The sequence below is a fragment of the Thalassophryne amazonica genome, chromosome 20 (assembly GCF_902500255.1).
Source record: "Thalassophryne amazonica chromosome 20, fThaAma1.1, whole genome shotgun sequence".
Taxonomy (NCBI): Eukaryota; Metazoa; Chordata; class Actinopteri; order Batrachoidiformes; family Batrachoididae; genus Thalassophryne; species Thalassophryne amazonica.
Window position 1 is genome coordinate 53,546,636 of NC_047122.1, and position 70,672 is coordinate 53,617,307.

The 70,672-nt window shown below is 40.8% G+C and overlaps 7 protein-coding genes across 13 annotated transcripts; 1 reads left to right on the plus strand and 6 right to left on the minus strand.

Annotated features, from left to right (window-relative positions):
- Positions 1-13,711: 13,711 nt before the first annotated feature.
- On the plus strand, positions 13,712-38,898 carry LOC117502400. Its single transcript, XM_034161439.1, has 3 exons — positions 13,712-13,723; positions 27,831-27,834; positions 35,999-38,898. The coding sequence occupies exon 3, from the start codon at positions 37,382-37,384 to the stop codon at positions 38,654-38,656; it is 1,275 nt and encodes a 424-aa protein (XP_034017330.1). The 5' UTR covers positions 13,712-13,723; positions 27,831-27,834; positions 35,999-37,381; the 3' UTR covers positions 38,657-38,898.
- On the minus strand, positions 18,238-20,088 carry hoxa1a (homeobox A1a). The gene is made up of 2 exons (XM_034161444.1): positions 19,476-20,088; positions 18,238-19,225 (listed from the first exon to the last, which is right to left on the minus strand). Exons 1-2 carry the CDS (start codon positions 20,080-20,082, stop codon positions 18,849-18,851), a joined length of 984 nt encoding a protein of 327 aa, XP_034017335.1. The 5' UTR covers positions 20,083-20,088; the 3' UTR covers positions 18,238-18,848.
- LOC117502401 (homeobox protein Hox-A2a) lies at positions 28,557-30,587 on the minus strand. 2 transcript variants are annotated; one of them, XM_034161441.1, is made up of 3 exons: positions 30,112-30,587; positions 29,334-29,653; positions 28,557-29,303 (listed from the first exon to the last, which is right to left on the minus strand). In XM_034161441.1, exons 1-3 carry the CDS (start codon positions 30,485-30,487, stop codon positions 28,908-28,910), a joined length of 1,092 nt encoding a protein of 363 aa, XP_034017332.1. In that variant the 5' UTR covers positions 30,488-30,587; the 3' UTR covers positions 28,557-28,907. The 2 variants fall into 2 exon arrangements, with proteins under 2 accessions (XP_034017332.1, XP_034017331.1); XM_034161440.1 differs by having other exon boundaries at positions 28,557-29,653; positions 30,112-30,586.
- On the minus strand, positions 30,933-45,580 carry hoxa3a (homeobox A3a). 5 transcript variants are annotated; one of them, XM_034161435.1, is made up of 4 exons: positions 44,077-44,857; positions 42,891-42,935; positions 38,914-39,520; positions 30,933-35,138 (listed from the first exon to the last, which is right to left on the minus strand). In XM_034161435.1, the coding sequence occupies exons 3-4, from the start codon at positions 39,401-39,403 to the stop codon at positions 34,342-34,344; spliced, it is 1,287 nt and encodes a 428-aa protein (XP_034017326.1). In that variant the 5' UTR covers positions 39,404-39,520; positions 42,891-42,935; positions 44,077-44,857; the 3' UTR covers positions 30,933-34,341. The 5 variants fall into 5 exon arrangements, with proteins under 5 accessions (XP_034017326.1, XP_034017327.1, XP_034017325.1 ...); XM_034161436.1 differs by having other exon boundaries at positions 43,964-44,857; XM_034161437.1 differs by lacking the exon at positions 44,077-44,857 and adding an exon at positions 44,872-45,580 and having other exon boundaries at positions 30,977-35,138.
- Positions 45,581-46,791: 1,211 nt separating this feature from the next.
- Positions 46,792-51,032, minus strand: LOC117502403 (homeobox protein Hox-A4). Of its 2 annotated transcripts, XM_034161443.1 has the most exons (3): positions 50,287-51,032; positions 49,426-49,793; positions 46,792-46,809 (listed from the first exon to the last, which is right to left on the minus strand). In XM_034161443.1, the coding sequence occupies exons 1-2, from the start codon at positions 50,702-50,704 to the stop codon at positions 49,447-49,449; spliced, it is 765 nt and encodes a 254-aa protein (XP_034017334.1). In that variant the 5' UTR covers positions 50,705-51,032; the 3' UTR covers positions 46,792-46,809; positions 49,426-49,446. The 2 variants fall into 2 exon arrangements, with proteins under 2 accessions (XP_034017334.1, XP_034017333.1); XM_034161442.1 differs by lacking the exon at positions 46,792-46,809 and having other exon boundaries at positions 48,883-49,793.
- A 6,921-nt stretch (positions 51,033-57,953) lies between these two features.
- hoxa5a (homeobox A5a) lies at positions 57,954-60,108 on the minus strand. The gene is made up of 2 exons (XM_034161340.1): positions 58,958-60,108; positions 57,954-58,543 (listed from the first exon to the last, which is right to left on the minus strand). The coding sequence occupies exons 1-2, from the start codon at positions 59,541-59,543 to the stop codon at positions 58,296-58,298; spliced, it is 834 nt and encodes a 277-aa protein (XP_034017231.1). The 5' UTR covers positions 59,544-60,108; the 3' UTR covers positions 57,954-58,295.
- Positions 60,109-63,503: 3,395 nt separating this feature from the next.
- Positions 63,504-65,189, minus strand: LOC117501802 (homeobox protein Hox-A7-like). Its single transcript, XM_034160763.1, has 2 exons — positions 64,758-65,189; positions 63,504-63,883 (listed from the first exon to the last, which is right to left on the minus strand). The coding sequence occupies exons 1-2, from the start codon at positions 65,062-65,064 to the stop codon at positions 63,579-63,581; spliced, it is 612 nt and encodes a 203-aa protein (XP_034016654.1). The 5' UTR covers positions 65,065-65,189; the 3' UTR covers positions 63,504-63,578.
- Positions 65,190-70,672: the final 5,483 nt, after the last annotated feature.

Below are 70,672 nucleotides of genomic sequence, written 5' to 3' on the forward strand. Positions count from 1 at the left end.
AATGTTTAGCTAGCGGGGTGAGAAAGAAGGTGATGGGGGTGGTAGGAAGGAGGGAAGGCTGAGAAGATGACAGGGTGGGTTTGTGTTGGTAGACAGAGAGTAAGGAGAGCAAAGGAGTTTGCGGCTGAAGGAAGGGCGGGATGGGTCACGGAGGAATGACAGGGAGAAGGAGGGAAGGAAGGATGAAAGGTCCATCCAGGCCCGAGCAGAGGAGAGATCCCGCTCAGCCCTGTCAGTCAGTCGTCTCTCTCTCTGACACCTGAACCTTCGCTGACCGGGTCGTGACTGCCTCTCTGCCACAGGAGATACCATTGGGGGATGACCTTTGACCTCTCACCTCACCATCACCACCACAGCCTTTGTCTTTTCGACCCAACTCCTTATCGGTCTCCATTCTTTCCAGTACTGTCCCTGCTGCCTGTTGCTTATATCGCTTTTACACTAATAAAATTTTTTCTGGAGACACTTTGGTTCATAAAAAAATGTATTAAAAAAACATATGTGGCTGTTTTGAGCAATTTCTGCCTAAATAACAAACCCCCAACTAACAGCTTATTGCTCTTAAGCAAATGAAAAAGGTATCATTACACTCTGTAGTCTACAAACTGGCAAATAACCAATTTCAGGAAAATGAGTTGGCATTAAATTTAGACATTCTCTGGTTCAACAATTATTAAAACCATTAAATATTAACACAAACACAGAATTTTATTGGAATTTAGGTATTTTCAAAATCATTCTTTCAGGAAAATAAATCAGCTCCTTGGAACAACTTTTTAATCTTGTGAAATACTTAGTCCTTAACTGCAGGAAGATTTGGAATTATTGAAAACATTGGGGAAAAAATGTAAAGTACTTTTTGTGCTTTTTTGCACCTCATCTTATTTTTGCGACCTCACCTACACTGAAAAAAAATGCTACTTTGGATCAACTTAAAAAAATTGATGTAATTTGTTACAGCTAATGTTTTTAGTTTCTCACAGTGTATATTTATGATTTTGTAAAGTGATTCCAGCAGATTTAAACTGGAAACCACAATTTTCCATTAGACCAATGTAAATAAGTACTTTGGATGAAGTGCACTGTGTTTTTTCAGTGTACACCCTTGAACAACCATCTCAAAAAAAAATAAATTTAAAATTAAAGCAAGTGAAGGCACTTCCCCCCCCCCCCCCCTTGCCCCCACCACCGCCAGCACCACCCTCAGAAAGCCAAAGTCAATTAGTCTATGGGTTTGTGACATCGTCACAAAAATGGGGCGCTTTTTGTGAGGGGGACATGAATTCGTTTTATGACGGGGGCACGGAATGCAGAGTGACGGGGGAGTCTTGGGGGGAGCTATGGTTAGGCTTAGGGGAAGAGGGAGGATTATAAACAGTAAAATAAAAAATGTATCACGAAAAGTGCCCCATTTTCATGACGGGGCACAGAAAAAAAGCATGAGACTTGGTTGCTCTAACCGTAACCATAACGTAAGTGTCTCTTTAACCCAAACCACAACTCCCCCAGACGCCCCCACATTTCATGTCCCCGTCACGAAAAGTGCCTCATTTTTGTACATTTTGCACAAAATGATTTCATCGTGACAGTATCACACATCATAGATGAATTTACTTTTTGTCACGTCATCACGAATTGCTGTGAGATAACAGGTCCACTCCACTAATCTGTCAATCAAACTTTCCTTTTTGCTAAAGCTTATAGTTAGGGCTGGATCAGGTGACCCTGAACCATCCCTTAGTTATGCTGCTATAGACGTAGACTGCTGGGGGGTTCCCATGATGCACTGTTTCTTTCTCTTTTTGCTCTGTATGCACCACTCTGCATTTAATCATTAGTGATTGATCTCTGCTCCCCTCCACAGCATGTCTTTTTCCTGGTTCTCTCCCTCAGCCCCAACCAGTCCCAGCAGAAGACTGCCCCTCCCTGAGCCTGGTTCTGCTGGAGGTTTCTTCCTGTTAAAAGGGAGTTTTTCCTTCCCACTGTAGCCAAGTGCTTGCTCACAGGGGGTCGTTTTGACCGTTGGGGTTTTACATAATTATTGTATGGCCTTGCCTTACAATATAAAGCGCCTTGGGGCAACTGTTTGTTGTGATTTGGCGCTATATAAAAAAATTGATTGATTGATTGATTGATTGATTGATTGATCAAATTGTTTTGCCACTGTCAAATTATAGAGAAGGACTTTAAAATTTAAAGCTCTAACCAAAGGTACATCAATGAGATTCAAAGAAGCTACTCTTTACCCCGCATGTTATTTGGGGTTTTTGTTGGAGTTATCTCAGTATGTAACCCTCGGACTCTTCTTTTGTCTGAAAAAGGTACAATTTATGCACAGATTCATATATTGCTGTTTTGCTGAGCAATTATAATATCCATAACAAACACTACTTCTAGAATGCTGGACATGTGAAGGGACCGTTCTGCTGATTTTCTCCTGGCACGGTGTCCAATGACTTCAGCCTTTTCAGATAATGATTTCATATTGTTAGGAAAAGACACACACACACACACACACACACACACACACACACACACACACACACACACACACACACACACACACACACACACACACACACACACACACACACATCTGTCCCAGGAGAGCCAGGCCTAATCCCACGCTTACATTGTAAGGACAACAGGGATAATCCTGCTAACAGGGTGTTTATCTAGAAACTGCAACCTCTGAATCCTGAACACAATCCGTATTGACCCACAGCAAGAAAGAGGGTAAGGGAGCAAAGAGAAAGCAGCAGCAATGGAGAATGAAGAAACACAGGAAAATGTCCCTTATGGTGCATGTCCAACTGCATTACACAGCCATGACATGCAAATTTTTGAAGTGACTTTATACTGTTGATTTCTGTGTCACTTTATCCCCAATTGACAGAACTATTCCCTTATATAGTGCATCATTGCAAAGTAAAGGACAGGCCGTCAATTGTGATTCTGTACTGTTGTGCGACACTAAATTCAGTGTATAATTCAGTTTTTGATGTACACTGCAAAAACTGTCCCTCTCAAAATAAGACAAATAATTTGAAATCTAACCAAATTAAGAAAAAAAAAAAAAAATCTGCCAATGGGGTAAGAAAAAAAATTACTTGGTTAGAATTCTCTAAACTAGCAAAATGTCTGGGCACTGAATAATCAAAATGTGCCTTAAAACTAGACAGAATTCTTATTTTAAGATTAGCCTCTGTCTTAAAATAAGGAAAGCAGTCTTATGTTGCTTGGATGATTTGAAATCCATTGTGTTTTCTTAATGGTTAAATACAGCATGATATTAGCTGGAAAAACTTAAGAAAATTTGAGATACATTTTCCCAAAATAAGACATTTTTTCTTATGTAAAAATGCTTGACAAGATTAGTCTTCTATTTAGACAAAAATTAAGTAAAATGTTCTTTAAAAAAGTCTTTTTTTTTAATTTCTTAAATATAGTCTCTTTTTTACTTTCATATATATATATATATATATATATATATATATATATATATATATATATATATATATATATATATATATATATATATATATATATATATATATACAACCCTAACCCTTAATTCATGTGGTGATGGATAATTGGGAGTGTTGTTGCTTTGAGCTGTGTGCCGGCAGGCCGAGTCCAATTTCAATTTATTTTCATTTATATAGCACCAAATCACAACAGAGTTGCCTCAAGGTGCTTCACACAAGTAAGGTCTAACCTTACCAACCCCCAGAGCAGCAGTGGTAAGAAAAAACTCCCTCTGAGGAAGAAACCTCAAGCAGACCAGACTCAAAGGGGTGACCCTCTGGTTGGGCCATGCTACAGACACAAATTACAGAACAATTCACAAAACGAATATACAGGAAATGCTGTTGGTGCACAGGATGGGAGGGTCTCCAGCACAAATACCACACCCATCTCTGGATGGAGCCACACCTTAAACAGAGAGAAAAAAAAAACAGAATCAGGCACCAGAAAGACAAGAAACACAGTATAATTTGTCAGCATTAAACTACAAGAAAAACAGGAAATGCTAAGGTGATCGCCGGCCACTAGCCCTAAGCTTCACTAAAAGACCCAGAATTTAGGTAAATTTGAGGCCGCGGCCCACTCCGCTTCCTAATGAAATGAATTCAAAGAGTAAAAAGCATAGAACAAAACTATACCCATATGCTAACCATACGAAAGGGAAAATAAGTGTTGTGTGTTGGGGGGTGTGGCTGGATATTTTGGTGTTCTTTTCTTTTCTTTGCTCTCCAGGTGGCATGAGAACTGATTTGTCTGTGGAGAAGGTGCTGGCTGAAGAGTCCTTCACCCTCATCAACATCATGTGCAGCACCTGAAGCAGATAATTGGATGGCGTTCTGCATTTAAGGCATGTGTGATTCAAGCAGAACTGCCGGGAACTCGACCTTGTGATGTTCGTTTGTTAAGCAAAAATCAGTTTCTTAGTTTTCAGGCAGTAAAAGAAAACAAGCAGCAGCTCTCTTTGAGTCTCTTGGACATGGTATCGCATTTCGTGCGTGTTAAACGGAGCTGACCTCTGCAACGCCAAACGCTTACCTGCAGACAGCTGGACAGTCACCCTCGTCAATGCCTCCCTCCTCTTCCTCCCCGCTTGCTCGTTATCATTTGAGTTCCGCAGAGACTCCTCTAATGACAGCGCTTGTCTATAATGTCGCCGTCACGCCTCATGTATGTGTGTGTGCTGGCCTCTCTGTGTGTGCTTGTGCTCTTTTGCGGGTGCATGTTTGCCCTGTAATGACAGCGGCTGTCTATAATGACTCGTCCTGGCAGGGATCATTTGGTCCTCCGTCTAGCCCACGTCCGCTGTCCAGTGTCACCCGCGTCTGGGTGGACGATGATGTGATCTTTAGTCCCCTATGCAATCTATAGACTGGCATTTGGCTCAGGGAGCGTCCCCTGGCCCTGACATGCATGCTAAAGCTTGCCACTGCACTGCTGATATCCCCTCTGCCCCGCTCGACATCCCCCAATAGGACGTTAATGCCAGCTAGCACAGTAGTCTAACAGGCGCTGTTAAATAAAGTTAGCCACTGTAGTTCAAGCACCTGGTGGGGATAGGTATAGGGGATAGGGGTGCTGCCAGGGATTTTGGGCCCCATGAAAAGAAATCTTACTGGTCCACCCCCCATATTAATTTGTCAGGATTATAACTGTACTGGGGCCTCTCGGGGCCCCTGTCAATCATGGGCCCCTAGAATCCTTCTCCTTGTTCTCTCCTTTTTTGGCACCCCTGCACGGGGAGTATGTTCTTGTGTTCCAGGGTTACCACATATCACAGAGTCATTTCAACCTTAACATTGTGGATTTTAGATTGTGTCCATTTTGGATTTTTCATTCGCTGATGATCACAATATTTACCAGAACAACACTACGTTCCTTTGAATTGTACACCAACCATGTCAGTGCAAAATTTGTAGTGTTAAAGCATTTTATTGTAAAGTGCTAAAGTTCTGGTGTTAAGTTCAACTACATTTACGCCACACTGGTGTTACGGCATAACAGCAGAAGTGTTTAATTGCGCTTTTGTAACTAAACTCTCTATGAGTGTTATTTCTGTCCACGACTGAGAAATTACATAAAAATTCTCAAGCACACAACAAATTCAAAACTTTTAAAATGTAGCAACAGAGTGTTATTTTAGCTGACATCTGGAGTTAATCTGACTATGATGTGGTGTTGTAACCAGTCATGTGATTGCAGATTTTTAACATTTTTCCCCAGTGTTAAAAATATGTAACATGTAAAAATACAGTAGTTTGATTTTAACTGCTGACACTGGTGTTGAGAATTTTTTATTGCTTGATAGTGTTATATAGGGTTAAAATTCTGCAGAGTACATATTTTTTTCATTACAGTGTTAAATGTTAACACTTTTAAAAGTGTTAAAATAATACTGCAATGTGTAGACCCATATAGGCACTTTGAAAGTGTTGGAATTAATTCTTCTTCTCCGGAATGCGCAGTGTAACGTTCTAGGTCTTGACTTCACTGAGTGTTACTCCCACAACACGACACCATGGCTAACGAGTTTAACATGCAAATATTTGCCCAGCCATAATGACTTGGGGAAATGCTTTCGACTGTATTAGAGAGACAAAAAAAAGCGCAGGAAATATACCAATGCTCAAACTTAGAAGTACTGATCAGCCAACTTTTTAATGAGCTAGAATTATCATAGAACATCACACATCCCTATTAACTAGACAAACTTCTGTTGCATTACTAATTTTCAAAAGTTAAGCTCTATATTTTGTGCATATTCCTATAAATTCACTCAAAAATGTGAGTGAAAAATGTGTTTTTATTGTTTACTATTGTTTTCACTCAGGTGCCTGGATGGATAAGGAGCTGACCTGCCACTCTGTAGACTTGGGTTCAAATCCCACTCACACTGCCTGTCTGTGTGCTTTAACAAGACATTTACTCTGCATTGACTCAATCCAACCGGCTGTAAAGGGGTACCGGCCTTGGCTGGGGGAGTAACCTGCATCAGACTAGCATCCTGTCCAGGGAGAGTTGTAGACTCTCATCCAGTTGATGCTACGGAATCCACAGATACGTACGGCCACCAATGGGTCTCAGGGCCTCTATGGGACTTACGTCACTTTTCAATTAAATTCTATTTATGTATATAGTGCCAAATCATAACATAAGTTGCCCCAGGATATTTCACATGGGTAAGGTCTAGCCTTACTACCCCCCCTGAGCAAGCACATAGGTGACAGTGGCATGAAAAACTCCCTAGTATTCTCTCAGGTGTTGTTTGAGGAAGAAACCTTAAGCAGACAAGACTCAGAGAGGTGACTCACTGCTTAGGCCATACAAACAGTAACAGAGATTAAATAAGTACGAAGAGTCATCAAACATCAAACATGCACTTTTCAACCCAGTCTCATGTTTTTTTTTTCGTGCCACTGCCACAAAAAGCACCCGATTTTCATGAAACGACTTTTTTATTTTGCTATTTATAATCTTCCCCTTCTCCTAACTCTAACCATAAACTCACCACATAAACTCACCAGCACCCCCCCATCACCCCATATTTCGCACCCTCATCACGAAAGGAAATCGCCCCCCCGTAACAAAAACAACCCCATTTTCGTGCCCCCGTCAAAAACCTATAGATTAATGTACTTTATGTAATGCCGCCACAATCTGCCATGATACTGGACTGGCACTTTTGATGGGTGAAGGTTTTGGCTTGAGGCATTGATGCCCACGTACACTGCTAGGCATTTGATTCCAGGTGTGTGCTTCAAGCTTCCTGTCTATGTTCTTGTCCATCCAGCTGTAAATGGTACCAGCTCGGTAAGTAACTTTTGATGGTTCCCATCAAGGGGATTCATAGACTCTCATCCACTTCAACTACTTATGGACCAGACTGTTTTTTGACAAAAATGTATTGCCTGTGTTACCAGTGCTGCCTTTGAGGTCCGGTGGACCCTGTGTATTGTATCCACAAGACCTCACCACACCATAATGGTGAAGAAAGACCTGAGCCAGAGGGCGAAGCTCTTTCCCAGCGGGTGTGGGAACACCTTGGGATTCACCAGGAAGATTTAGAAGACTTAGCCAAGGATAGGGAAGTGTGGGAAGAGCTGCTTGGTCTATCACTGCGATGTGAACCTGAATAAGCCAGACAGAAAATGATTGACTGAATGTTACTGAGAGCTAATTTAATAATAATAGCACAAATAGCACAAAGAAACAAACATCCAACACATATGTTAAAACAGGCAGAGATATTTTAGTGACAGCTTGGTGTCACTTTAAGCCTCTTGTTTGTTGGCACCCTGAGGCACAATCAGTGGGAGTATAAGAGCCAGAGTGAAACTATGCAGTGATAGGTTGTCTGTCCCCTTCAGGCAAAGAACAGTCAAGATTTGAATTACCAACACATGTAACTGTAAGCTTAAGAAGACAAATTGATTCAAAATCAAATGGGCTGCACGCTGTATGTTTTTGGCTGTGTAAAGCATATTAGATAAAAGCTTCTTATCCCATTGATGGAGTGAAGATTCTGGCAGACCCGACTGCTACTGTTCAGTAATCAAATCAGCCACAAGGGCATTTGAAGTTTGCAAATGTGAAAACTGACAGAGTTGTCAAGTTTTCTTTTGGAAATTTTTAACTTGCAGTGAAGCGTATGATGCTATACAAATCAAATCAAATCAGTCAGTATATAGATATGGTCAAGAGGATTTTCTGAATTGAATTAAAAATAAATAAATCTGATTCAAGTGACTTTGCATGTGATATGGTTGTTGGTGCCAGATGAGCTGGTTTGAGTATATCAGAAACTTCTCACCTACTGAGATTTCTATCATCTCTAGAGCTTACAGAAAATGGTTCAAAAGAGAAGAAACACTGAAAGAGTGTTGGGTCTTTGGTTAACTATGCCTCATTGATGTACTGCCCACTCCAGACACATTTACCACACAATCACATACTGTCTGTGTTCTCTAAGAGCTGATTTAATGAGTATATACACTCATCTGCCACTTTATTAGGTACACCTGTTCAATTGCTTGTTAACACAAATAGCTAATCAGCCAATCACGTGGAAGCAACTCAATGCATTTAGACATCTAGACATGGTGAAGATGACTTGATGAAGTTCAAACCGAGCATCAGAATGGGGAAGAAAGAGGTTTTAAATGACTTTGGACCTGGTATGGTTGTTGGTGCCAGACTGGCTGGTTTGAGTATTTCAGGAACTGCTGATCTACTGGGATTTTCAGGCACAACCATCTCTAGGGTTTCCAGAGAATGGGCCAAAAAAGAGAAGATATCCAGGGAGTGGCAGCTGTGTGGACGAAAATGCCTTGTTGTTGTCGGAGGTCAGAGGAGAGAATGGACAGACTGGTTGAATGGGCGACTGTGTGGTGCCATCATAAAAATATGGACCAACATTTCTGAGTAATGTCTCCAACACCTTGTTGAATCTATGCCACGAAGAAAAACCCAGTGTCGCAGACTGAACGGTCCCCCCTAAAAATCAATCTGCCCTGCCTTCACTGCGCATGCGTCATAAGCCGCAATTCACAGATTATCACGTCGTTTCTGCTTCAAACTGCAGTCCAGTCATCATCTATCTCAGCGACAGATATCTGAAGCTTTTGTACAACAATCATTTCCACATAAATTCAGCATTATTTCATTATAAAAGCTGCTAGCTGATGCGTTCACTGCACGTCAGTCATTTCAAAGTGTCAAAGAATATCAGCTCATTTCTGCTTAAAACGGCCTCGTTTCTGCTTAAAACTGACTTTAGAATGATTTAAGAGGTTTTACCTTTATTATCTGATGGTTAATAATCCCATTAATCCATTTGATCGCTTTGAGTGAAGAGACTCTGTCTCAGACAAGCTACTGAGCTCCCAAAAGACACATGCACAGTGGAGGCAGGGTGGACCAATTTTTAGGGGCGGACCGTTCGGTCTGCGACACCGGTACTAGCAAGGTGGACCTAATAAACTGACCGGTGAGTGTATATGCACACACACACACACACACATATATAATGTGTCACTGTCCAAATAACTATGGACCTCACTGTAATGTAAGTTTAATTAGGTGTGGTTTTCATGTATGTTAGAATGCAGACTCAGATGGAATTGCACAAATGTGTCACTTTTCTTTGTGTAACCTGGTCTGCTGATTCCTGTAACTGCCACAGCAAATCCTCCGAGAGGTCGACAGCTCTACTTTTTTTTACAAGTTAATGCACAAATTGCCCTCTAATCCCTCCCAGATTGTCTTTCCAATTGTCTTCTGTCACAACGCACGTGAGCACCATTGCTCTTCCTGTGGGGAAAACTGACAGGTGGTTCTTTGGTAAAACGGTGTCAGGTGAGCTCAAATGCTACGACAACGGCTGCACATCCCTCACAGCAAGAAACCAGCGCTCACATGTCTCCTTGACATGGAGACGTTTCATCTGATGCACCAAAATGTCTAGACTGCCTTCGGGCTGAGTGTACGTGCATTTTTCAAAGCTGCGACTGCAGGTCTGTGTTCCTCTGTGTGATACTTTAGCAATAATGTCCTCAAGGCGTTACCTGTTGAGTTATTCGTGACAGTAAAGATTCAGGTGCCTTGATATCAAAGGCTGCGCTCGCTCTTTGACAGACACTCAAAAAAGGCTGCTGGGTGTTTTGGTGGACATGCTGTTCATAATTTGAGATTTTGGTTCAGTTTTATGCATTTGGAGAGTGACAAGGTTTTTGTAATTTTGAAAAGAGTTGAAAAGAAACCATCAGGATGTGCTTGCAGCATATTCACCAACAACAACTTCTGTCTTTAATTCTGATTTTCATTGCACATGCTAAATCAGCTTATCCAAAGACTGTTTTCAATTTTTCACATTTATCATCAAAGCAAATAAATAAAATTCTGCAAATTTTCATATTGTTCTTATTACACTCTAAAAAAAAATGAACCGCTGGCTCACTGAGAAAAAGAGATCAATTTGCATAGATTTTTTTTAAAGTTGTTTCAACTTAATTCAAGTTATTTCAACTTAAATAGAGATGTCTTGTGGCATTAACTAAGTTGAAAGTTGAAATAACTTTTAAAAAAATATATGCAAATTGTTACATAAATTTTTCTTGTTGAGACAACATTTCATTTTTACAAAAAAACAAAAAACAAAACCTGACTCATTGGATTGGATTTCCATCTAATAAACATATGTAGTCCCAACTAAATTAAATTAAAATATCTTGCTTGGATGTGCTTTTTTGAGTTGGGGCTACATATATTTATTAGATGGAAATCCTGCACATAATTGAACTGAGTTCATCCAATGAGTCATTTCTTTAGAGTGTACTAGACAAGATACAATTTTGATTTTATCTGCTGACAGCTCAAGCTGTACAAACAATTTTTACTGAGTTATTTCAGTATCTATGTTTGTTCTTTTTGGGGCTCTGCAACTGAAAACACTACAGACTAAACACATGTTGATAAAAGTCCATATGTGTTAGAACATCTTGAACAGAGATCAATGACAAATCAAAGTATCACTTGGTTTGATTTGGTGTTGCAGTGGGAATTTGAGCTACACTACAAGTCCATCCATCAGTCGATGCATGCATCCATCCATTCATGCATCCATGTATAAACCCGTTCATCATTACAGTCAACCATCCATGCAACCATGCATCCAGCCTTCCATGCATGTATCCATCTGTGCAGGCAACTATTCATCTGTCCATCCGTTGATGTGTACTATACATTCTACAGTTCCCATTTAACCCTTATCTTTGCCCACATCCTTCAGGATCCTGCTGGATGTTCATCAGGACATAAAATTCAGTTGACTGTCACTCATTTCACACTTTCAACCAATGTAACATAGCATATATGTCTTTGAACTGTGGGATAAAACCAAAGTACCCATCATGCAAGATGGCATGCAAACTCTGCAGATAACAGTCCAGGTCAGGTCAGATCTTCTTAGTTCCACCGCCATGCTGCTTTTACATTAAAACTTGTAATCAAGATGTGCTGGCATTTATTGTAATATTGGTTTAACTTACACAAAACCTGACAAAAGTCTCTAACTTTTCCTCTATCATTACCACCTCTTATCTGTAGTTTTAAAAGACACCTGTTCTTGGTCAGGACGTTTGTCAGTGCTTGTTCCTGTCTGGGAGAAGGAGGAGCAACATGTCTGTCAGGTGTCAAAAATCCACATTAGTCACGTAAAAAACAAATGTCTGTGGGAAGTCACGATGGCGAACACAAAGACGACCCAGACTCCACTCAATATCCCAGATACCCGATCCCTCCTGTGCATGTGTGTATGTGTGTGTGCAGAAGTGTGTTTTGGCATCCATACATTGGGGAGGCGCGCTTTCTTTTAAGGGGTGTGAGGGTGCCTCATATGCTGCGGGGGTCAAGCTGGGGTCATGATGCGTGATGGATGGACCTGTGTGTTGGACACCATGCGCCTTCTCCTCTTTCTCTCTCTCTCTCTCTCTCTCTCTCTCTCTCTCTCTCTCTCTCTCTCGCTCTCTATCTGTATCTCCTCGGCTCTCCTCATATCTCTTTGTCTCACTCCATTTGGCCAAGTAACACAGCTTGAACAGACAAAAGCTGTTGAATTAAACCTGCAGACGGCACATTGAGGTGAGTTCTCCTGCTCTGCTGTGAACATGCACCACTGTAACCTCTGCTGCTCCTGCGTTAGTCACATTAACCTCCGCTTTTCCTTACTTAAAACATCACATCCCACCTTCTACTTCAACTTGTTCTCCGATGTCGTCGCCATCGTCACCAGCAGCAAAACCCATGGACGCAACAAAAGAGGCACCTACATGATGTCATCTCCGCCCTCCTTCCCCATCCTCTCTTCCTCCATCATACTGTCAATCCGTGCAATTGGTATGTCGCCTTATCGGCACACGGAGATGCACATATGTCGATGGAAGAATTCATTTTGGCTGCCAGTCACAACAGGGGACTGGTCAATGAGCGCAGACGTGCCAATACTTTGACGGCTCTGATGAGTGACTCCTGTCTGTCTACCTCACTGCCTGTCTGGGCTTCCAGCACTTTCTGCCTCCTGTTGCGTGATCCCCTATGGACCCAGACTTGGTCTGTCTCAGGGTACACAAGCGGTCTCGCTCTCTTCTGTTTAGATTTTTACTGCATCTGAGCACAGCTTGAATCTCAACATATTCCAATGACGTCTTTCAAGGCAGATTCAATGACCACAACCAAACAGTGACTAATGAAGCGAGTCTGCAAGCTTGTTGAGGCAGTCAACTCAAGTCATGCCATTCTGTTCACGTGATAAATGCCAGGCATGGCTTGGTGGTTGGTACCGGCTTCAACTCTGTAAAAGCTGGAACAACCTGGAGCAGACCCAGCAAAGTGTCTCAACAAAAATGCAATAATATGATTATTGATGTTATGCGTACCTTCTCCAGAACAAAATAATCCCAAGCATGACATTGTTTGACATCACAATTCTAATATACGAGTAATTCCAACTAAAGCACAAGACAGCCTTTGGATTGAAACATATATCCTTCACTTCTTGATGAAGTCACTTCTAGGAGATCTTTAAATTTTAAAGTCCTTCACTGTAATTTGGTGCCAGACTATCAGAGGATTTAGTTGATGGGTGGTTGGTTGGTCCCACTATGTTTGTTTAGCCGTGACAACTGGCACAGTTTCCCCACATGTAAAATGTGGGTCAAATTATGTCCCTCCATTAGATAAATGGCTGCATACAACAAGTAAAAAAAAATGCAACGCTAAAGAGAAGAAAGGGTTTTTTCTTCAAAACGATACAAATTTGGAGTTGTTTCTATTTGGTATTTGTCTATCTGTCTGTCTGTCTGTCTTGTCTGGGGCCTATCCCAGCAGTCATAGCACCCAGAGGGAACCCACGCAAACACAGGGACAACATGCAAACTCCACACAAAAAGGACCAGACAGGAAGCAGAACATTCTATAAAACTAATGCTTTTCAATTAAGTTAACCAGTAATATGGGATTAAGCTTTACTTACTTACTGTACAGATCATCTCAGAAAGCTTCCTTAGAACCTTCACGATAAGATACAGGTGACAACTGTTATTTTACATATACTTCACTGACATCAAATGCTAAATGGACCACAGACTCATCAAACAAGCCCTCTACTACTCAACTGACAGATCAGACATTAAAATTAAGGCCAGTTGTTAGCAATCTATAGCACTCAGTCTATGTACTTCAGCCGTGTCCAGGCCAACTTTCCTTCTGTCCATGTTTCTTCTTGCAAACTATGGCTGAAGATTTATGTCTTCTTTTTTCCTTTTTCTTAATCATTCTCTGCAACAGACAGAAGTTGCCCTATAGTTTCTATAATCACAACTACAGAAACTTATAACTCCTTCAGAGCTGTCTTGGTGGCTTCCCTCATTAATCTTCTTTTTGCATGGTCACTCAGTTATTGAGAACTACCTTCTTCAGACATATTGCACTGTCTGTGTTTCTTAATGATGGATGTAAATCACATCTAAGACATATTCAATGATTTGAAAATGTTCATATATCCACCCCCTGTCTTGTCTAAAGACTTGCTGCAAAAGCAACAGTTTGCATTTAAAATAATCCTTATATTTAATTTGTACAATGACTTATGACACCTGGAAATTAAGTGGCTGTGATTTACAATGAATATTTTCACTAAAGCCTTTAAATTAAAGCTAAAACCCTGCACAGTTCTTGATTGTATCTTTTCAACTCTTTACGAAATTACGAAATGTGCCAATATCTCAATACTTATGGATCTGACTGTCACCTCCCACATTTCATTTTCATTTTTCATTTCATCTATATGACTACACTTTTTATTTTTGTGTCCTGTGAAACTGTTTTAGACCCTTTAATTTTGCACTGTATAATGTAAAGTGAATTGAGTTGAGATGAATATGTTATGTTGAAGAGCCTGTTGTTGTCAATCCCTGACCTCCTTCGTGCTGCATTTAGTGGCGAGGGTCAAACCCTTGAAGCGATTGGTTACTTTGTGCTGCGTTCTCAGAAATAATCAGATATTGGATGTGAATTGTTTGACTGAAATGCAAATGATGACTAAGTTAAATGCAGGTGTATACAAATGCCTCCATATTAGAGATGTTGAAGATGAGCTGAACATAGAAGACTTCACCTGCACCTGTCTTTTCTGTAATGTCCATGATATTTATTTAAAATGCAATGATTATTTTATGTAATATTATGCAATTTTTTTACTATTATCTGGTCTAAGCGAGTTCAGAAAATGAATGCATGTTACACCCCCTACACACACACACACACACACATCAGAAACCAATGTGCCACAGTGATAAAGTCATCATGAATCCACATGTGCAAACCCATCCCCGAACTTCATGTGCAAGCACCTGTATTTGCATTTGTGAGCAACTTAAGTCCATGAGACTGCAGCATTAGACTGGGATTCTGAATTATGATTCTGTCATTAATACCTTATACTGCTCACTGGTTCTTGTCTTTACAAATCTTGCATCTACATCCATTGCTTATAATTATAAGTAGTGCATTCGTATAAAAGCTTTAGTCCAAGAACTTTGACTGAAGGATTCCCAAAGATTTTACATAGATTTTGGCACATAATACAGCAAACTCCAAATGGAACAGCAGCGCCATGTAACTATTCAAAGATCGGAATGTCTGCTTCAGGTTCAGAACAAAAGAATTCCTGGCATCTACTAGAGTATGCTCCAAATTAATGCGTAAATCATGATTTTATATATTATATATGATTTTATATATATATATATATATATATATATATATATATATATATATATATATATATATATATATATATATATATATATATATATATATATATATATATATAAAAGAGCGCGAGAGAGAGAGAATTAGTCGTTAGAAATGTTTTCAATAAATAAAGTTAAATTTATATATGCATTATAATAGATTTAGTCTTATTTTATATTTTTAGATTTTCGTTGGTATTATTTAATTTTTTTAATAAACCGGCTCAAATAATTTGAAATCCAGGCTTTCCTTTATGTCACAAGATGCAGTTATATCAATTTACACAAAAAGCTGCCGTGTCAAAATAAAGTTTTTGTTTGTTTGTTTGTTTTTGTGTGTGTGTTTCGTTCAAATCATTTAGCAGAAACGCGGCTGGCACGTGGCGCACCTTGAATTAGACCACATCAAGGACGCGTAAATGAAATGTCAGTTTCCTGTGTCACCTCCTTAACTCGGGAGCTTCTAACACGTCGTTCCTCATCTTCGTTAAAGCCTGAAACGCTTTGCTTCAAACGTCTGTCATCATCCAAGTGTTTGTTGGAGGACCGCATTGGGAACCATCAGACGGAAGATTCTGGCCGCGCCGAGGTCGATGTTTGCGCCGAGCCTGGAGATGCTTTGCGCGGTCAGAGCGCTTGTTTGCCCAGTGCGGCCTGTAAACTGATGTTTGTCTTTGTGTTGTGCTGTGACAACAAACTCTGACCGACCGATGACCCCAGGGCTTCTTTTGAGGTGCAGGGCGTTCCTAATTCCTTCAAAGCGCACGCTGGGGGCCCACAGAGAGAATTTCAACATCTAAAAACCACCAAGGTTCTTTCGCCTCCCCCCACTCCCAAAATAAAAAAAAAAAAAATTACACTGTTTAAATTATTTAATACAAATTGCTAACTTCATTTTGGATGAATTCAATCATTTACATTATTTAAAACGCGCCAAACAAGTTGTAAAAATTAAGAATTGTTATGCAATTTATATTTCCTCAAAATACACAATGTCGTCGCAGATCAAATCTATACTGAAAAAAAATTATACTTTGGATCAACTTAAAAAAAATTATGTAATTTGTTACAGCTATTTTCTTTTCTTTTCTTTTTTTAGTTTTTCACGATGTATATTTATGATTTGGTAAAGTGATTCCAGCAGATTTAAACTGGAAACCACAATTTTCCATTAGACCAATGTAAATAAGTACTTTGAATGAAGTGCACTGATGTTTCATTTTTTTTCAATGTGGGCAAATAAGAAACAGTTTGACAGGTTTAAATTGATTACAGTCTGTTTTGTGAGGGAAATTTCGTATAGAATAATAATAAAAAAAAATTAAAAACAAAGGCATATTGCGAGGAAATATGAGACTTCAAACTGTGGAGAAAAGTTTTATACAAATTCACACTAGTTGTGAAAAATAAATATGAAGAACGAAAAATAGTGAATTTTCAGAGAAAGAAGAATATTTTTTTGACTAGCCTAATTGTGTAAATGTAATTGTGTAAATTAATATTTTGTTGAAATTTGCGCATTTCAAACGAATGCTTTATTTGATACGTCGATGCTTTTCATATTTGATTATGGCAGGTGTTAAAAGTGAATATAGGAATGTAACAATTTAACAATCTCTGAACCTGTTTTTATCCTATTAATATAGAACAAATGTTGAAAAAAGTTGTTAAAATTATTATTATTATCATTATTATACTGTTAATGACTTAAATTATTGCCATTTTAAAAGAAAATACAGCTTGTGTTTTCTTTTAAGAGGGATAGAATGTTTTCTAAGAATATTAATTTTAAACCATTCTTAAGTCATAATATAATCACTTTTGACTTGAAAGGAGCCAAAACAAACAGGCCCTTCAGCAACAAGCTGCACTTACCTATTTATTTATCCTGAAACAACTCCATTATCAGCTAAATGTGGGTATCTGTGTCTTGCCAACCTTAACACAGATGTCAACAAATGCCGTTTGTCCTGAAGCAGATAAGCCCCCATATTACAAGGTGTTTGTTTCTTTTTTCTTTTCTCCTTTTCTTCTTTTAAAATTTGTGTTTACGGGAGCTGAGATTAAAAGAAGAGCGACTGCTTTCAAAACGCACTCTCCTTTTCCATGTTTGTTGTTTCTAGAGGACTTGGATGACGATCAGATGATCTCTGCGGTTCCAATGGGTCGGCTCCTGCAGGTGGATCCAAAAGGTAAAGGTGAACGTCGCCATTAATCATTGCTCTTTACGCGCGGCATCAAAACAGCAAATGAACCAAGAAACCATCGTGGTTTGAAAACGGGACCGACTTGATAGTTTTTTTGTTTTGTTTTTTGTTTTTTGTTTTGTTTTTTATGTTTTGAATGTTGAGACTGCAGCTTAGACACACGTTTAAAATTTTATTAATGAACATTTAAAAATATGACAGCCACTCGATGCGTTAGTGTCACACTTTATCCAAACCGATTTTACGCATATTTCTGTAAGTTTTCTCGCGTCAGGTGGAGATGATGACACCGATGTGTAACTTGGGGGAACTGAGAGAATCTGACTCTGACAGAGGCCCACTGGGGGCCCCGCCAACCTTATCGATAGCCTTACCTCGATGTTTAAATCAATAGAGATTTTTTTCTTTTTTTGTGTGTCCCCTCAATAAGCCAACAGCTCGATAAGGTTGTCATCACAAATGACGCTGACATCCGTTCTCTCATCTTTTCCGTGGATAAACATGCCTTTATTATGCCAATATCCCCCCCCCCCCACACACACACCCCCAAAGGGACGGGAGCGCGCACGGCTGCATAAATTGAGAGATTCTGCTGCGCGTTAAAGAGACACGCGCGTGCAGCTGCTCAAACGGAGATAGTGTTGAAATGACAAAGAAACGGAACTTTGTGTCTTTTTTTAAAGAGATAAACAGACTTTAATATATAGATGATTCACCCGTAAATGTCTCTCTGGACAAAAGATGATCTGCTCCTTTGGATTAAATAGGTAACAGGAACGTACATGGATATATATATATGACCGGTCCCCCAACTGATAAAACTCAGCGCCCCACCGGTTGGACATGAAAGCAGTGCGCGTCACGCACACACACAAACACACACCCACACCGTGAGTTTGAACACTGATTCATCAGCATGATGCCTAATGGAAGACATCTAGTGCAATGAGGACTGGCCGCGGCCATGACGCACATCTTTGGTACATTTTGAGGTATTTCTTTGTGGAGCTTTGTGACGTTTCAGGTGAGCTGTTGCGCATTTACCACAGCGCATAAGTAACATCAAAACTCTAAATAAATCTGACACACGTTCAGCTACAGCCTCTATATCGCAGTCACACAAAAGACCCTATATATAAATAAATATATACCCCACGGTCCATATATGTTTTCCAATGTCCCAAATAGTGCATCGAGACTTAATATTCAGTCAGGACTGTGGGTTTGATATGCTGGGTGATCTTCAGACCTGTGGCCCTTAAAGAGGCAGTTGGAGTTTGTTTTTTTGTTTTTGTTTGTTTGTTTGTTTTTAGTTGGAGGGGTAGGGATCTGCACCCGTGGATGATCCCGTGGATTTCGGCGATGGGGTAGACGGGGCTGAGAGAGACTTCTCCGACGCAGCGTCGTCCATTTTCTCCTGAATGAGCTCACCGGGCTCAGAGGACGGAGCTTTGGCAGGAACCAGCCCCTCCTTCTCGCGCTTCTTCTGCTTCATCCTCCGGTTCTGGAACCAGATTTTCACTTGAGTCTCGTTGAGCTGAAGAGCGGCAGCAATTTCCACGCGCCGCGCGCGGGTCAGGTACTTGTTAAAGTGGAACTCCTTCTCCAGCTCCGTCAGCTGCTTGGTGGTGAAATTGGTCCGGACCGTGTTCGGCTGCCCGCCGTAACCGTACTCCCCAGATCTTCCTGCGGACAGAGGAAGAAGCCTTTGTGACCTCACAGAGAAGAGACGCTTTGTGGGGAAATGGCTTTTATGCAGCACAATCACAGTAAAAACAGACAGAAAACACAATCTGACAGCATGTATATGACTACAATCAAAAAAATTTGCCATATTTTTACAACTAAATTTGCCAGTATTGCGCACACCACTAAACTGAACTTGGGCTGTCAATTAGAATGCACGTGCTCACATACACGAGCGCACTCCAGGCACCTGTTTTCGGTGGGTTTCTCTTCACTTTCATCCAGTCGAAGGTTTGCGCAGAGGATGCACCCTCCGACAGAGGGGAGCAGCATGCCTCCAGGTGAGCTGCGTGCAGCGGTGACAGTGAGTTTGAGCAGCCTGCGAAAGCGGATGCTTGCTCGTGCCCGCCGCCATAGGCTGCTGGGGCATACTGCAGCTGGCCCAGTGGGGCGGCGGCACTGTAACCTTGGCGATGCTGCGAGACCACGGAGGAGGAAATGTTACCCGAATACATCAGGGGGCCGCACTGGGCAAATCCAGTGGATTCTACTTCCTGATTGAGCGCGTAATGGTTATAAGTGGCGCAGAAACTTTGTGCGCCATAGCTGGAGCTACAGGCCGGGTGGGCTCCGTATGTGAGACCCAGCGATCCCGCTGTGGGCTGGTATGACCCCGGCTGGTGGTGAATGCCGTCTGGGGAAGCTCTGCCTGTCATGAAACGGTCATCCGCCCCGCAGTTGCTGACCGTAACCGCGCAGGACTGGAAAGCTGTAATCCCGTGGTCCGAGTGGAAAGCCCTGACAGAGCATGAGCCACCTTCACCGCTCATCACCGAGTAGTCTAAGAAGCTGCTCATTGCAGCATTGTTGTGCCGCGAAAGAGGGACCATCAGCCTGTAACACCCCCTCTGATCTCTTCCCCCCTCTTACCCTGAGTGACCGTGCCAATCTGCACCTAAACTCTGTCCTTATCACGGGAGGGAGACAGGAGCGGAGGGGCGCACGGGCCGATATTGGTGATGTCACGTGGGCCCGGGTCAGCCAGTGAGGGACTTGTCGTTATCCTTTAGCCGGTGACAGATTGGTGTTTGAGTGGCTATTTAAATTCCAGGAGCTCGTCGATCAAGGTGACGCGCGCCCGCACTAATGTATGAGCCGAGCAAACAATGAGCTGGGTGGCAAACGGCGGCTGGACAGCTCACGGGTCGCATGAGAAAGAGACGGGGGACACGAAGCCCCACCGCGCGCTGAAAGATGAACGCTTCACTCTCTCAGACCTCTCCGTGAGGACGACCTCGCACTCTGACCCCAAGGTAACTGTATTTTTGGAACAGCGAGGTGTGTGCGCCCTCCGTGCCTGTGTTATGATGTCATGCATGAGAGGATGGATTTCTGGGTTTGTGCGCGCAGCCACGGGCGATATCAGCGTGAGACACGAAGCCAGACGCGCGCCGTGATCAATGTTCAGAATTAGACTATTCGTTACTATTATTATTTCACATTTTCCCACAGAGGTCGCATTAGGAATGTGTGTGTGTGCGTGCGTGCTCTGGAGGTCAAAGGTGACGCAATGACGAAAAAAAAGCCTATTAAACCTTTAAGATGATGAGGTATTATTTTTTCCTCTCCCAGGGTCGCCGTGTCTCCTCTGATCCCACTCCCACGCCTATTCATTACGCGCGTGTACAGTGATCAAATGATTTGATAACGCGCCCGTATGGCCCGAGGTGGGAGTGTGGGCTGATGATCTGGTTAAGTTCATCAAATAAAGCTGTTGGAGAAATAAATGACCGCGGAATGCATCGTGGAAAAGACGGAGATAGAGCGAGTGCGCGCGCGTGATACAGTTGCACTCACTGAACGAGCCAACCTACTCACGGGGGGGGGGGGGGGGGGGGGGGGGGTGAAAAGGGAGAAGGGGGGGATGAGCGCCCCTACTGGTCATCTGTGTTGATAGATAGATAGATAGATAGATAGATAGATAGATAGATAGATAGATAGATAGATAGATAGATAGATAGATAGATAGATAGATAGATAGATAGATAGATAGATAGATAGATAGATAGATAGATAGATAGATAGATAGATAGATAGATAGATAGATAGATAGATAGATAGATAGATAGATAGATAGATAGATAGATTTCCCTTTTACTTTGATTTGTCACAGGGTTAAAGGTGAACTTCAGTTCTATAGTTACAGGTGAATTTCAAATTTATTTTTTTAGTCCCATTGAGATCAAGCTCTCTTTTGCAAGGAGACCTGGACAATTATAAAGTTTCCAATTCATCTGACTTGCATGTCTTTAAATGTGGGAGGAAACCCACTCATACACAGGGAGAACATGCAAACTCCACTGGTGGGAATCAATCCCACGACCTTCTCTGGTGTGAGGCAACAGTGCTAACCACTAATCCACCGTGCTGCCATGACTTATGTTGAATACAAGGTTTTTTTTTTAATGACTGTACTGTATTACACCTAAATAAATTTATTTTTTCTCAAAGTATATTCATAATATGTTGAAAGCTTAAATTGTTAACTTAATTTGACATAAAGGAATCAATTTAGGGTTAACAAATCTGAGTATTTTTAAGTTGGCCTAAGATTTAAATTTCTCATTGTTGAGCATAAACACTGTCACAGACTAAACAGCTGCACAATCTAATGGTAAGAGACAATTTGAAACCATCAAAGTAAAACTCTTCTTGATGCCATGGAATGGGTGAAAATGTCTTTAAAATGTGTTTGGCAGCATGGAGAGGATCACTGCGGACTTACAGAAGTACATGTTTACTTCAGTAAATGTAACGAAACTTTTAAAAATGAGTTATTATGCATTTAGTGTCTTACCTTAGCCTTTTTCTGTTGTGGCAAAGCTAGTGTCTACATCAATACAACTCATTTGTGATGAGGGATTTCTTTCTGTTGAAAGCAGAAGAATGAGTTCTTCACCAACTGACTTGTACTGAATTAATGTAATAGCATAAAAAAAGAAGAGGGTGCGGTAAGGCAATAACTGTACAATCAGTTGATTTAACCCCTTAATGCCTATTGTCGCATATATGCGACAATATTTGACTCAAATATGCAACATACCAAATGGACCAGTATGCCTGTTGTCACAAATTTGCAAAATACCATTATTATTATTATAACATTATAACATAAATTATTACCAAAATACCAAAATTACTATTTATTTTTTGTGCAATTTTGTGAAATTAATAATCTCAACATTATTTACCATCTTCTTAAAGGCAAAAACACACACAAAACATTTTTTTTATATACAGCTATATAAATTCAGGCGTTAAGGGGTTAAAACGCTTTTTTATACCAAATAAGGCAAACATCCACACACATATGTTTGTAGGGATCCTCTCCGTGCTTCCTGACACGTGTAATTTTCTGACACAGCTGGCAAATGTTTTTGCCAATTGAAGTAAAATGTCAAAATTAAATACAAACTGAAGTGCCACACTGTTCAAGCTTGTGCAGATGCCACATGAACTAAAAAGAGCTTCAAATATAAATCTGTATATATTCTCTATTGTATTTTGTAAGAAAATGAGGTTGTATTTATTTGTGTAGTAACAAATGTGTTATTACTGAATGATCGCCGCTAATGAACAGACAATGACAAATGATGAAAAGAATGGTTTTGTTTTGTTTGTTGGTCAGTCAGAAATATAAGTATTAGGGCCATAATTTTAAATATGTTTAAAATTTGTTTTAAAAATGTTTTCTGCAATAAATGTAAATGAAAACTATTTAATTTCATAAGAATATATAGTAAAATGTTCAAAAATATTTAATGAAAAAAACTGAAAAAATGCTATCACTTTCACAGGCAGTTTTTCAAAAGCCATGGGATAGATACTTGAACATTTTCATGTTACAAAATTACGTCAGTCATGAAGAAAAAAAATATAGTAATGCAAATTTGTCTGGAGTAGGCAGTTCTCAAAAACTGAGTGAAGAAGAATAGTGAGGGAAGCCACCCTGAGTTCTTTAGAGTTGTCATGGATGTGACTGGTGTCTGGGGTTGATTGCTGCAACTGCATAGTGGAACGATGAGCAGAGAGAGATTTTCTTAAAAAAACAAACAAACAAACAAACAAAAAAACCTTAAATTTCAGCTGGAGAGTGCTGGTTGGGACACGGGAACTTCACCCCTAGATTTGATCTGTTTTACAATAATAAAGTTCTTCGAAAGTCCACTGTATCCTTGAACATGTTACTGGTGATGCCACACACAAAAGTTGCATGAGGCATATTCTTAAAAAAAAAAAATCACAGCCACAGAAGCTTATAACTCCTTCAGAGTTGTCCTGGGTGTCCTGGTAGCTTTCCTCACTTGCCTCCTTCTTGCACAGTGCCATAATGTTTATATTTTGTATTGATTGATGTAAATTAAGTCTGACATGTTCAGTGACTTGTGAAATGTTCATGTATCCATCCCCTGACTTATCAAAAGAAAAGTGTAGCCTATTCTCATGAACAATTTAGTAAAATGTACAAAAAGTGCTATGTATGTATTTTGTTTTAGCTCAATTTGAACATATCCCACATGTTCCTCCACCAGGAGGCCATGATGTTAGACAATGATAATAACATGTAACGGGGGGAAAACATAACTTGTCTTACTATTGTTGTTATTCTAACCCTAACCCTGACCATAACTCTAATACACATTTCTGAACATTAAACGTGAAACGTGAAAGGTGAAACGTGCGTAGGCATGAAGATTTTGTAGGAATATGTTACAAATATCACCTTAGACTTTTAGTAAGACATCATACAAAATGCATCATGAGAATATGTGGAAAGGGGATCATTTGCAGCTAGTTACATAAGTATTTGGACAGTGACCGTTTTTGGAATTTTGATTCTGTACACTGCTGCAATGGCGCTGAAATTAAATAATGAAGATGCAATTGAAGTGTGAACTTTTAGATTTAAATCAAGGGGTTTAACAAAAAATATTGTACTGCAATTTAGGAATAACAGACATTTTGTAAATAATTCCTCCATTTTTAGAGACCACAAGTCATTGGACAAACTACATATAAGGATAATTGGTCATACAAAATATCATTTTTTCACCCAGTTTTCTTTTGTACACATCAGGGGTGGTGTGCAGGAATATTTAAAAGTCATTGAACACAACTTGGACTTCATTTACATCAATCATTATGAAATACACACTTTATGGTACTGCATGACAAATCGGTCTTCAGTAGCAAAAAGTGATTGACAGTGCAAGAAGGATATTAGTGAGGGAAGCAATCGATATACCAAAATCTGAAGATGTTAGCGGGATCTATGCCTGTGAATCTGAACATTTTGTCTATTGCATTACAGCTTCACAGAGGTTGGAGAGAAGGAGTTTCTTAAACAGAAGATGTGAAATTTCAGACTGTTGCACAAAATGCGCACTGGAGACTTGAGCCTAGATTTGCTATGTTTCCTTATGTGAAAATCCTTCTGTGTGCCACTCCACCTTGGCATGAGTGATGCAACAGACATACTTTGCACAATGGATGGTTTCTCCAGTCATAGCTACAGAACTCCTTTAGAATTGTCATACGTTTTGGTGGCTTCCCTCACTACTGTCCATCTTCCATATTCACACAGTATTTGAGAACTGTCCATTCCAGTTAATTTCCCTGTACAGGACCATTCATTCTGTATTTCTTAATGACTGATGTAAATTAAGTTCAAGACATATTCAGAGACTTGGAAATGTTTGTGTATCTATCCCCCTGCTTTTCTAAAGGAACCTTTATGATTTAATCCTTATGGTTAGAACCATGTTACCTTGTTCATAAATGGAGTCCAGTGCAGTCCATTTGTCCAATTACTTATGACTTCTGTCAATAAAACTGGGTGTAATTCTGTAACAGTTTATGCAAAGTTTTTGTTGAACCCATTGAATTAGGGTTGACACTATACAACCACATCATCTTTGACTTAAAGTGTTATGGTGGATCTCACAAGAAACTAGAAGAACTGTATTTTAAAATGAGGCATATTGCAATGCTGTGAGGCGTAAGATGTTATTTTTAGGAGCTTTGGCACTTGGGTAGGTCCAATTTTTGTGCACAAGCCGAAAATAGGTGGGTGTTAAAAGGTTAAAAGAAAATATGTCATAATTAAAAATAAATAAATAAAAAATACAGAGGAAATTTTCTTGACTGTTCTGGTATATTTTTTTTGGGGGGGGGGGGGGGGTAAATAATTGTTTACTTTGTCATGACTAAAGCAATCCATATTTTATCAGTAAATGTTTGTAAAAATAAATTGGCACCATAGCGCTAAAATGTCCAGACAGAATGCCATTGAAAATTAAAGAATTATTTAAGAATTTAATGAATGAACAAAAAAAAGAGCATGATTGAAATATCTCCCTCTATTTTTATGGAAAGGGCACATGACTGAAGACGTTTGCATTGCTCTATGATGTGACATGTATCAACCTTTCCTGTATTAGTTATATACATATATTTAATATAGTTCGTAAGTCACCTGTGTGTGATCTGACTCTCCCCTCCCCCACCCCGACAGTCACGTGACTTGAGAGCAGACACAATTCAGATTCAACAAGACCACATATACATGGTTCAAATCATTATCAAAAATTCAGATGTGGCATGTTGTGACCAAATGGAACAGTTCAGAATACATCATATCTCAAAATACATTCATATTTTGAGAGATCAAATTTGAATCATATCTAGGCCCAGCTCTGATTAAATAACAGGATGTTATTTAACATGTTTTTACTATGCAAATAGATCACATGTGTTATTTGTCTAAAAAAACACTGATTCAAATCACTTCACTTCCTAATGTGAATGCAACCTAACAGTATGTCATTTCTAACTGTAATCATTTCAAATCTGAATTTGAATTCTATATTGTACATAAATGGATTTAATGCTTAGCAAAGATGTGATACAAACATCCCACCAGACTTGCCATGTTCACCCCAAACTGAGAAGATGAAAATCACAGCATTCACATTGTCCATTGTAAGATTTGAATCAAAAATAAGCCTGAATGTGAAGAAAAAGTAGGATTTGTCACAGGTATACTGTACAAACAGATTTGTGTTATTTCTTTAAAAATTGATTCAGATAGCTTTAGTTGCTAATGTGAATGCAACCCAGCATGTAAGTTCTAAATGTAATATTTTAAAATTGTAATTTAATTTCTATGTTGTATGCACATATATTTAATCTAAATATTATTAAAAGTAAAAAAGGTGATTTACTTTAAAAAATCATAACATAAATATTCTCACAGTATTCACATAATCAGGAATCAACTGAAATGGAATCTATATGCCTCATCTGATTTTTGTTTTCTTAATCAGGTTAAAATCTAGGCCCAAATTTGATTTGAAAAAGATTGATTTGGCACATTTTCACAAGGGAAAAAAAAGGATATTTCATTTGGGGGAAATGTGACTGTGATTCACTTCAGCTGCTAATGTGAACACAGCCCTATAGGTTCAACCTAATTCCAGTTGTCCAAATGGGGATCTATGGGGTTACAGAAATACTATCAAAAAAGCAGCTGTGATACAATCTCCATCAGACTTGACATCATATTTCATCTTTGGGCTGGGAAAAAAAATACATTTGGCATGTTTTCACTGAACAAAGAAATGGCGTATATGCATTGTGTGCATAGAGGGAAAATATGATACAGTGAGAACGTGGCCCAATAGCTTGTCAATTCTATTTAATTTGAATTTGTAACCTAGTGAAGTTACCCTTAACAAAAATGTTGCAAAGAGAAGTTGTTATACAAACTTCCCACTAGTGGGGGGGAAAAAAATGAGGTCAGTATTCTCTCGTCTACCCCTCCTCCTCCTCCTCCTCCTCTCCCCCCTCCTCCTCCTCCTTCTCTCTTCCCAGCTGCTCCTGCAGCAGAGTGAGTGGGTGCAGTGGATCCTGCCAGTCCGTGGAAACTTCGCCAGGCTTTGCGCAGGTTTGTGGGTCTTTGTTGAGCTGAACACATGTGCGCAGAAAAGGCGCGCTGTCTCGGAATGATTTGGTTACGCACGGCGCTGCTTCATGCGTATGCGTGCCAAAGCGCACCATACCAACCCCCAGTTATCTCCTTCTTATTCTCCCCCTCCCGCCCCCTTCCTTTTTTAGCCTAAACTCCCACGCGCGCTCTCACACTCGCACTAGACTGCTCAGCGCGTCGATGAACTGATTAGGGTTTCCAGATTATTCGATAAACCGCATCTGAACGATGCAAGGTTATGAATTTCGCACGTGTTGATGAGTTACTAAATCAATCCGTGTGTGTGTTTTTTGTGCAAACTGATTAAAGTGGAATCCTACACTAACTGAGTCACATAAATCGACTCACATGCCACACAATAAAACAAAACCATTCATAATCCCCACATTGAAATCAAAGATTTCTGTATATTTGTGCTGCAATAACTGCTGTCCTATTGCTGTGTTTAAAAAATAATAAATAATAAATCTGAGTGAAACGAGCCAACATATTGCTTTGTGTCGTTTCTGCAGCAGGGGAGCTATTCTTAGTAAATACAAGTATGATAAATAGTTTAAGCGCAGTCTGTTTGGAGTTGAAGATAGTGTTAACGCACAGGGCGCAGCCTCATAACCTGAGCGAGCTGCTACTGTTGCCGCTGTCGCCGAGCCAGCAACGTGCTTAAACAAGCTATAAAAATGAATTATTGCCAAATGCATGCAGAGACCCGACTCTTCTTTTTTTAAAGCTTTGATTTGGGGCGTCCCGTATGAAAATGTAAGTGGGTTTTATTTGTGCACATTACGCCACAATTGGTCTCCTTAATGTCGGACTCATTCATGCCACCGAGTGATTTATGGGCTCCTGAAGGCAAACATGGCTCGGGTATTTGCCTGCAACATGCACACAGTGTTAAGAGCCCTGTCATGCAGGATTGTTTGCTCTTACACTGCAAAAAAGGGGAAAAAATGTATTGGAGTATGTGCAGGCATTCTGAAATGTGTTATTCAAAAATAATTTAATCCAAAAAAAAACTTCAAATAAATTAAAAATAATAATAATAAATTACAACTATAATTATTTTACTATTTTAGAATAATCCATTTTATTTTTAAATGTGCAATTATAATAAATCTCGACACTTCACTGACTATTTGTATTCATTTCCAACCTGTTGTTCAATTTGCATAATGTTCTATAATTATTTTATTTGGATTTTTTCTGCTCTCAGTTTTTGACTAAAATATATATGGGTTTTTTTAAGACAGAGAGAGAGAGAAACAAATAAGTCGAAACACCAGAAAAGAGGTTTGTAGCAAGTTAATTGTATTCTAACAAAAATATCCAAGACATTGGAAGCTATACAAAAATAAAAATGAGCAGGTTCCATAGGCCTAATACCGTTTACTTATTCACACACACACTCATAATTTCCATTCCAAGAGATCAGTTTGGTAATTACAAGCCACGCTGGACTAGATCTAGTTCAGTGATTTAATTTCATCCTTACCTTGAATTAATCGTCAAGTCAAATATGAACTGAATAAATGTGCCGAATATACAAACAACATCAGAGTTAACACCTTCATAGCCTGATCATTATTGTCCTGATTTTTTTTTAAAAGAAAAAGAAGTAAAGTTATAGATTGATTTCGATTAGTAGTTCAGATGTTGCAGGTCGATTGTAGTTAGGGACTCCGAGAAAAAATAGAAACTGTCCGTGGAAATGTCCACGGGGCTGTCCAGGGATTCTGACAAGCTCGGCGAGGCTGCGTCGGAGAGCTGCAGGCAGGAATCCGAGGAGAAAGCTTGAAAATCGTGTAAAGAAACATCCAATGCCGAGGGACTGTCGCCATTGTCCGGGCCAGATGCCGAGCCGGGGCCCATTGTTGACACGCAGGCCGGAACAGTGGGTGACGGGTTGGGAAAATGTTTCAGATTTTTGTCATTGCTGTTCAGCGGCGCAGCAGCAAAGCTCATGGTGTCTCCATTGTGAAGCTGCTGCGCGGGGCCCAGGGTGGTGTTCTGAAAGGGGTAGGTATCTCTCTCCAGGAGGGCCCCGTTCTGCTCGTACAGGGGGGCCTCGTCCTCGTCGTCGCTGTGCACGCCGTCCTCCGCTCCGAGTCCTTTCCCCTCGCCGTTGTGGTTCTCTTTGCTCTGCGTCTGCCGTTTATGCTTCATGCGCCGGTTTTGGAACCACACTTTGACTTGCCTCTCCGTCAGGTCCAGCAAGGCCGCTATTTCCACGCGCCTCGGCCGACACAGATACTTGTTGAAGTGGAACTCCTTCTCCAGCTCCAGAAGCTGCGTGTTGGTGTACGCTGTCCTCAACCGACGGGAGCCCGCACCTCCGGCTACTCCTCCTCCAGCTGCTGCGCCGCTCTCCGCGATATCAGGCGAGCCTGGAGCCGGAGAGAGAGAGAGATAGAGTGGAAATAAAAAAAAAAATAATAATGCACAAGCAACACCGGCGGTAGCGTGGGATTAAAATGCAGAGCATAAAAAAACCATCCGACCACGAATCTAACATGAGGCTTCCACGTTCAATGTGCTAAACCGCTGCGTAAAGATTCATTTTCCACCAAAAATAAAGCTGCTCCATGTGAGGCGCAGGCAGGCTGGTGTTAGATATATAATGAATGCTGCAGCTGCCCTCCTCGGCAACGGCACTCCATCACTCTTCATTACTGTCACACATCAAAACTGCGGTGCAGCGCGAGGAATAAATCATTTCCACCACCAAACTTTGACTAAACTTTTCTCCCTTTCTTTCCTTTAATATGTCGATAAAAATCCGGAATAGGGGGATGGTTTTCTAAAAGGCCTGTTACAGTTTGTAAGTACGGTTGCAATGACCCACCTTTCGGAGAGAAGCACACGGGTCCATTGGAGACGTTGCTGGTGGCGGTAGTGCTGGTGGACGTGGGCAGGTGGTTCCTCTTGGAGGCTTTCTTCTCCCGCATCCAGGGGTACTCCGGGGGTAAGGAGGCGGTGGGCAGCGGGCTGCATCCGTCGGGGCTGTGCCTGGGCCGGCCGTGCCGCGGATGGCTGCCCGGATTCAGGCTGGGAATGGTCTGCTCAAAGGGAGGAGGAATCAGTGTCGGGCGTGAAAGCGTCGAGCTCTTGATTGATGAACTTTGAAATGAATCAGCGACAGGGGGGAAAGATGTCAGGCACTCAGCAAGCGACGGCTGACTATTGATAAAACCGCTCTCTCGCTCGAATTCGTAATTCATCTCCGCTCCCTGAGAGCCGAGGAAAGTTTGCGCGCGTATTTTTATAAATGTTGCGGCTCAGTGAGGACGACGAGGAGAGAAAAAAATTATTACTCCCAAAAAAAAAAAAAAAAAAAAAAAAAAAAATCTCCTTGCTGGTGTTTTTTTTTTTTTTTTCTTCTTCTTTTTTTTTTCTTTCTTTTTTTTCTATTTCACTGATTACGGCCGTGTGGGGACCGAGCTGCTATTAAACTATTGAATTCATGGAGACAAGGTTGAAATTGGACCGAATTGCCTGTCACATGATTACCTCTGCCCAATGACAATTTGGGGTTTACTCAAAAGAAGCCAGTGTCTGTCTGCCTGATTGATCCAAAAAAAACTCTGGTGGAGGACGCGTCGCTCAGCTGGGGGACGACTGTTTTTATTTACATCTTTGTCGGCTCAGTTTATCCTCCTCTCGCGCTGCAGTCCCGCTCTGCTAAGTCACATTTTTTTACTTTTTTCTTCTTTTTTTTTTTTTTTTTAGAATGGCTGACGCTCACTATTACAGGGGAAGGAGCTCAGCCTGCGGTGTGCACGGATTCGTGCGCTCCTCTTTCTCGTATTGTTCTAACACGTCGGTGGAGAACGCCCACACCGCGCACGCACGCACGCGCGCACGCTTCATGCCAGTACTTCAGGCTTCGGATGTGGGGGGAGGAGGGTAGTGATTTAACCTCCCCCACTTCCCACCCCACCCTCCCCCCAAAAAATGTGATGCTAAGTCTAACAAATCACAGTAATGCCGGATTTAAGATGTGAGCTTCAGAGTCAATGCAATAAAAAGCTCATTCATCAAGTTAATATTGACAGATATGAAATAATACAGAAATCCGCGCGTTTATGTGGTCAAACAAATCCTTTTTGGAGTAATAAAATCATATATTTACCTTTAACCCCACCCCCTCCCCAAAAATGAACCTCGCGTTCTATATCCACAAGCACACTGCTGATTCCATCGAGAAATTGCTTATTTTTCGATAATAATAACACGATCAATGCCTTCTCTTAAAACGGATGCATATGTGCGTAATTGGTGCGTAAAGGCCTTCTGTGTCTCAAAAATGCATTTGAACTTAATCGCAATGAAGCAAAAACAAAACAAGATTATTGGAGCATTTTCAACGAATTCATTTGCAATACTAAAAATACAAATGGAGATTTCGTTTTGTGTTTGGTTTCACACTCCTCCCAGAATAATGTGTGCAAGTCACTTTTGGAATGTTTCCCGTCAATGCATCCATTACTTGTTTTAAGACAATAATAATATATGACTTGGTGAGTAAAAGAAGGGAAGGAGAGAAGTAGGTAGGCATCTCTCAGTTTTTGTTGCTTATATACCAAACAAAGAAGCCTGGAAGCCTGCGCGCGATCAATCTTACTCGCCAAAAGGTCTGACAGCTCGGTGCCCTCACAACACATTTAAGGCTTCTAACTCTCCCCCGGATCAAATGCAGCCAGGAAGCGCTGAGAAACACTGGCCACTCAGATTAGAACCAGTTTGGGCTCGCGGTTATAGTCCGGCTGTCGCTGGAGGGATGTTTTAAAAGATAAATAAGAACCCAAGATGTACACGATCAGACCGTTTCCGTTGTTGGAGCGGCCGATTACGCACCACCGGTGAGTATAGCGAGAAGCAGCTTCTCCGCCTGGATTTTCTTTTTATTTTTATTTTTTATATTTTTTTATTTTTTTGGAAAATGTGATTTACTCAGTTGTATTTCTTTTCTTTGTTTTTCCGTTTCAGACTGTGTGACAGAGATGCTGGGGGAAGAGATGGATGGGCATTTTGGAATTACACACAGGCTTTGTGCGCGAGGACAGGAGTGGGTGGCAGCGTTTATGTGGACTTCAGCCTCTCCTACACACTTCTCTTTGCACAAGGATTGATTTAAGACTATTTTCCCACGGATGGACACGCAGTGAAAAAAATACACATCGTGTGTTTCAGCAAAAAAACGTTTACTTATGCGTTACCTGTGTATGGCGCATATGGGTCACATCAGCCTCTTCCTGTGTGTGCGTGCGCGTTTATGTGTGTTGGATGCAGAAATACTTTTTTTTTCTGACACACCATGGTTCAATTGTTCTAGCTTTCCCCTGCTAACCATATGTCAGGGCCACTACTGTTCGTGGCCCCTGATATCAATCATCAAGGGTTGAAAATGATGTTGCGCAAAATTAGTGAGATCAAATAATTGAGCAAATACACTGAGCACCAAAATAACCATAAGGAACGTGTAGAACAATGTGAATTTGATGTGGAAAAGATTTTGGATTATTTGCTGCACATAAAAAAAGCCAAAAATGAAATAAGAGTGGAAGCACCTTAGCTCTATTTTTCCGGAAAAAAATGCGCCAGTTAAAATAAATCGAACAATTCCAACACGAACCTTTCATTTCAACAAAAGCACACAGAAGTATACATTTCTATTTCAGTCACAATTTATCGTGATCATAAACGTCGTTGATTTATATTAATGTTCACAATTTTTAAATAATGAGCTAAATAAGCGCTGTGTATCCTCTCTGGTTGCTTTTTTTTAACTTGACTGCACATATCAGGAAATTATTTTTTGAAGTGATTTCTCATTTGGCGAGTTGTTTTTCTTGCAGAAACTCCAGAAGGGTCCAGGTGACATTTTTATTATTATGGATGTACCCACGCAGATAAAGAAGGGAGAAGGACGCCCGAATTTATTTTACGTCTATTAAAGAAGAAGGAATGGAATTAAAAAAAAAAGAAAAAAAAAAAAAAGAAGCGTGTTTGTGATTGCAACCGTTTTTGGAAAAAAAATGTTTTTGAATTCTCATTACAGCCATTTGTTAATAAAGTTGCCAATTAAAAATAAAAATGTATTTTTTTAATGTCCAAATGTGTTTTATATTGTTTCTTTAAAAAAAAAAAAGTTATGTTAATTTGTGATGTTTCTGCTGTGTGTAGACATTAAAACTGAAGAATATGCTGCAATTATATTTTAATTATTTTTATTTATTTCTGGAGCAGCTTGGAATGTATGGGAAAAGTAATTTTTTTTTTTTCAATAAAGAAACTGCAAACAAACTGTCCTTTCTTTCACCCTTATTGCATGACTGATTGATTTTACATTCGTTTTCAAAATAAAATACCTCCTCAAACAAAGAAAAAAATAATCATAGCAGTAACATTGTGTGCTGTGTATGTGTGTATATGAACGGGAAATGGCCGATACGCTAATTTCTACCAACATTCTCCCCACGCAAACATTGCAGGGGTGTCAAATAATACTAAAGGAACTGCTTATCTTACACCGAGAAAAAAAATATAATAAATAACATTAAAAGTCCAAGAACACAAGAAAAGAAAGGTTGTTTACAAGCTCGAGACCCTTGTTTTTAAAAATGTATTTCACTCATAATCCTAATTTTTTTGAGGATCCTTTCACAAGTGCAACAAAATGCAAAACAATTCTTCACCTGCGGATAAATTAAAAACGGACAAAATCACATTAAAAAATAATAGCATATGTTCATAATACCCTGTTTGAGATTTAAAACAAGATTTTAAAAAAAGATTGAATATGCATATACTGCCCCCCCGCTCTACGTCCTTTTGGGCAGAGAGAAAGGTGTTTGTGAGAACAATGACACGAGCAAAAATTCAAGCAAGTGTTGATTATTTGTCCTACACTACTTCACACATCAAATTAATCAGAAACAAAAGCAGAGAGAGAGAGAGAGAGAGAGAGAGAGAGAGACAGAGTGGAAGCCGTGAGGACGCGCAGATAAACGGTAAATGTGTCTGGAGGAGGGTAAGACAATGGGGGCGGAGTGATCTCCAGGCTGCGCCGTCGCTACAGATGCGTCAGTTTTGGCGCTTCCTGGATTCTTCCCTGAGAGTAGTGCGGCGTTAGGTCTGTGTACGTCGGTGTCGGATCACACACTCCGTGATGCTGACTGTTGCCCATTGTGATTGCTCCGTTGTAGTCCATGTTTGCGGACGGCGGGTGCGGGAGGTGGGTCAGACCGAAAACGGAGGAGCCAGAATTGGACATGGAGTCGATGTAGCCTCCGCCGACATAAACAGGGCTGCCCTGCATGTGCGTCCCGTAGTTGCCGTTGCCTTGGAGAGGATGCGCGTCATACTCGGGCGTGGCCGAGTCGGCGCCGGGATACCTCTTCTGGGAGGGCGCGCAGTTATTCAAAGGAGCGGGGTATGACGTGGCCATTCCATATGCGTTTTGATGAGGTTTATTGTAAGACGTGGGCGACTGGGATTCATAAGGGACACTGTTTACAAGAGAATGCATAGAGCTGAGATATCCTCCGCTACCCCCGCCTCCACCACTGCCGCCACCACCGGAAACAGGACCCCCGGGACTCCGTGGGGACTGCCCACCGGGGGAAGGCATCATTCCAACGCCTTTCTGATCCTTCTTATACTTCATCCTGCGGTTCTGGAACCAAATTTTGATCTGTCTCTCGGTGAGGTTGAGCAGGTTAGCCATCTCCACCCTCCTGGGTCGACAGAGGTACCGGTTAAAGTGGAACTCCTTCTCCAGCTCCACGAGCTGCGCGCTGGTGTAAGCTGTCCGGGCCCTCTTCGATGCTGCTGACCCCGGAGGGCTCTTGTCTCCGGGACAGCTCTCCACTGTCAGGGGAGGAGGACAGGAGGATGTCAATCAGTAACTCAGTTCAGAGAGAGAAATTATGTGACAACACAGCTATTAACAAAACTCCGCCATCAGGAAAGGGGCGGAACAGCACAGCGAGGGCACGGTTTGCTCACTGCTGGCTTCATATATATATATATATATATATATATATATATATATATATATATATATATAAATCAACCCCTCCCCCCCCCTCTCTCTCTAATTCACTACAACCAAGAGTCCGATAAACTTGTTCCCTACTACAAAGCGCAAAGGTTATCATCAGGGTCCATGAAACGTTTAAAAAAGTAATCACTGTATGCAGAATGTGCTTTATTTAACAGGGGGTGTGGGGGGAGCACGGGGATAGTCGATCCATATTGCACCCCAGATTTCCTATTAAAATATTTTGACCCTTCATCTGCGTCCACTGTCATACAAGAAACACACGCGTAATGCAAACACACGCGCTATGCCCTCAGCGATAAGCCTCCCCTTTTTAAGAGGCTGGAGCTTGGCTGAAAAGTAGCAAGGTGTTGGTCTACTTACCGCTGTGGCAGGCAGCCAACACAATAAATTTCGCTACCTGTTGTCCAAACCTGAAGCAAAAGAATGTCGCATGACATAGACTGACCATTATGTTTTCCCAAAGAGGAAAAAAAGAAGTTAATACAAGGATGAATCCACATTAACATCCGATTATTATTTTTATTATTTATTATCATTATTTTTGAAGACTCTAAAATCATCTTTTTCTTGAGGGGGTATAAAAGACGAGGTGTGCCTTGATTTTCGTACGTGCGTAAAACGTGCGTAAAAAGTGATTCCATGAGATATTTACGTCTTTCTTTAGCGCGCCCACTGCTGGGACGAAACCACTTTTGACAAACTGCAACAACTGCTTTGCGTGTTTGTTTGTGGTGTCGGCATTGTGTGATCAGTTGTTGGGACAGGGGTCAGCTGCAGGTCGTGTGGACACTAAGGAAAACATCATTTAAATGGTAACCAATTACAAGTTGTGAAAAACTGTAACATCTTGAAATGTGAACATTTTCTAGACACAGACATCAACTTTAATTATGACAATCAAATGGAATTTTCCTCATAAGTTTGGGAAAAACATTTTTTAGAGAACTGATCATTTTTCTACAATCAGGATCGAGAGCAAAATACAGAATGTCTTCCAATATAATGTTATACAATAGGCTGTTGTTTTGACGTTATTAACATGACACGTTTTGCAATAAAAACTGAAAATATAATCAGGTCCATAAGTGTTTTGACAGTGACTCTGTTCACTACTGCAATGGAGCTGAACTGAAACAAGATGTGCTTGTAGTGTACTCTGCTTTAATCCAGTGCGACTCACAAAAATATTACATTAACCATAGAGAAAGTACAACCATTATCCTACACTGCATCTCCATTTTTAGAGTCCACAAGCAATTGGACAAAGTAAAATATAAGGATTAGTGTTCATACAAATTGTCACTTTTGCAGCCAGATTTCCTTGCACGAGTCAGAGGATGGATACATGAATGTTTCCATGTGAACATGTCCTGGACTTCATTTACACCAATACACAAAGTAACAGTAAAAGAAGGCATCTCATGAAGGAAGCCACTAAGATTCTCATAAAAACTAAGAAGCAATTGCGGGCTTCTGTGGAGAAACTGTGCGTAAAGCAACTTTTGTCTGTTGCATCACCGGTCACAGCTTCATGGTGACTTGTACAAAATGACTTACAAAAAGTTCCTATGTATACGCTAAGAAATAAAACATTGAATTTAATTGATAGAGTTAAGGTAACTTTTTCCACATGACATTGTCAATTAAGCGCAAAACAATATTGTAGTTGAAATTAATTAAATCAAATGAAACATTGTTACTTAAATCCCTAAAATTAACAAATGCAATATTGAAAATAATAGTATTAATTACATTTAAAATCCCATTTCTTAGAGTGTAGACTTGTGCCTTCTGGTGAACTGTACAACCCATAGCAATTTTCTATCAACACAGAGGAAGCATACTTTAAATGTACTGAAATTATAAGGCATCTTTGAGTAACTCATTGCCCAGTCGAGTGTCCTGGTTTTTCGGTAGTCAAAATGTAGTCACCCTACCTTTAATGATCAAGTCAACCATTTGGATAGAGCACATTGATATCTATATATTCGACTGAAAAATGTGAGGATTAATGGGTTAAGAAAATCCTTTTCTGTGCCTCTCTACCATGACAGGCAAAAGTTGCACTGTAAACAGTTTCTCCAATCACAGCCACAGAAGCTTATACCTCCTTCCAACCCAGTCTCATGCTTTTTTTTTATTTGTGACGCCATCACAAACTGGCGTGAGAGTGGGTTGCATGGGTGTCTTGGTGGCTTCCCTCGGTCACCTCTTCAAAGTTTACTCAAAGATACCTTATAATTTCAGTACATTTGCTTCCTCTGTGTTGATAGAAAATTGTTCAACACAGTCTCATGCTTTTTTATTTGTGATGCCATCACAAACTGGTGTGAGATCGGGTTGCATGGGTGTCTTGGTGGCTTCCCTCGGTCACCTCTTCAAAGTTTACTCAAAGATACCTTATAATTTCAGTACATTTGCTTCCTCTGTGTTGATAGAAAATTGTTCAACACAGTCTCATGCTTTTTTATTTGTGATGCCATCACAAACTGGTGTGAGATCGGGTTGCATGGGTGTCTTGGTGGCTTCCCTCGGTCACCTCTTCAAAGTTTACTCAAAGATACCTTATAATTTCAGTACATTTGCTTCCTCTGTGTTGATAGAAAATTGTTCAACACAGTCTCATGCTTTTTTATTTGTGATACCATCACAAACTGGTGTGAGATCGGGTTGCATGGGTGTCTTGGTGGCTTCCCTCGGTCACCTCTTCAAAGTTTACTCAAAGATACCTTATAATTTCAGTACATTTGCTTCCTCTGTGTTGATAGAAAATTGTTCAACACAGTCTCATGCTTTTTTATTTGTGATGCCATCACAAACTGGTGTGAGATCGGGTTGCATGGGTGTCTTGGTGGCTTCCCTCGGTCACCTCTTCAAAGTTTACTCAAAGATACCTTATAATTTCAGTACATTTGCTTCCTCTGTGTTGATAGAAAATTGTTCAACACAGTCTCATGCTTTTTTATTTGTGATGCCATCACAAACCGGCGTGAGAGTGGGTTGCATGGGTGTCTTGGTGGCTTCCCTCGGTCACCTCTTCAAAATTTACTCAAAGATACCTTATAATTTCAGTACATTTGCTTCCTCTGTGTTGATAGAAAATTGCTCAACACAGTCTCATGCTTTTTTATTTGTGATGCCATCACAAACTGGCGTGAGAGTGGGTTGCATGGGTGTCTTGGTGGCTTCCCTCAGTCACCTCTTTTTGAGAACTGCCTACTCCAGATTACATTTACAATACAATACCAATGTATCTATAGTTTTTAAAGGGCATCCAAAACATAATCACCAACTTGGAAATGTTCATGTATGCACCTTCTGACTGCTGTAAAAGTGATGCTGTGTATCATCAATCATCTTTATGTTGAGTTTCTCCACTTACTTATTGCTTTTGTTTTCTAAACGTTTATTGTGATATTTTTTTGGTTAAACCTCTTGAATTAATGCTAAAAGTTGACAAAGATTACAAACAAATGTGTCAATGTCCTAATACCTTTGGACCTGACCATGCATTTCTTTCTGCAATAGTTATGTAAGTTATACTGATCAGAATGGTCGACTGTGTTTAGGTTGTTATACCTGAAGTACTGGTGGGTTTCTGCTTGGTGTTTTGACGGGATTCCTTCATCCAGGGGAAAATCTGTTTGCCCCGAGCCGCTGAGGTCGGGGAGCCGGTCTTGGCATTAGGCTGGTTGGACCGGTTGCTTATGTTTTGGTTGATAACACCGGGCGACTGTGGCGGAGGCGGAGGAGGAGGAGGTGGAGGAGGTGGAGGAGGGGGTGGGACTGACACCGACACCTGCGGTTGATTGCTTTCGGGATGGACCTTGGACTGCGCCGCCTGAATGGCTGCGCTCCTGTCGCAGCTCTCCGCCATCTCCCCAGGCTTTTGCAGAGCCACAGAGCCGTCAGGAGACTGCAGGGAGCAGGCAGGTCGATGGTACTCACTTTCCACATGAGAGGCCCGGGGATATTGGACCTGATTGGCATCATAACTGAAGCCATTTGCGCTTTGATATGGGTAGCCACTGTAAATTGCAGAGCTGTCGTAGAAGGTTGCCTTTTGCATCTCGCCGTTTCCCAATATTTATTTCAGAAACTGACAGGGTCTTGACACCCTTGTAGAATAACATTGGCACCCCGTGGTCACGTGACGCCTCTCCGCCAATGGCCTCCTCGGGTGAACCTAGGGTTACAAGAAGCACTGTGAGGAGAAGAAATGGTGGCGATCCATCTTACTTTTCAATGCAGGCGTGACACTGGAGACTGTGGAGCCAAGATAGGGCCAACAGTTCTGCAGACTATTACCGTTTACCTTATGGCTTACACGGGCCACAGAGGCGTGCGCTAACCTTGTATTACCATCTGTGCCAAATGACATCAAAACAAAAAAACGTTTTCAAAAGCATTTTCACAATGCCGAGTCAATTTGGGAATATAACAAGAAGCTATGTGACGTTTTAAGTCTCTCAGCTTATTAACCATTAAACTCGAGGAATACAGAGTTCCAGTGCGGCTGACAGAGAGCAGGCTGGAGGTAATATGAGATTGGTTTACCACAGCGGTAATATATTTCTGTTACACTTATTCTCTCACCAGGACTGTCAGCAGAATTATCTTATTTCCTATTGAAAATAGCGATATTGCGCACATGCTCTTACCCTATTTTGTTTGTACACTATTAGTCAAAAATCTGAAACATTAGACTTAAATGCTTCCCCATCACCTGGAGAAAAGCATAAACAAGCGCATTTTCTCTCTCTCTCTCTCTGTTTCATTGTTGCTGTTTTTTTTAACATAATGCAAGATAAATGGAAGAGCCAGACGGAAACCGGAAAAACCGGGCGCGCATTTGTGCAGTTCCATGACGGTGTGAACTTTTCCTTGCAGGCCCATAGTAATGACTGCTGTCGGTGCTGTCTGCGCGGTGGGCCGTCGCCGTGATATATGGAGGTCAGTGGGCCGGGACGGCCTGTGCACAATGAACGGCCCGGTGAACAGCCAAGCCCGGCGGTCAGGCGGATAGAAAGCGCTAAACCTTCACCTTAATTCACTCAGGTAACCACGGGGATCGAGACAGATCCACAGGTCATTTTAGGAAAATCTTAAATATCGATATCCTGCGGAGGGAGAAAAAAAAATGATTGTTTCAAAATAAAATCCTGTTAATTTCTCAAATCATGCAAGCAATGTGTATTAAAACCGCATAAAATGTGAGTAAAGTCCAAATTAAATCTAAATGATTTGTTTTAAATTTAAATTGCTGTCAAAGATAAAGCTGCAGCTATTGTGTGGATTGTTGTACAATTGTGAATGATTTGCTTGCAGTCAAATAGCTTTATCTGGCGTGCGTTATCTTAAAATGAAAAGGTAGATATGAAAGGAAAAATGTTGCACAGTTCCGCCTTTGTGCAGTCGCGCATAACAAGAGACAAACGTGTACAAAATGCGCCCTCGGCTTGCCCTTAACTAAACCAAAAAAAAAAAACAAAAAAAAAAATCAAAGAAAGCCTCTTCCTTTCATGACGACCTGGAAGACATGTCAGAAACCGCTTCACGTTGCATTTCCAGCCGAGGTATGGCGACAGTCATAAATGGAAAAGAAGGTGAGAGATAAAAGGCGCGCTGGAGCTTTTGCGCACAGCCCTCTGCTCCGCGTTAAAGAAATCGGGCTGCCTGACTGTGTGTGTGAACTCTTCCTGAACCGAGATCTAAGTCATACGGTGATAAATCACCGCTCGACAACACAAACTCCGCCATTTACAACCGAGGGAGACTATTTCTGGCCTGCTTACCTTATCCTCTGACGACGAATGCAGAGCACCGAGCAATATTTTCTCATTCAGCGACGAAATCGATCAAAGCAGTAATCCAGAGAAAAGTTTTAGAGGCAGAGCCGGCTGCAGCAGCAGACTGCGCCCAGCCATATACAGCAGGCATTAGCAGCCACAACACAAAAGGGAAGAGCCGAGATAAACCCCCTTTCTTTTTTTTTTTCTCCCTTCCTTACTCGACGTGGATGGGTAAACCGAGATTACGAAAGCAGGCGTGAGCAGTCGGGTCAGCGAGATAACACTTATCTGGCCCCAAGACTGAATTTCTCGTCATGCTGTATACAGAGCGACGGCCAGCACTTCATAGCAATATTCAAAGAGGTGGACTGTGTGATCCTTCACAAGTACCAAGCAGACACCAGTGAACTGCCCCGAACCAAAGCGTCACCATAGACAAGAAAAATTATGCAAATGAAGTAGCGCCTTGGAAAGCCCGTTCAAATCAAGTGGCTTCCCCCCCCCCCCCCACCCCCCTTTTCAAGCAAACGAGGCAGAGTGCCGAGAAAAAAAAATACATCGTTCAAAATAACATGCAAGTCCACCCCAAAGTGTTCTAAATCATTTTTTGTACCCGGTTTCCTGAGTGGAATTATGACTCTGGTGGATGCGTTGTTGGAGAGGGTCGCGCACAATGGGATCATCAGCCGGCTGACCGTAGCGCATTTCCATTTCGAAAGGGCTTCTATCACCCGGTTTAATCATTAACCAGCTTTTTTTTTTTTTTTTTTTTGCGTAAAATTCGCAATCATTTAGCGCCAAGGCGCGCATGCAGTGCGTTTTCATTTCAAGACTTTTGGGGCGTCAGTGAAGATCAAAGCAAACTGCGTCCTTATTATTATCATTAATTTATTTTTTATTTTATCTGAAAACAAAACTACTTCAGATCAAAGACAAAACCCCCACTAGGAGCAGGCTGTGAAAAATTGGGAGACGTTTCATCAGCAAAAGGCGAGCGAAGGACATGCAGCGTGGAACCGGCAGGGGAATCCCTCTACATGGTAATATTGTCTTTTGCAGCCAGAAAAATTAGATTTATGTCCTCTCACTTCCCCCCAGAGCAGATTCTCTGCACAACTAAAGCTCTGGGACAAAAATGCATTCACACAATTTAAAAAAAAAAAAAAAAAAGATAGAACACACGGACGGCGTGGGAGGTTGTTTGGAACAAAAATCCACGCGCAAGGATTTTTCTTTTAGTCAACTCTGCTTTTTTCCAGCCTGAGCAGGGTAGAGGCGCTTTGTGTAATTATTTACTTCGTTGTGCTAAAATGCTGATTCGTCTCTCTCTTTAATTTGGCCCTGGGCAGAGGGTTAAATGTCAGCGAGGAGGTGGTGTTGCCGCGCGTAAAAACGTGTGAAAATCGCTAAAAATGGCAATGAAATAAATCCAAAGTGGTCAGCGGCAATAAACTATAACACAGACGGTTACAAGCAGATGGCTTTCACAGAACGCAGTTTTTGAAAGGAGTGAGGCAGTGCTCCAAGAGCTGCGATTCCTCTCGTCACTTTTATAGTGACAAATTACACCACAAAGACAAGTGGAAAAGAAGGAATTATTGCTCTCGGGCTGCTCGTGGTGCTGCTACAAGGAAATGTACAAGCTACACACTCCTCTGTCCCTGCGAGTGTTCCAGTGGGCGTGCGTGCTACTTATTAGGAATTGAATAAGGATATGAACAGCAAGCATTCATAATACAAATCAATAAAGATATATGGACTTACCGAAGGCGAGAGCGTGAGATGGCTCGAATTTACTTAGCTGGAATTCTGTAAGGAGGAGAGGAGTAAATATTTCAAATCTCTTATAAATAGCAGCAATATTTTAAAGCCTTTTTAGATGCAATTTTAAAAAATGAGTGGCCTTTACACATAAAAATAACTACAGTTGCGCTTATTATTATTATTATTATGTTCTGTATATTTTAGGATTTTTGTTTAAATGGTGCCAAAACACTAATTCTAATCAAAGTTAAAAAAAATGTATGTCAATATTTTGTCGTATTTGTTTTATTATTTAGACGTAGAATTAACAGCGTTTTACAACTGCTAATATGTTTGTAGCTTCCTAAAAAATTCTCATATTTTCTAACAAGGCAACTCAAGTGCGAGCTTGATGTTAGAGCAAAATACAAGACGAAATAACCATTCTGATGTTCTCAAAGAAATTCTGAAGTAAATATTTAGATGCCTCTTCGTGTAATTTCTTATATAAATAGAATAAATCAGGACCGATGTAAATAAGGTGCTTGTTGGATAGTGCATTTTTATTTTTAAACAAACGAATCGAATAGTCATTAGCTTTGGCGCACCGTCCTCCCCAAGTCCCCATGCCCATAAATCAAGCAGGAGCACCGTGACCTCAGCACGGCCACGCAGTCCTGGATGACACTCCGTCTTCCATTATATCCTCGTTTCCCTGGCGGAGCGACACAAGTCTTTCCCCCCTACTTTTACGGCTCTTATCCTCATATAATTTTTACGCCCACAACCGAAAAAGAAATGTGTTTTCTGTGCGTAAGACGGCTGGTTTTGCGTCTTGCACCAACAACGCGCTCTGTTTCTGGTTTTTCGTTTTTAGCTGCTATTTAAATGGACACCTGGTAAATAGAAATATGACATTTTTCCCCAGATAATATATTGAAATATTAAGGATATTAAGCATATTCCGGACAAAAATTTAAATCTTACATGTTTGTTTTATTTCGAGCTCTGGTTTTGTTTTGTTTTTTCCGCTTCAGTATAAATGTGACTTATTTGCAGACATTGTCTTTCTTGTTACCTGTCTGTTTTCTCACCTCACAAAAAGCAGAAGAAGAGAGAGAGGGGAAAAAAAGATTGGCTTCTTTGTTCTGACCTCTGCCTCGCTTAGCCATAACTCACGACAGTAATGAACAATCGGCGGAAATACCTCAAAATAAAATCCATCCTCCCAAAGCATGGGCTCTAGCTCCGCGTGGAAAAACATATCCGTCCGTGACAGCAGTGTAATATATCCACACAACCGGGATCCTCTCTTTCAGTGCGTCGCTCTTTCTTTTTTCTTCTCCTCGATAAACAAACTACAAAGCCCGTACTCCCCTCGCGAAAAGTGGGGGTAACCCGCATCTAATCAGCATCATATGGCCAGACCGGGGCTCCGGTTTTCTTCCCAGTGCCATAACATCGCGCAGTATTATGCGCTCAGCTCACGTGACGCAACGTCAACTTAAATCCCTTTTATTTGAGCCCGTGAATCATTAATGGAGGCAGTCATTGCCCCTCAGGAAAAACGGAGGGAAAAAGAGGTGCATGTGACACTGGAATATATCTGGCACAAGTCTCTCGCAGCTTTTCCACGTGTCGCCCATTCATGTGTCAGATTTAAAGTGCCATATATTTAGCGCCTAAAAAGAGCCATAAGGCTGTGTGTGCTGCTGCTGCGCTCTGCGCCGCGCTCCAACCAGAATGTTTTGCACTTCAACGTGACAATTCGCACTATGTGAGCAGAAGAGGGCTTTATGATTACTCAAACAGCTCAAATAAACCTTTAATTTTTTTTGTGTGTGGAAGATTTACAGAGCAGCCGCTGGTGTGAACTAACTCAATCTCGCCCCCATCCTCGATCCCCGAGTTGTTGTTTGACCGCTGAGTCAGCTTTTTTTGCTCCATCAGCAAAACCACGCGCGCTGTTGGCTAAATAGAAACAAAACATCACACGCCTAACCTGGAGGCTGTGCGTCCTGGCGCTCGTGAGAGGTGCGCGTCACTCAGCAGTGGTCATGAGGCAACCAAAGTGTGGCTCCTCGACCCCGCTGATCTGTACACGGACCCCCATTCGACCTACATGTGTTTATGCGTTTCCTGTGACCAGTGATGTTGAAAAGTGCAGGTTTGTGCCAAGATAAAAAAAAAGAGAATTAAAATGAAAAATAGTTTAAAGTAGAAAAAAAAATCTGGTGGTTTTGGGGAATGCTGAGGTCAAATGAACCAATTTCACAAATTACGCACAAGCTAAATATAAAAAATAAAAATAAAAAAATGCGATAATAAATTTAAAATGTTGATTTGCCATTCCAAAGATCTGGCTTCTGCTACCCTAAGCTTGCCAGAAGTTCTGTCCGGAAGAGCTGATCTCTTCTCGACACCGTTTGGCGCTTGTTTTCAGTCAACACCGAGAAAGCGGGCGTGGAAAAAATCCCCAAACTATTAATCACTCAGGGCGGACATGGACAAAATCCCACTCCCACTCCAGCCTTTTGTCTTCTCAAGCTACAACTTGAGCGGTCAAGTTTTAAACACACACAAGAGGCAGAAATCTCCCTGCTGTGGATTCAGGCTTGACTTTTACGCGCGGATTTAAGACGCATATATGCAAAAGCGTGTGTTTTTGTTGATGCTTAACTGTTATTTCTGTCTATATTTACAGATGCTACCAGGATATGGCTGCAGAGCTGCGTAGAAGTTTCCTTTCGCCACCTCACCTGAACTTTTCTCTGGCCCAGACGCACAAAGGGTCGAGTGGGTTAAGTTATTTGCGTTTCAAAAACAAGAAGAACACGGAAACCAAGGAGCCACGCTGACGACAGTTGCTTATAACTCCTCTGATGGACCTTTCCAGATATATTTTTGTGGGGCAAATGATTATCTTTCACATTTCAAGTAGAAAGCAAACGCTTTAAAGTTATTCACACAAATCACGGCCCTTATCGCTGTCAGCGAAGAGAAGTTAGAGGAGCAGAACTCTGGACGTTGGCCAGACAGCGGTCCATATCTTCCCACACTGTTGACACTCGGAGCTCTTAACAGCCTGGTTTGGGTTACCAACACACTCAGACAAAGATAACTCTTTCTGCGAGCTGTACACCGGCCAACATCAAGGCTAATGTGAAATTCAACGCCTTAAAGCTGACTCGGAACCATTCTTCATGAATGCAGCACACATCCTGACTGTGGAATTGTTTATTTATAATGACTGTAATAAAGTTGAATGCTGAACTCACTGATTGTTTTCTCTTATTGAAAATGCTATTATCACACACAATGAGTAAATTTGTTTAAATTTAAGAAAAGATGACAATAATAATTAAGAGAGCAGTGACTGTTTAAATGTTGCAAATGTTGGAATTTAATCATCTAAACTTACCCTTGAATATTTAGAAAATGTGTCCTTTAAACCCACTCCTGTTTCTCCCTCCTCCTTCTTCTTCTTCCCACTAAGTGTATTTAAGTAGCTCAACCTGGTAAATTTATGTTACTATGATCTGGATATGTTATATAAGACCTGTGCCCAGATTCTAACTTAACAATAATAATTCTCGTGGCTAATAAATTGTGTGTCTAATAGATAGACAGATAAGACTTTTGTGTTTTGAAAGTACCAAAGATGAAAATCATTTTAATGCATTTTAAACACATTTTATTTTATATGTTGAAATACAAATCACACACACACACACACACACACACACATATATGTATATACAAAGATGAAAATAATTTTTAATGTATGTTAAACACGTTTTATTTATATGTCGAAAAGTACTAATGGAAATACTGGAAACAACATGTTGATGAAAATACAAAAAATAATCAAATCCTGTATCAGATATACTGTGATAGTCTGCATCTTACATCCACAGTTATTATTATTATTATTATGTTATTTGTATGTATTCTATCCTAATGCATTGGGATTTGGATGTAAAGGTTTACAATTTTTTACATAATCAGCCACATATGTGATTTATTTTAAACAAAGTTTTGAAGCATTTAGTTGCACACAACCTTTTTCAACTGTTTTTGATAGCATGTCAACATGTTAAAACACGTTGCACACCCTGCAGGCTACAGGTTACAAAAGTGTTTTCATCACAAACTGATGAATCTCAGTTTGATCATGAGAGAAATATGGCATATGTCCTCACGTTTTAGCTGGAAATATTTATATTTGGTCAAATATTACTATACCAAGCTAAAAGAAAAACAGACAAATACTCACATGTCATGACGGTCTGTGTGTGTGCAACAGGACAGTTTTTCACGAGACAAGAAGAGAAGTGACTTGCACCCTGCAGAGGAGCTCTTCAAATGAAAATAAGGCAGATTTTCACATCTATTTCTGACCCTGGGGCATTCATTATTCAGCAAGTCACGTGGATGGGCAAATTAAAGTTTCAGTACTTTGGAAGTGACCTCTATTCATGTATGAAATGAGTTAAAAATCTATAATATGACTAGCTGGACTTGCTGGAGTGTGTGCAAAGTCAGTGTCAGTCAGTACCATTGCTACCTTCTGCACACAACTTTCATGACTGAGTAGAGCAAAAAGCCTTTGTTGTAATGTCTGTGCAGTAATTTGAAACATTTTCTGAACAACGTTTCCTTTAAAGAACATTAAGAAAATTTGTTAGAAGAAATAAAATAAGCATGGAAGTGAAACAATGTTTTTTTTTTTTCTTGTATGTGCATGAATGCAGTGTTTTTTGTTTTTTTTCTCTGTTGGAAGTATGATGAATGCAACTTTTAATTCAATTAAATGCTTTTACAAACTGTTTTATTGCGCTGCTATCAGCATGCCAATTGAGTAGAGCAGACCAGTGCCAAGCAAAATGCCATTTGCGATCATATCTGCCATCTCTGTGCCTGCCAGAGATGATCTCAGAATAATCTGAAGAAATTAATCCGAAATGACACTGAAACAGTGTTTGTGATTTGTCTGTGGGTCACTCTTGAATGAAAAGGAAAAGAAAAAAAAAGTTCGCAGAGGTCTTAGCACTGATGTATGGTCTGAACATTGTGTGTGTCGATAGGTCAGGGGTCAGAAGAAGTGCTCTGAGAAGGTGATTGGTCAGAGTCCTGTGTCCCCTGGCTGAACTTTCCATTGTTTGGATGTAGCAGGTAGTGACCAATGCTGGTGCACTAAGGTTGGTGCTCGCTCATAACTGAAAGTGGGAACAAAATATATGAATTTTGCTTTGGTCTAATTCTGGTGTCAAACAACACAGACAGCGGATGAAGCGTGCGTAAAAAGCGCATAACGACCGCGACCATTTTATGGATAATGCAAAAATGTCATTAGAACTTTTTAGGAGAACAAACCATCCTATCTGCGCCAAAAATGTTTACATTTGAGGAGTAATAAGCGTTTATGGCACCACGCTTTATTAAAAAAAAGTCTCACATCTTTCCATTTGTGTTAATCATAATGATAATTTTAAAAAAAAGTATTTATTGAAGACTTCAAGTTGCCCTCATCATACTGCATTAAAATATAAATGCACAACTTTTGGTTACCCTCATTGCACAAATAACTCTCCAGCATAGCAAAATGGTTTACATCGCATCGCGTGTGGCGCATGCAGGAAGACATCACAATTTTACGCACGCATTTTGCAAACATACAAATAAATAAATATTTCTGACAAATACTAAAACAGCATAAAGAAATCTTTCCAAATGGTCAAAACAAAAATGATTTCTGCGTGCACGTTTCGCGCACAACACTGCTGCGCGCTTCTCGTCGGCATGATGACAGAATATCCAAAGCCACGTCCGCCGTATAGGTGAACATATTTATTTCACAGGGACATCTCGACTCTATAGCACATCACAACGGGCTTCACTTAGACAACAAACACACACAAATATTCACAGTTTGGAAACACACCAGAGCACAACACGGGGACGCACTACAGCACAAATTAAAACTATACGACACCGACAAACAGAATTCTACTTGACGAAATGCTTTTTTTTTTTTTTTTTCTTATTGTGCCTTCATAATCTGTCTATGTACATTAAATGTCAACGTCACCTGGACTACATTCAACAGTAAACCGACCCACTCAAACACACAAACTACATTGTTACTCTGAATGATGCCGTACACAGCCCCCCCCCCCCCACCCCACCCCTAAAACATTCTAACAGGCATCTAGAAATATCTTTCAAGTATAATAGAGCTTTCCATGAGGATTCAAAACTGAAAATATTCATCAGAGGACATACAAAATGCTTTCAGAGTTTTTTTTAACTGTAACGATACATCAATCCTACGTGTGAATGTGCGTTATCCTTCTTTTATAATAATAAACAAATATATACACACTTCACTTGCCACTTTGGCAATTAAAGGTGAATTTCAAGCTTATATGAAGAGGAAAGAAGGACAAATGGGTCCAATGGCAGAAACAGAGATATCACCATGTTTAAAACACTGAGAATCGGTCCATCAAATTCCACTCGCCATCTCAGTCTGGATTGTGTGAGAGTGTGTTCTAATAGGGGTGTGGTTCGTGCACTATAGCCCGGCATTGCACGGCGTGGGGACGAGCTGCTGGCCTGTTTTGATCTGCTGCTGCTGCTGCTGTTGCTGTTGCTGGGCCCCCGAGGCTGAGGACGAGGCCGAGCTGGACGAGCGGATCTTGGTGTTGGGAAGCTTGTGCTCCTTCTTCCACTTCATCCTCCGGTTCTGAAACCAGATCTTGACCTGGCGCTCGGACAGGCACATGGTGTGTGCGATCTCCACCCGTCTGCGCCGGGTCAGGTACCGGTTGAAGTGAAACTCCTTCTCCAGCTCCAGAGCCTGCTGGCGGGTGTAGGCAGTGCGGGACCTCTTGGGCACTCCTCCATTGTAACTGGCATTGACTGAGGGAAGGAGGGGAAGCCACACATGCATGCAAGCAGGTGTTACACGCAGGGTGATAGTCACTGGACACATATAGCAAGATTTTTTTGTACGTTAAACATGTTTTTTTTTGACGTGAACCACAGCCGCACTCTCCGCCTCGGTTCACTTCGCGGGTGTGAGCCTAATGTGGAGGTGCCGAGCGCACAAACACTCACATCCAGGGACAGATCAAGCTTAGGAATGATTAACAAAACAGCGGGGTTGGATATTACAGTTTGGCTCGGCACCAGTGGTGGAGGTAGTTTGGGTTAAAAAACAACAAAGGCGCATGGCCCCGACAGACGAACACAGGCAATAAAATTTACGAGGGTCCTTAATTACCGACCCCGCTGCTCAATAATCGTAAATTGCTGTTGTAAAGGCGGCTACTAGTGCTGCTTCAATAGGCGCGCGTGTGTTCCGTCGGTTGTTTCACAGTGGTTCTGCTACTTAACCGTAACGATAACTCACCGGTGCTAACGTGGACCTTTTTCATCCAAGGATAAACCACCGGCTCCTTGCCCTTCGCTACGCCGGGATATACCTCACCGGCAAGGCTGCAGTCTTTGCTGGCATTTGCCCCTGCGCCACCATCCGGGGCTGCGCTGAGGCGGGGACCGTGGCTCTGTGGAACCGGCTGCGGCTGTGCGTGGTGTCCGTCGACGAAATCATCGATCCCCGTGGCGGGAACGTTACCGTAATCGTAGCCCGTTTCGGTGTAGTTTGACCTCGGATAGGATGGCTCTTCGTGGTGGGGGAAGCCGGTATCTTTTTGCCGCTCGTAGTAGTCACCGGGGTTTGGAATGTATCCGCCCTGCTGATATTCGTCGCATGGAGGAAAAGAAGGCTCGATATAGTTGGAGTTTATCAAGTAGGAACTCATGGTCATTAATTTGTGAAGTGCAACAATACTAATTTTTATCGCGCTGTCGTTTTTCTGATCTCCACAAAACCCTCCTACTCCCTGTCAAATGTACAAAGTTGCCTGGTCACGTGTGAAGCGCCACCAATCACCGCGTGTCCTATGGGCATCATGTAAACACGAACCAATGGAAAGCATGGCACTGGTATCAGCAGCCCTGCTGAACGGGCTTACATTGATGTTTTCCTTATTAAATCACAGTATATAAAGCAAAAAAAGAAATCAGCTCACTTGGAGTCAAACTTATATGGGCGAGGCATCTCTTATAAAACTATAAACACACCAACGTCCTAAAAACGCCATGTTAAATGCACCTGAAGGTGAAAAAGCAAAATAAACCACTATTTCCAACCCAGTCTCGCGTTTTTTGGGTTGTATATTGTGAGTTTTTTGGAGTTTAAAACGAGCTGTGTGAAAGGTAAAGAAATGCAACATGTGCAAATCCTGCTGTGGTGCACTGACAATAAAAATAAATAAATAAAAAGAAAGAAAGAAAAGTCCACAAGCTGTCTCAGTTCAACGCTGAGAAGCTGCTCTGGACAGATTCAACCCTGCATATAAAATGTTTAAGTTACGCATTGATAAAACCTACATTCATCAGCCTTAAAGACCTGCATCTCTCCTATGTGCATGGCTGTGCGCATGCACAAAGGATTTCATCATTCTTAGCAAACTATGTTTAAAAAATTTTTTTCTTTAATTTGCATGCTCAAAACAATTTCTTATCTTAGTTGGGGTTTAGTTTTTCTTTTGCATATTTCTTCCCTCATCCTAATAGTACTGGACAAACACAGGCGCACACATTTGTGTTGCATTATCTATCCAGATGGCTACAGTATAAGACACGTGCAGGACAAATTTCTGCACAACACAAACCAGAATGCATGAGTCATTTTATTTATTTATTTTTGAATAGAATAAATGTGGAATCAAAATAACTTTACGCACAAAAGATGCCAGTGCATGAAGCGTTACAAAGTACAACAAACAGCGGATGCTACACTCAGTGTGTTGGATTACAGTATATGAGATTATGGTTTGAAGAGTGGAAAAACAGAAGAAATCAGAGTAAAAATATAGAAAGGAAGAAAGAAATACTAACAATAGCAATGGAGATATATTCGAAAATAAAATGTCTTAACACCTCTTCATCCAAATTTAAGAACAAATACTCAAAAGTATAATATCTGACCGTGTTCCTCGTCTTCTTCAGCCATCAGGTCCACGTCCTGCTTCTTCTCCATGTCCGAAGTGAGACACTGTATGTGTCCCTCGAAGGTGCAGCAGCTCTATCCACACTGTCCACGTCAACGAGGCCCCTGCGTGGTGAAACAAGAGGCTAAACTTCGGAAATATTGAAAGCTTTCTGTCCTCTCTCCCATTCTTTTTTCCCCTTTTTTTAGGCCCCCCATTCTCCCCTAAACAGAGATAACTTCTGCCTGACCCCGAAGTGACACCGTTTCCATTTTGTTTCTGATTAATCTTGTCCATTGACAGTCTTTGTTAAACAACAAGGCGTGCCCTTTTTCCAAAGAGGCGACATTTTCATATCTGTTAGACGCGGTGACCTGGGGTTCACCCCGGACTTGGACTTCAGTTTGTGCAGCTTTAAGGGAGAAAGGTGAACTAGGATTTTCAACAGAAATTGTAAGAAAATTTCTATGGTGCGCACTGGACTGTGATACCCTCCAGATGGATTGATACATTCATTTTTTGTGTTTTTACTATCTCCATGTGGGTTTTGCGCGCTGGTGCATCTCTCTCTCTCATTCCTCCACCACAGAGAGGCCTTTCGTGGATTCTTTTTTTTTTTTTTTTTTTGTCCAGGTAGCCTTTATCTTCCGTCCTATGTGTTCCTAAGTCATTATAACTGGCAGTTGATGTTCCGTGTGGCCAACAAATCACCTAAGAGGCGATAAATCAGAATAATGTCAGTGGTAAGACGTTCTCACGTGATATTTAAAATGTACTCCACAGCCGTTTTTATGATTTAGACACGTGGGTCAAATCAGTTTGGCTGTTTGAACGCTATAAAGCTGTTTTCAACTTGTTGCTATACGCGTGCTTCCTACTGTGCACAACTTCATTGAAACACGAGGTTATATATTCGAGAAAAGTCTTTGCACCTGCAGATCCGCAGCGCGCAAAATGCAAAAAGACGTTTAGAAAAAAAGGAACATTGGAATATCAATCATCCAAGCAGCCTTTGCAATTTTTAAAGCATTTGAAAAGAAGAATATTCAGCTTTATTTTCCACAATCTGTGTTCGCGTTGCGTGAGATTTTTCTAAGACGTTTTCACAGTCGATTCACAGGTTGTGCGGTGAAGGTCTATTTAACTTATATACATCACTGTGACACTTTACTGTAAATTTAGATTATCAGAGAAGTGCTGTGACACTGGTGACAGATTGCAGATGACTCTCACAAGGTCTCTTGTCTTTCCAGCGCACTGACGGCGGAATAAAAAATTTCTTCTGCTCTCGACATGTGGCGAGAATTCGGCTTTAAAAAATGCTGCTGTGAATATAACAAACAAAATCCTTTTGTTTTATCTCTCTATCTGTCAATCTCTTCACACCTGCTCCTCCCAAGGTGTGACGTTTAAAAACAAACAAACAAAAACGTCACAATTAATTCATCTGTAAAATAATATTTAAGACAGATGTGAGGGAGGAAACAGCACTTTTACTAAAATGTTGACATTATCATTTTTTTCAGAATATTTTCGACTTGGAATACAAAATTGCTGGGAAAAAGGTTAATCAGACTGAATGACAATTCAAACAATTACTGACAGAAAAACAACAATAATAAAAAAAATTAAATAGTAAAAATTGTGCATTTTATGATCATACTGTGGAGAAAAAACAACAAAATTAATTTTAAACTTATCTATCTCTCTCTCTCTCTCTCTCTCTCTCTCTCTCTCTCTCTCTCTCTCTCTCTCTCTATATATATATATATATACGGCTAAAAATATCAAAATCTATATAGATATATCTGTATAGATATACATATACATATATACATATATAGATATATGCATATATCTATATCTATATATGTATATCAATTACTGACAGAAAAATAAAAAAAAATTGACTAGTAAAATTGTGCAGTTTCTGATCATACAGTGGCGGAAAAAGCAAAACAAAACAAAAAAGCAACAAAATCAGTTTATACTTATATCTATCTATCTCTCTATATATCAACATCTATGTAGATATATCTATATAGATATATAGAAATATGTTGATTGGGTATTTATAAGCCTCAGAAGTCAACAGTTTCGTCATGGATGCGCACTGAGATTCAAAAAACGAAATAGTTGATTTACTGCGTAATTTTGCAGGAGTTTCCATTTATTTTTTATATGATCACAATCATAACAATATGCCCATCCGTCAACAACGAATTTATCCTTATGTTCTTGCTCTAATTTTAAAAATACGTAATACGTAAAATGCAAAATACTCACTGCAAACTAAAAATAAAATAAAACAAAACAAAAAAGTTCCCAAGACGTGCTCCGGCCTTCCGCGCACAATGTCAATAACGACGCGGTTGTATGGATTCTTTTTTTTTTTTCTTTTTTTTTCTTTTTTTTTTTGTGTTATGGTGATAGAAACATGAAATGTATTTTGATTTCAAATCTACATCTTGAAGTTAAAATACAATAATAATAATAATAATAATAATAATAATGTGATTAAAAATGCGCATTAATTGAGCAACAAAACAAAGTTTTTGCCCCATTTGTTAAACTACATCTGTGCCATTTCATCTTTCCATAAAAGTCTTCTTTTCAGCAGGTCGGGAAGACAGGAGCTAAATGTTTTTTAAGGGGTCCGGGGGCTCAATTTGGGGGGCTGCGGGCCTCACCATTACCCTGTGACCGGGTCGAGAGTATCAATCCTCAAAATGCAAATGTCGCCCTCGTCCTTAAACATATCAAATGCAATTTATTCAAAGGAAATTCACCAATCAACTGCCCTAATAAAACGCCAGACACTCAATCTTGTTGCCGGGGACGGGTAGGGGGTCCCCTCCCCCGGTCCCTAACGCGAGGTCACCGCGCTTCCAGGGTTCACCTGGAGTGCATCGTGCAACATATGTAATTCAAAGCTATTCTGTCTTTTGTGCGAAGAGTCAAGATCGCTATTATAAGGCTGGCATCAGGCTCCAAGGGAACAGATGACGGAGACTTGTTCAGCGCGTAAACTTTTGACCCCAATTTCTCCTCCTCTTCTGCAGCTATCTCGACCTCATCAGCCGCAGCCCGGTGCCGTATCTGTCCTCGCGAAACGAAAAATTGATTAGAACAATGCGTATCTCTTTCCATTGCAATCATCACTTTCACAAATTTTGTAATTAATGGAAGGTGCCAACCTGGGGGCGAAATGCAAACGGAACTTTATGATGTATATACAAAAAAAGGTAGTGAAAAGATACATTTAAAATGCACAAATTGTTTTTTCGCGTTCGAAGTCTTTGCTGGAGGCTGGACTTTTAGTTCGAACCGCCTGGACGTTGTCGCGGGCCTTCTGTCCGTCACCAAGTTCATTAATGCGCGTTGTGCTTATAGACAAAAGTGTCATTAACGCAAACGGGCGGACGCGCGGTTCCGTGCATGTGTGCGCGGCTTTCCTCTCTCCATACGCGCAGAGTGACAGTGAACTTGGCCTAAAGCGAGCTCTGCTGGTGGCTCTGAGAGGATGCAGATTTATCTTGGTGCCGTGGCTGACCTCCAGATGAACCTCTCGCTCTCTGTCTCCCTCTCTTTCTCCTTCTCTGTCTCTCTCTCCTTCTCTGCCTCTGTCTTTCTGCTTGGATGGATGCCGCACATGAGGCCCTGTCGACTTTTCTCCTTCACAAATGTTGGCAAAGGTCTTATCTCCCAAATGTGCGCTTCTCCTGCAAATTTTATCTTATCCAATGCATTAAAAAAATATAGCAGAAATCCATATTTTTCCACACTTTCTTGCATCAGAATGAGGGAAATTTCTTAGGCAACAAACCAGCAGAAATTAAGAAGACATATTTACAATAGTTTGCAATCAATGCAAGCACCACAAACAAGATTTTTTTTGGAAATTCTACCATGTCTTCGCAGCTTTTAATTCTTAAAACCGAAATCAAATTTCTCACCAAGACACATCAAGTTGAGGCATTTTTGAAAATATAATCCATTTGAACATCTAATTAAGACACCTCGGCCTGAGCAAATGCAGGAAGCACAGTAAAGGTGGACAGGTTTTTAAGGTTGTTTCTACAAATCTTTCGTTTTACAAAATCATTTACAGATTTCTATTTATTTTTTTCCACATCACATTAGAATCCAAACATCCCAACAAGCAGTTCTCATAGAAACTGACCCAACATGGCAAAAAAAAAAAAAAAAAAGAAGAAAGAGGGAAGCCATCCCTGAGTTTCCTCCATTATTTCAGAAATATTGTCCACTTGGTGACCGCTTTCGCCTCGGCTCTGACCGGACAAGAGGTCACCACAAAGCGAGAGTGACTTTTTTTTAAAAGGGGTCATCTGAACTTTTCAACCCAATGCACAAAACAGAATTCCTTCTCAAACCAAACGTTTGCCTGCTGCTGTTTGTTCCCTCGTGCCGCGTTGACTCCACAGACTTTGGAGCCAAAACGCCCAACTGGAACTTTTCAGGAACGGATCCACAGCTTCAAAAAAAAAAAAAGAAAAAGAAAAAAAAAAGTGCTGATCCCGAACAAAATCCAATCAAAGCGGAGCAGCTGTGCGTCTGTAAAGGCCCGCATTAGCTGATCATCTTCACGTCCCCACCCCGCGCACGGAAACTTTGCTTTGCTCGTGCCGGTCTGCGAATCCTCCAGTGCAATAAAACGACAAGTTTGTGTGGGTGGAAATGGACGCGGAGATAATTATCCGACATGTAAAAACTGATTATGACTTACACCACAGATGGAGGGAAACAAGTTACACTGGGAAGGAAGCAATTAAATAGCCATGAGCCCGGACCCAACCCTGCGCAACATCTGCCCAGACCAGCATTCACCACACAACTGACAAATTATCTCAATAGACTAATAGGGACGGAAAGAGATAAAATACAATAATAAGACTGTTTAACGCAGACTGGATGCTCTCCAGTCCAACGGCTATTGTGCGTAAACTTACCCACAAACGCGTTCCTCCTCCTGGAGTGCGTCCGGTCCATTCTGCGCAAAAGACACCGGTCAAGTAACACTTACAGGCTGCAAAGAGAGAGTCAGACGGAGCCTCGCCGTCAGCGCGATTATATGTTATGTGCAATATACTGTCAACTCCCCAAAACCATAAAACTTACTTTAATGGCCACCACGTGACCGTTTATGGCCAGTGAGCCTATCTGGCCGCGCTCCGGATGATTTTTACGATCTAATTCATAGACAAAACCCCCCATTCATTTAGGACCCAAATGTCAGAGAGCCAGAAACGGCCCAAATAAAGTTTTCAGGGATAACCTGTGCGCGTAAGGACGTAGGAGCGCGTTTAAGAGCAACAACCTCGGTGAGTAAAAGAAGAAAATTCACGCAGGGAGACCTGTTGAAACCACTCAGATTTATTTAATTTTAATTATGTTTTTTTTTTTTCTTTTTTCTTTTCGGGATCACTCAGTTTGGGTCTAACATTCAGGCGAGGAAAAAAATGCATCAGATTGCACTAAAATGTGACAAAAACGCACACAAAAAGATTACCGTTCCAGTAGAAAGTTTATTATAATGGCCATCATCGTCATCATATTAATTACTGTTATTATTTTTATAATATATTCTCGACTTCCAGTCATGAAAAACATTTACAAAAAAAAAGCATATCCCGATGGAGTTATTATAGAATGTGTGAGTCCACAAAAGACAAAATACATTTTTTTTTTCAAAGATAAAACGTCCAGGTGGACAATAAACAATAAAGCTCCTGCAAAGCAAACAAAAAATAACAATTAATAAAAAAAAAACTATGATACAAGGCACAGCTACTTTACATACGAGTTTAAATCCGCACCGTTTTCCAAAATGTGTTCACAGCGCACACAAAAACACACACAAAGCTTACAGAAGCAAGTTAATACATCAGACAAATAAATACATACACAGTACATACATTGAAAACGAAGGTTCAACACAAATGCAGCTCATCCCCAACCCTTTATTTATTTTTATTTATTCACGGGCTGTTTTTCTGCATGGATTTATTTGCGTTAAAAGATTTCAAGCTTTATTTTTTTTCTGTTTGAACAAGAAATAATTTAAACAAACATTTATTAGTGTGTTTCTTCTCCCCTAAATCTAGACAGAACTGTACACGATGTGATTTTTTTAATCTTTTTTTTTAACTCGCATAAGCATTACCACGGTGGGAAATGAAAAGGAAATAATATGAACGGACAGTTTGTTAGATATACAGGCGATGTTTGGGTGTCCCCTGTCCCCCACACACCCTCAGAGAGTCTTTTGAAATGAGAGGAGGTGAAGTCGGGGTGATGTTGGACTTTAATGGTGCTCCTTGTGACGGGCGCAGGGGGGTGAATATCAAGGCCTGTAGCCTCCACCAGCGGCCGCCATGCTCATGCTCTTCAGCTTGTTGTCTTTCTTCCACTTCATCCTGCGGTTCTGAAACCAGATTTTGATCTGTCTCTCTGAGAGGCAGAGCGCATGGGCGATCTCGATCCTCCGCCTACGGGTCAGGTAGCGGTTGAAATGGAACTCCTTCTCCAGCTCCAGGGTCTGGTACCGGGTGTAGGCAGTCCTGGCTCTCTTTCCCTCTGGTCCTGATAAATCTTACGTAGAAAGAAGAAGAGATAAGGGGGTTTTGATTTGTATTTATTTATACATTTTGTTGCATAGTTGGTGCGTAAATGGTGCGTAAAAATAGCTCCAAACATTAAAAAATAGGGAACAAAGTGAGTTTACGATGCCAAAATTGCTAATAATAAATGAATCAAATTAAAGCATTTTTCTGGCATGTTTGTTCTCAAATTTTTGGAAGGAAATAACAAAAATTAAAACAAGCTTGTGCAAATTTTTGACTCAACACACCAAACAGGTGCTTGGTAATTACTTTTTAAAACATATTTTTACTATATTTAGGGTGGCCACATTACGTCAAACTGTCTGTTTTTGCTTAAATAACACATTAAACAATCACGCAGTGTCAGCTGTCGAAAACCAGAAGAGTGGGAAAACAGTTTTACCGTGACTTATGTGCAGTTTTCTCATCCACGGATATATCTGAGGCTGCGTCGAGTCAGAGACATTTTGAGGAGTCGTGGGGGCGCTTCCAGCAGGCTTCTCCTCCTCGAGGGTGGAACCTTTGGACCCACAGTCCCGGCTGAGCAGCAGTGAACCTCCGTTGGAGCTCGAACACGGGCTGCTTATGGAGTTTTTCACGGCTCGGTGTTGAGATTGTTGGGACTCCGGTGCCGGAGACGCGCTGGCCACCGAGGAGCACGGCAGCGGGTCAGGAGGAGGGGACAGAGAAGTGGTCCCGGTGCTGCTGGTAGACTGCGTGTACCTGACCGGCTCCACGGAGGGTGTCGCCGCCGCGGAGTGACTCGGGGAGTAGCCCGGCGTTTGGTCGTTGCTCACAAAGTGTCCGGTACCGGTCCGCCCAACAGTCAGGTCCATCCCGTTGTAGCCATAGCCGTACCTGCTGGAATGCATGGCTGTGGAGTCTCTGTATTGCTCGTTTGCCGAACTATGGTCTCCATAATTATGTAACTGGAAGTCCGCGCCATTGGGATAGCGACCGCAGAATGAGTTCACAAAATAGGAGCTCATTTGTTGACAATTCCACCGTTTGTCGGCTATTGTTTGTGTTATTTTTACGAGCTAAACCAGAATGTGTGCTTGATTTGTAGCTCTTATGGTTTCGCGCGTCCTATAGCACCCTTGCACAATTTATGATGAATTATGGAAATGAGTGGGACATGGACTTGATTCTCTCTTACGTAGGCACCCAAATATGGGGTACGGCGGAGAATCACGTGCTTTTGTTGACCAGTCGTAAATCCTGCTTGGTGACCTCCAGAGGTAAACTCGAGCACAGAGGAAATACTGGGAGGGATGTGGAGTATGCGCGCTCCCGCGCGCCCTCGGCTCAGGCATCGTCTTCAGCAGGCTTTGGTGGCTTTAGGTTGTCCTGGTGCGCCATCGTCTGGCTCAACCGCCGCACTGCAGCTCTGCGGCGCTGTCGAAGGCGTGGGCTGCAAAACGGGGTCATCCGGAGGTTAACGACCATTGCGGCAAAAAAACAACGGGCTCCTAAACAATACAACAAGTAACACGCTGAGCGCGCAATCTCCGCCAATGTTCAGAAATAATTCTATCAGAAGCGGTTTTGCATGTTATGACTGGAGATGAGGCTAAATAGTCTGTGCAGATAATAGAATAGAAGCACACTGGAAGTGCACTGCGCTTTTTTGCTTTTCCTCATCATCATAAAATAAACAGTCATATGGTGGGAAAACATCGAGTAAATAAATGTTTTAGGAAAGAATTTCCACAAAGACAAGTTCGAAAAATCAAATAAAGCTTCTTCGAGGTGCTACTTTTAAAATTTTATAACTTCCGACGCTGACAGGATGATTACAATTTAACAACGACAGACAATAAGTGCTTAGATTTTATTACAGTCCACAAAACCCGACGTTATTTTGGCGAATTATCTCTCATATTGACTTTTGATCAGTCAATATTTTACGAGTTTAGTATTTTTGTTTCTGTTGCAAATCAAAGGTCTCGGATGGTGTGAAATGTCTTTTTATGCGTTGAGATGCAATTTCCAGAGCTAAAGATATTAAAATGAAACAAACAAAAAAGCACAGAGTTTAAAAGGAGCAAAAGTATTTGTTATGTTGAGTATAAAATAAGCGCAATATTCTTATCTTTTTTTTGCTTTTGACTATATCTCATAGAAAATACATATGGACAAATTTAAGAATGACCAAAATAAATAAATTCGTTTATTTCTAAGATAAAACTGAAAATTTATTACGCAAAACCCTGCAGATTTTGCTTTACACCATGAGAGGAAAAGACGAACTGTGTGCGTAATTTGGATAAATGTCTTATTGGAAAATAGTTACATGTGAAATTTGTGCAAAATAAGAACAAAACAGTAATCCCGCAGAGCCTGGAGTCTAAGCAGAGGCACGACTCCTCCGTTTTGTTTTCTCCTTGTGGAATTTTTATTGCACGTCTCCTCACTGACTTGTCCTCTGCTCTCTCCCTCTCTCTTTCTCTCCCTCCTCTCCCCCCACACGTGGTATTTTCATAAAACTGCAGCGTTCGTGCAGCACAAGCCCAATCCTGACAACAACAACGAGATGGATAAGAGACTCAGGTATGGGGCCGTCTGCGCTCACAAACCCCCAGAAGGCACGATACGAGGAAGGGTGCACATGCACCTGGCATCTACATCTTTGCGCATGCGGTGGGCCTAAAATGAGACCTGCCCTGAGTGTGCGTACGTGTCAGTTAAACAGTCCATCTGCTGATTTATGACGGGCCAATGGCAACAAAGTGAAAATGACTTCTCCAAGAGGAGCCACGAAGACACCCAGGAGCTAAAATAAGGACATACAAAAATAGCAACTGCGCACCAGCGTCCTGCGCAAATAAAATAGTTCACACTATTTCACACCAACATATTATTTATGCACGGCTGTAGCGCGGGCGGCCCAAAACAGACACAGTTCTGACATTGGTGCAGAACTGCAAATAATTTAATAAAAAAGTGTAAACTCAAATTCATAGAAATCAAACAAAGAATCATTTAACATAAGTTCACAAAATTAAACAATTTCAACATTCCATTCACTAAAAATAAACGACAAATAATGGTGCATAAAGAAGCATCCGTGAACACTTAAAAAGGAAAATCAACAATAAACCAAACAACCTGCTTTTGCAGTACATTTAATGGGAATATTTCAAAGCCATTCTTACGAATTACTTTTTATATCTCAGTGTCTGATTCTATTCTCTAGGACATTTATCTCCATATTTCAAGGTGTTAAATAACTGCATTTTCTTTGATCATTAATTACAGACGGTATTTTAAAAGCCTTGACCAGCAATATTCGTTATGCGTCATTACGCATGGCACACACACACACACACACACACACACACACACACACACACACACACACACACACACACACACACACACACACACACACACACACACACACACACACACACACACACACACACACAGTAAGAGGGTCTCTGGTCGAAGGTGTACCGCAGACATCTGCAGTCAAATAGCCACGACTTGCAGCAACAATAGCCCCTGACTGTCCACAGGAGGGCGTCAAAGAGCGCACCATTTGGCCACAACATTGAATTTCGCATCCGATAAAACGTCCCACAAACTGTACAGCATGCAAATTCCAACGTGGAGACGAAGGCAGAATGTGTGCACAAAGTGCTATCCGGAACACGGAACAGGATTTTACATGCTATTCAAAACATTCGAAGAAGCTGCTTGAAATTGGAATGCGCATTTGCGCAAACGAGCCCGTCAGCTGTCCTTACCTTTTGGATGTGTCTGTGAGTCTCGTGAGGTGGAGTAACGTGGCAGGTGCAGCCGTGGAAAGTCTCCAGCTGGGACCCCTGGACAGACCCAAGGGGCTCCTGGAGGTCAGTGACGCACCGAGGAGCTGCTCATCAGGGGACCGACAGCAGTTCATCCTAACACATCCAGTCATGTCCAAAAATAAAAAAGAGCCGAAAGCGCTCGCCGTCTGCGCCTCAAAGAAATAACAAGCCCACGAATATCAAGGCAGGTCGACGGTGAACACATCCGCGTGGAAGAACGTTAAATGAGCTCTATGCCGGTATTGGAAATTATATATATAAAAAAGTTCATGTTCACGGCTCCCTGCCACGTGACGAGCTCTGGCCAATGGGAAGCCGAGGCGCCTCGTAAAGTTGCATTGCTATGTTGTAAATTTTCATAAACAACGCGGATTTATGGCCCCGCGCGCTGGAGGGAGAGATGTGACGCAGATGGGAGGGGGGAGAGGCAGGAGGAGAGATGGGGGGGGGGGGGGGGGGTCACCGTCAGGCGCCATCTTACCGAGAGAAGAGAAAACGAGAGTTCAACAACAATTTTGTTCTTTCATCTGCAGCCTGCACTGCCTCACATCGTCACAGCTCCATAGCTCACATTACCGAGTGATGCGCGGCAGCACGTGACCTCACGGCGCGCAGCAAATCCAAAGAAAGAAAAAACAACAAATATGCATTCGCAAGTTATTTGTTTCTTCATTATCTTGAAAATAAACATTTGCATTTGCACAGTAAAAACATCAGATATTTACTTTAAAAATCCATAGCTAAATTAAAACCAGTTGAGTCAATATAATTAGAATGTTAATAGCGCATTGTTTTGTTGCGTTAAAAAAAAAAACCCTAAAAATTGTTCCATTAAATAAGAAAAGGATAGATAATAATTTGAATTTTTAAATACCCTAAAGCCAAAGTCTTTCACGTAAAAATTATTATTATTATTATTATTATTATTATTATTATATTGAAGTGTACAGAAGGGAAATATACTAAAATAATTAATATATTAATCAAAAATATAAATTTAAACTGTTGTGCGTTTTAAAGGCAAAATAGAAAAAATAATTGTTTTTGTTTTTTGCGTAAATCATCAGCATTTATGTAGAAACAGATTTTATATATGTTTTATAGGATTTATTTATTTGTTTATTTATTGCACAATTGCTTCCAGTTCCCTTAATCACACTGAAAAAAAAAATTAAAAATTAAATCTGAATTAACAGTCTTTCTTGGTCTTTATTTCGCAGCTGTTCCTGACGTCACACCGGCGCACCGCTTGCGTGCAGCCGCCGCCTCCACGTCTTGCCTCGGTTCAGCGTCTTGCTCCCCGGCGGAGCCCACCGGTTCCACCTTGTGTTCTCTTTTCCACTTCATCCTGCGGTTCTGAAACCAGATTTTAATCTGCATCTCTGAGAGGCACAGCGCACGGGCCACCTCGACCCTCCGTCTGCGCGTCAGGTACCGGTTGAAATGGAACTCCTTCTCCAGCTCCAGGGTCTGGTACTGGGTGTAGGTCTGCCGTCCGCGCTTTCGGTTCGGATCTGAAGAAAATGAAGAACGTCACACTGCAGCAGCAACATCTGGGTTTTTTAAAAAATGCGTTTGGCATTTTTAAAAACATTGTTATATATATTTTTTGTTTGTTTTGTTTGTTACTGGACATAATTATAAGCGGTCAGTGCATATTAGCAGTGAGTGAGACAAAACCTGCAGTTTTGCTCTCATTATTTTTAAGTTACACGTCATAATTAATTTTGATTGCTTCTCATATTTTCACACTTTTACACGCACCCTCCCACACCACCTGCGGTCACACGCACTAATCAGAAGAGAAAGCTGTTGAAGCTCGTGCGTCTCCTCTGGATGCTTTACTAATTAAAACCCTGCCAGTGCCACCTCGCTCAGCTGTAATCCCAAACTTTTACAAATGCTGAGCTGTTACACTCTTTGAATATTTAATTCACTCGTTTTTGTTTTGTTTTTTTTTTCCTTTTAACTTTGCCTGTAATCGAGTATTGATCCTGAAATGTGTACTGTGGAAAGCGCGGCTGCTGTGCAAACCCAATTATAACAGAAAAGAGTTGCAGAGCTCAGGAGGGCAGATTTACGCAACAGGCCGGCTTTTTTTTTTTTTTTTTTTTTTTTAACAGCCACAAAGAGGAGAAGAGAGTCTAAGAGTAATAGGAGTGCACAGAAAACCCCCAGCGGCAAGGCCTGTGCGCACTGAGCGCACAGGAGTGCCGGCCAAATGAATTTATGGCCACAGAACTCATTAGTTGCGCAATAAAAGTTTTACGATTCTTCCCTTGCAACACCAGTGGCTTCACGAAATTAATTCAACCACTCAGGCCAGTGTGTCCCTGTGCTTTTTTTTTTTTTTTTTGGAAAAGCCTTTGAAATAAAACCAACACATACCCTGCGCTCTCATCCAGGGGTATATGTTATGGTGTTGGTCCGCAGGCGAGGTGAGAGTTTCCGGATGGCTGTCGCTGAGACGTCGGTTCTGGTGGTGGTGTCCTGGGGTGCACGTGGCGAGGCTGCCGTTGAGAAACACCGCGTTATTGACGCTATAACCTCCGCGCAGCGACGGCGCGCAGGCGCTGGCCGCCACGGAATCCTCTCCACTGGGTGTAATCCGACAGGAAGCCCGGTCTCCGTTCGACAACAGAGAACGACCCGCCGTATATTTGCGAAGAAGCGCTTCCGCATAATAAAAACTCATCTTTTTTTCTCCCCTCTCTGATTTGTTGGCCCAGAATCCTCAGTGTCGTTTTTACGAGGTAACGTGATATATAACAGCAATACACCCGAGATTTACACCAAAGCCCATTTTGACTCTGGACCGAGGAAGTCAGCCACGTGACTTAGGCCTGGCGGCTCCCCTCCAATCAGCAAACAGATATGGATTTCAGATTTGGCCCAGACTACAAAGGGAGACTAACGCCTCTCTCACGCACACAAATACGCACGCAACTCGTGCAGTTGCAGTGATGTAGAGGCCATTTACACGCTGTAAGGTCATGACTCTTGATCAGGTTTTTAAAATCGATTACCATCATCACTTTAAGATTTTAAAAAAATCCTTTGCAAAAAAATTCTGCAGGCCTAGTTACTATCAGAATCAGAAGAAGTTTATTGCCATTGCCAGTGAACAGGATTCACAGACTACGAATTTGCTTTGGTACAATGGTGCAACATTAAGAAGAGATCAAATGCTAGGATAAAATATAACATATGTGTCAAAATAAGATAAAATATAAGATAAAAAAAACAAGAAATATGAAATATGAAAGGCTGTGTGCAACAGAAAAACAGAGAAACAGAAAAAACAGTGCAGTGGGAGGAGTGCAATTAAAAACCAAAGTATATTGTCTAAAGTGACCCGTGATAAAATGATAAAGTGACAGAGTTAAGCTTAAGGTGACTGAGTTAGGAGGTGTTCATGAGTCTAACGGCAGAGGGGAAGAAACTGTTCTTATGGCGGGAGGTTCTGGTCCGGATGGACCGTAGCCTCCTGTCCGAGGGGAGTGGTTTGAATAGACCGTGTGCAGGGTGAGAAGGGTCAGCTATGATCCGACCTGCTCGACCCAGAGTCCTGGAGACGTGCAGGTCGTGGAGAGGTGGAAGGCTACAGCCAATCACCTTCTCAGCAGAGGCCACAATCCGCTTCAGTCTGTGTCTCTCCCTGGCTGTGGCCCCGGCGTACCACACCGTGATGGAGGAGCAGAGGATGGACTCGATGATGGCCGTGTAGAACTGCACCATCTAATTTCTACATGATCAAACACAATTATTTCTAGTTTCAAAAATCCGTTATTCAGAAAGCCTTTAGGGATTTCAACCCCACCCAGTCACACCAACTTACACTCTAAACCCCAACGTTAAAATTAATTAAAAGATTAAGTAAGGTTTTACGAAAACCTTTGACTTACTTACATTTTTCAAGTTTATGTAACATGGTTTTGCTTTTTGAGTAAATTAAACTCAGAATTTTTTGATTGAGTTGAACTAATTGCATATTAAGTAAGTAAAACTTCAAAGTATAACTTAAAAGAATTAAGTAATTATATATGAAGATATTTGAGTTGACTTAGTGAACACTTGAGCAGAGCTTGCGGCCAAGTGGTTACACTGAAAAAAAAAAGAATGAACTAACTTTAAAAAGTGTTACAGTTTGTAAAACCTGAATGAATTAAGTTGTTTGAACTTAAGTTTGTAAGTTAGAGTTGATTCAACTTTCAAACTTAAGTTCAAACAACTTAATTCATTCAGGTTTTACAAATTGTAACACTTTTTTAAGTTGGTTCAAACATTCTCTTTTTTCAGTGTAGTGTACTTGGTTCTGGTGCAGAAGGTTCCTGGTTCAAACTCCACCCCTGCCACATTTCTCCATGTAATGTGAAGTTGTGTCAGGAAGGCATCCGGTGTAAAACTTGTGTCAGCTCAACATGCAGCTCCACCTCAGATCTGCTGCGGTGACCCTGAGTGAAAAGCAAGGGAGCAGCTGAAGGGACTTACTTTTACTTAATGAACACTTTAATTTAATTGTACTCGTGAGGTACAAGTAGCATATAATCAAAACTTTTAAGTTCTTGGAACAATTGACTTTAAATTTATGAACTCAAAAATATTGTGGCAACTGATTACCTCAGTATTTTTGAGTTCTGCTAACTTGTTTAGGTTTACAGTGCAGAAAGTGTCAACAATTCCTTTTTAATTATAATTACACAAAAAAACAATTCATGCACTGTTTGATTTGATAAAAGGAATTGTGTTAACATAATGTCTGTGCTCTGTGCTTATGTTTGTTAAATGAGTCAGAAATATGTGGTGTTCTCATAATCAAGACAAACTGTAATTAGATGCTGTGTGACACAATTAAATTGCATTCTTTCAACTAATTGCCTTTTTCGAAATTGCCTTTTTGAGTGTGTTATGGATGGAGACACATTTTAATTTTTGTAACTCTACTTTTAAATGAACTATTATTATTATTGTAATTGATTCTTGGGTGCACCTAAAATGTTTATTATCTTTATTGTAATGGGACAATAATTGTGAATATATGAGAAAACATCCATTAAGTAGTTCATAAAAAGTGATTATTTATTCAATTAACGCTCAGACTAATAGGAGTACTGTACAACAACAACTACCACTACTACTACTATTACTACTACTAGCAATAACCAGCCCAATAACTTTGACATTGTTATTCTGCTGAGTTCCATTTTCTCTGCTGCCAACCAGTGTGATTCATTTAGTGTTAAACAGATCCATTTCATCATTGATTCATATTCACCAGATGCTGTTGATTAAAAGTGTCTTAACATGAAAAGCCTGCATACCCTCGACTCCTGTGATCAAATTAAATTAAAAAAGCTATTGCAATTTATTATGTTCAGGGTCTTTGTTATTTACTAGCCCACTGACACTCATCAGTACATGATGGAAAACTGCACTGTGATTAAATTAACATGGACAAAACAGCATTAAGTTTGAGTCTACACCTGGTTTTTAGAGCTGTTCCATGTGCCGGGCTTTAGAAAAACATGAAAGGGCAACTTCAAAAACAAATATAGCTGATCTTGGCAATAGATCTTGTGTGGCTATGAGGCAGAAAATGTCCATTTAATGGCATAAAAACACTGTGTACCGTCACAATATTGAGAGCAAAGTGTACAGTGGGGACTTTTATTGATATTTAACACTTTAGTGATTAAAATGGAACTCTTAGAATGGCAAAAGTCTACAAGCCTTCTCTCATGTCTTCCTTCAGCCGCTTTCAAAAGGTTGAATTGGAATCAATTGTGCAAATTTTAAGTGTGTAAAAAATCTGGTTGCACAAACACGCTTCAAATCATTACACACATTGTAAATTTTGGTTTAAATGACGACTTTATCCTGATTTGGCCAGTTGTATTGTGTAAAAATCCCTCTCTTTACAAGGTTACACCTGGTGATCCAAAAGACAAAATTTGCACTATGCATAGTGTGTCTCTAGTCACAGAAACAGAAACTTACAACTCTCCAGAATTACAAAGGGTGTCTTGGTGGCTTTCCTCACTTGTCTCATTCTTGCAAGTCAGTCTTTAAGAACTGCTTACTGTAGACAGCTTTACAATATTTTCTATATTTCTTTGAGACTGATGTAAATGAAGTCCAAGATGTACTCAGTGACTTTTTATCACGTGTCTTTCGAAAACTGACTGAAAAGCAATGATTTCATGCTCATATTTTGAATTATGTTCCTGTGTTTCATTAATTGTGGCCTCTGAAAGTGCTGCATTGCTGTAATTCATCAATGGTTACTATGTTTTTGTTAAACCTCTGAATTAAAGCTGTATGTCTACTTTACCACACTGTGATTATTTTGTTTCCCTTCCATTGTGGCGGTGTACAGAGGCAAACCTACAGGCATGATGCCACTGTCCAAATACTTATGGACCTCACTGTATGACCAATGCTATTTTCTTTTTGTTGTTTGATTCCAGAATATACATCACTGAGTCTTCTTTAGTAGCTTATTAAAAAGTAACATTCAAGCCTGTGTTTGTCAGACATTTTGACTCAAAGGGAAGACAAGATCCATAGTACAAGTTGTAGAACAGGAATATCCATGGCAGTTGGTTGAGCAAGTTCTTCACAAACTGAAGGTCAACGGGTTCCAACACTGCTTCTGTGTGTCACACTGAAAAATTCTTAAAACGTTTAAAGTGTTACAGTTCGGTACAGTTCAGTTTTCTGCTACCTGGTGGATTCTTGTATGGAGTGGAGACGTTTATGGAGTTGTACTTTGTCATCACAGGAAACTGGAATTAGGAAGTCTGTGTGTATGTTTAGAAGTAGTCCACTGTTCAGACATGTTGTTCAGTGGTTGCACCCTCCTCAGGCTGCAGTCATTGGCCACATACATTATATGTTGCATGCCAAGGCTGTCCCACTTCAAAGGCAACATGGAATGTTGCCGACGTCTGTAGCCTTATCTCCCCTGAAAAGAATGGATACAAGAGTCCAAACAGCCCCATTTATTAAACTAGTTATTTTTTAAAAGGACAATTTCAGGCTCCATACATGTACAATTATAAACAAGAGCAATCAGAGATTTCTGATGTCTGCCAATCTGGATCTGGATCACCTCCAAAATTTAATGGAGTCTTCCATGGCCTAATATCTATTTGTGGTGTAAATTTGATGAGAATCCATAAAGTAGTTTTGAAGAAATCCTTCAAAGCCTATATAAAGGGAAATCTGGATCTAGAACCTCCATCTGGATTACCTCCAAAATTCAGTGGAGTCTTCCATGCCCTAATATGTATCTGGGTTGAAAATTTGTTGAGAATCCGTGAAGCAGTTTTGACGTAATCCTTCAAAGCCTATATAAAATGAATCTTGATTCAGAATCCGGATCCGGATCTGGATCACCTCCTAAATTTAATGGAGTATTCCATGCCCTAATACATATCTGTGGGCAAATTTGGTGAGAATCCGTGAAGCAGTTTTGACGTAATCCTTCAAAACCTATATAAAGAGAAATTTGATCCAGAATCTGGATTCAGATTTGGATCACCTCCAAAATTCAGCAGAGTCTTCTGTGGCCTAATATGTATCTATGGTGAAAATTTAGTGAGAATCCATGAAGCAGTTTTGACGTAATCCTTCAAAGCCTATATAAAATGAATCTTGAGCCAGAATCCAGCTCCAGATCCAGATCACCTCCAAAATTTAATGGATTCTTCCATGGCCAAATATGTATCTGTGTTGAAAATGTTGTTAAAAATCCGTGCAATAGTTTTGATGTAATCCTGCTAACAGTAATCCTTCAAAGCCTATATGAAGTGAAACTTGATCTAGAATCCAGATCTGGATCACCTCCAAAATTTAATGGGTTCTTGCATGGCTTAATATTTATCTGTGGTGAAAATTTTGTCAAAATCCATTCAATAGTTTTCATGTAATCCAGCTAACAGACAGACAGACAGACAAATAAATAAATGCCGATGTTTTATTACATCCTTGTCGGATATAATAAGTAATGTTTGTAAGTAAATTAGAAATAAGTATTGAAAATGATTGCTAAACTAACTAAACACTAGCCTAGCCCTCTAGGCTAGCTTGTTATGTGTGACCAGATTTGTTGTGTCTTTACTCCAACATAATAAATGATCCAATTCGGAGGTAGCATGAACAACGACTTTTACTTGGCTTCACTGCAAGTCTCTATTACATATCACTGCGCTGGCAGATAACCTATATGTAAACATGGTAGCTAGGGGAGTGGTTCCGCTGAAGTAAATAGATCCACTTATATACTACACTCCTCCCCTTTT

Excerpts from the sequence above, each read along its gene's own strand:
- LOC117502403 (XM_034161443.1), bottom strand. The coding sequence starts at position 50,704 with ATGACCATGAGTTCCTACTTGATAAACTCCAACTATATCGAGCCTTCT. Across the intron at positions 49,794-50,286 it reads AAAGGTCCACGTTAGCACCG|TCAATGCCAGTTACAATGGA; the intron begins GTGAGTTATCGT and ends TCCTTCCCTCAG.
- LOC117502400 (XM_034161439.1), top strand. The coding sequence starts at position 37,382 with ATGACAGGCAAAAGTTGCACTGTAAACAGTTTCTCCAATCACAGCCAC.
- hoxa5a (XM_034161340.1), bottom strand. The coding sequence starts at position 59,543 with ATGAGCTCCTATTTTGTGAACTCATTCTGCGGTCGCTATCCCAATGGC. Across the intron at positions 58,544-58,957 it reads AAAACTGCACATAAGTCACG|ATTTATCAGGACCAGAGGGA; the intron begins GTAAAACTGTTT and ends TTTCTACGTAAG.
- hoxa3a (XM_034161435.1), bottom strand. The coding sequence starts at position 39,403 with ATGCAAAAGGCAACCTTCTACGACAGCTCTGCAATTTACAGTGGCTAC. Across the intron at positions 35,139-38,913 it reads GAAACCCACCAGTACTTCAG|TGGAGAGCTGTCCCGGAGAC; the intron begins GTATAACAACCT and ends CTCCCCTGACAG.
- hoxa1a (XM_034161444.1), bottom strand. The coding sequence starts at position 20,082 with ATGAGCAGCTTCTTAGACTACTCGGTGATGAGCGGTGAAGGTGGCTCA. Across the intron at positions 19,226-19,475 it reads GAGAAACCCACCGAAAACAG|GAAGATCTGGGGAGTACGGT; the intron begins GTGCCTGGAGTG and ends CTCTGTCCGCAG.
- LOC117502401 (XM_034161440.1), bottom strand. The coding sequence starts at position 30,487 with ATGAATTACGAATTCGAGCGAGAGAGCGGTTTTATCAATAGTCAGCCG. Across the intron at positions 29,654-30,111 it reads CGTGTGCTTCTCTCCGAAAG|GCTCGCCTGATATCGCGGAG; the intron begins GTGGGTCATTGC and ends CTCCGGCTCCAG.
- LOC117501802 (XM_034160763.1), bottom strand. The coding sequence starts at position 65,064 with ATGAGTTTTTATTATGCGGAAGCGCTTCTTCGCAAATATACGGCGGGT. Across the intron at positions 63,884-64,757 it reads CCCCTGGATGAGAGCGCAGG|ATCCGAACCGAAAGCGCGGA; the intron begins GTATGTGTTGGT and ends CATTTTCTTCAG.